Source organism: Dromiciops gliroides, chromosome 4 (genome assembly GCF_019393635.1).
Source record: "Dromiciops gliroides isolate mDroGli1 chromosome 4, mDroGli1.pri, whole genome shotgun sequence".
Classification (NCBI taxonomy): domain Eukaryota; kingdom Metazoa; phylum Chordata; class Mammalia; order Microbiotheria; family Microbiotheriidae; genus Dromiciops; species Dromiciops gliroides.
The window spans coordinates 231,127,633-231,199,721 of NC_057864.1; the positions used below are offsets into that span (position 1 = coordinate 231,127,633).

At 38.8% G+C, this 72,089-nt stretch overlaps 1 protein-coding gene across 3 annotated transcripts; it reads right to left on the minus strand.

Moving 5' to 3' along the window:
• Positions 1-24,875: 24,875 nt before the first annotated feature.
• LOC122753771 (butyrophilin-like protein 9) lies at positions 24,876-51,141 on the minus strand. Of its 3 annotated transcripts, XM_044001443.1 has the most exons (11): positions 51,001-51,141; positions 41,203-41,320; positions 37,086-37,433; positions 35,991-36,272; positions 35,491-35,619; positions 34,903-34,935; positions 34,232-34,252; positions 30,170-30,190; positions 29,951-29,977; positions 28,557-28,583; positions 24,876-26,336 (listed from the first exon to the last, which is right to left on the minus strand). In XM_044001443.1, the coding sequence occupies exons 2-11, from the start codon at positions 41,294-41,296 to the stop codon at positions 25,708-25,710; spliced, it is 1,611 nt and encodes a 536-aa protein (XP_043857378.1). In that variant the 5' UTR covers positions 41,297-41,320; positions 51,001-51,141; the 3' UTR covers positions 24,876-25,707. The 3 variants fall into 3 exon arrangements, with proteins under 3 accessions (XP_043857378.1, XP_043857380.1, XP_043857379.1); XM_044001445.1 differs by lacking the exon at positions 35,991-36,272; XM_044001444.1 differs by lacking the exon at positions 35,491-35,619.
• Between the last annotated feature and the right edge of the window lie 20,948 nt (positions 51,142-72,089).

The window sequence follows — 72,089 nt, forward strand, 5'->3', positions numbered from 1 at the left end:
GTGTGTGTGTATATAAACACAAACATGTTTGTATGTAAGTATGTATGTATGTATGTATGTATATCTCAGTTCTTTTTTCTGTATTCGAGCAGCTTATTCCTTCATAGAATCTTTGTAGTAAATTTGGCTATTTGTAATAGAATAACTTGGTTGCTCAAAGTTGTTCCTAAAACAATACTGATTTTACTGTATAGAATGTCCTCTTAGTTCTGTTCTTTTTGCTCTTCATTATTCCATGAAAATCTTTCCAGGCTTTTCTTCTTTTCTTTCTTTTTCTTTTTTTTTTTTTTGGTGAGGTGATTGGGGTTAAGTGACTTGCCCGGGGTCACACAGCTAGTAAGTGTGTAAAGTGTCTGAGGCCGTATTTGAACTCAGGTCCTCCTGAATCCAGGGCCAGTGCTCTATCCACTGCGCCACCTAGCTGCCCCTCTCCAGACTTTTCTAAAATCATTGAACTAATTTCTTATAGCAGAGTAATATTCCATCATGAATATGTACCACAATTTGTTCAGCCATTCCCCAATTGATGGACATATCCATGATTTCCAGTTCTTTGTCACAACGAAGAGAGTGACTATAAATAATTTAGAACATGTAGGTTCCTTTCCTTTTTCCCTATTATCTTGGGAAACTAAGAATGGTATTGCTGGGTGAAAGGGTATAGGCAATTTAATAACTCTGAGCATAATTCCATCCCTCTCTCCAAAATGGTAGGATCAACTCACAGGACCAATAATGAATTAAGGTCCCAATTTTTCCACATCCCCTCCAACATTCATCACTTTCCCCTTCTATCATTTTAACCAATCAGATGTAAAATTATATCTCAAAGTTGTTTTAATTTTTATTTCTCTAATTGGTAATGAGCATTTTTTCATATAGCTATAAGTTGTTGTGATTTTCTTTAAATCAGAAAACTGCCTGTTCATATCCTTTGATCATTTATCAGTTGGGAAATGACTCACATTCTTATAGATTTTACATAGTTCTTTATATATTTGAGATAAGAGACCTTTATCTAAGGAACTATCTATAAAAAGTTTTCCCCATTTTTCTGCTTTCCTTTTGATCTTGGCTACATTTATTTGTACAAAAACTTTTTTAATGTAATCAAAATTATCCATTTTACATCTCACAATGCTCTCTATCTCTTTTGTTCATAAATTGTTCACCTGTCCATAAATCTGATACATAACATATTCGATATTCTTCAAATTTTTTCCCTTTATATCTCCCTTTATACCTAGGCCAGGCATCCATTTTGACTATATCTTGGGAAATGGTGTAAGATATTAATCTATGCGCAATTCCTGTCATATTGCTTTCTAGCTTTCCCAACAATTTTTACCAAATAATGAATTCTTAGCCCCAAAACTTTATATAAAGTTATTTACTTAGACATTACTTATATAAAACTTTCTATGTCTTTACACTAATCGAACACTAGGTTACTATATTCATTTGCTGTTGTCTACTATGTTCTACTGATCTACCTTTTTGTTTCATAGCCAGTACCAGATAGTTTTAAAATTTTAATTTAATTTTTTAATAAAGTATTTTATTTTTTTTACAGTTACATGTAAACATAGTTTTTAACTTTTGTTTATACAAGCTTTCCAATTTCAGATTTTTCTCCCTCACTCTCCTCCCTGCCCCCTCCCCTAGACAGCAGGTAATCTGATATAGGTTTTATATAATTATATAATTAGTACCAGATAGTTTTGATAATTATTACCTTATAATATAGTTTATGATATGGTACTGCTAAACCTTCTTCCTTTACATTTCTCCCCATTAGTTCCTTTCATATTCTTTTTTTTTTTTTTCGGGGTAATGAGGGTTAACTGACTTGCCCAGGGTCACACAGCTAAGTGTCAAGTGTCTAAAGCCAGATTTGAACTCAGGTCCTCCTGAATCCAGGGCCAGTGCTTTATCCACTGCCATCTAGCTGCCCCCAAGTTCCTTTTATATTCTTGACCTTTTGTTTTCCAAATGAATTTTGTTATTTTTTTCTAAGTCAGTAAAATACTTTTTTAGTAATTTAATTGGGATGGCATTGAATATGTAAATTTTGGTAAAATTGTCATTTTTGTTATATTGGCCCTGCCTACCCATGAAAAATTTATATTTCTCCATTTGTTTAAATCTGATTTTATTTTTTACTTTTTTTATGGTTTTGTTCATATAGATCCTGGATTTGTTTCAGCAGATATAATCCCATATATTTTAGATCACCTAGAGTATTTTGTGATGTTTAAAATCTAAATTGTGGTCACCTTAAATTAGAAGCTTCAGCACCAGTCTTTGGGCATTAAATATTTATTAAAGCATACAGGTATTCACATGGAGTTCAGAAAGTTAAGCAAAGGTTTACCTAGCATAGAGTTCCAGCCTGGTTGGGTTCTTCCTCAAGTCCTTCTCCAGGAGATTGCTTTAATCAGGAACTCTCCAGCAAGCTGATTGTGGAAGCTTTTTATAGGTCTGGAACAGAGGCAGTCCTTACACACTGCTTCAAGCTGATTGGTTGGCATCATCCAAATCCATTGGCTTTGAAGGTGTTCTCAAGTTTGAATTCACAGTCTAGCTTCTAAGAACAATACCTTCTTAAGGGCTAGCCAGGTGTGATTACAATCCAGTTAACTTGAAGTAGGCTAATCAGCAGTCAATTACTCTCACTTGATTCAATCAGTCTTGATTAATCTCCAGGTGGGTCTTTGAGTATCTGCTAAATCCCATTATTTCATCACAATTTTAAATAGGGCATTTCTAGCTATCTCCTCCTGTAGGATCCTGTTGGTGACATATAAGAATGCTGATGATTTATGTGAGTTTACTTTACATCCTGCTATTTTGCTGAAATTATCAATTATTTCAATTAACTTTTTAGTTGAGTCTTTAGGATTTTCTAAGCACATCATCTGCAAAAAGATTTTTTATTGCCTCATTCCCTATTCTAATTCATTCTATTTCTTTTTTTTTCTCTTATTGCTATTGCTAGGATTTCCAATACAATTTTTTTTAAAGTGAGGCAATTGGGGTTAAGTGACTTGCCCAGGGTCACACAGCTAGTAAGTGTCAAGTGTCTGAGGCTGGATTTGAACTCAGGTACTCCTGACTCCAGGGCCAGTGCTTTGTCCACTGCGCCACCTAGCTGCCCCCCTCCAATACAATATTAAATAATACTGGTGACAATGGGCATCCTTGTTTCACACCTTAACTTACTAGGAAAGCTTCTAGTTTATCTCCCATTACAAATAATGCTTGCTGATGGTTTTAGGTAAATGCTTCTTATTAATTTAAGGAAACGTCCATTTATGCCTATACTATCTGGTACTGACTATGAAAAAAAAAGATAGATCAGTGGAACAAAGTAGACAGCAACAAATGAATATAGTAACCTAGTGTATGACAAGTGTAAAGACGTAGAAAGTTTTATGTAAGTAATGTATAAGTAAATAACTTTTGGGGATAAGAATTCATTATTTAGGGGCAGCTAGGTGGTGCAGTGGACAAAGCACTGGCTCTGGAGTCAGGAGGACCTGAGTTCAGATCTGGCCTCAGACACTTGACACTTACTAGCTGTGTGACCCTGGGCAAGTCACTTAACCCCAATTGCCTCACCAAAAAAACCCCATCATTATTTGGCAAAAATTGTTGGGAAAGCTGGAAAGCAGTATGATAGAAATTGGGCATAGATTAAAATGTTTTTAATAGAAATCAATGTTGTATTTTATCAGATGCTTTTTCTTTCTTTCTTTCTTTCTTTCTTTCTTTCTTTCTTTCTTTCTTTCTTTCTTTCTTTCTTTATCTATCTATCTATCTATCTATCTATCTATCTATCTATCTATCTATCTATCTATCTATTTATTTATTTTTGGTGAGTCAATTGGGGTTAAGTGACTTGCCCAAGGTCACACAGCTAGTAAGTGTTAAGTGTCTGAGGCCAGATCTGAACTCAGGTCCTCCTGACTCCAGGGCTGGTGCTCTATCCACTGCGCCACCTAGCTGCCCCTTCTGTATTTATTGATACTATCGTATGATTTTTGTTACTTTTATTATTTATATAATCAATTATGTTATAACAAGTTTCTCTGATAAAGGTCTGACATTTTTTTTCAAGTTATGGAAGGAACTAATAGAAATGTTGAAGACAAGAACCATTTCACAGTCAAAAGTTATGAATACACAGTTTTCAAAATAAGAAATCCAAGCCGTCAACAAGCATATGAAAAAATTGTCCAAATCACTAATAATTAGAGAAATGTAAATGAAATCAACTTTGAAATTCTATCTCAAAGCCACCAAAAAAAGACAAATTACAAATGTTAGAAAGCCTGCTGGAAAACAGCAACATTAGCAAATTAATTAACATTCATGAAGCTATGAATTTGTAAAGTCATTCTGAAAAGCAATGTTAAACTAAGCCCAAATGTCACTACATCTTTGACCTAGAAATACCCCTAGTCCTATACCCCAAAGAGATCAAAGAAAGAAAAAAATGGATACATATGTATATTTTTTAGTGGCAAAGAAATGAAAACTAACAGGGTAGCCATAATTTGAGGGAAGGATGAACAAATTATGATATGACTACAATAGAGAAAGCTCCTGACACAATCACTCCAAAAAACTCCAAATAGTGCCATGGGACAATTCCTGGAGCAGCAGAACCCACAGAGGGTCGGGCTAAGATCATTTTTCAGCCAGGGACGGCTTAGAAGGTCAGCAGGAGGGGGCTGCTGTACCGGGGTGGTAGTGGAGCCCAACCCAGCGGTCACACCAAACACAGATCCAGCCCCAGGCTGGCCACCCAGACCTAGGCTGAGCCGACACAGATCCAGACCCAGGCTGGCTGCCCAGACCCAGGCCAAGTGGACACAGATCTAGCCCCAGACTGGTCATGCCAGAGAAATTTACCCTTAGGGTCTCTGAATCGGTGACAGCACTGAAGTCTTCTGGAACTAAGCTCACAGTCTGGTGAGAGGGTCAAACAGTTGGCCCAGGGGAGAATGCAGAGGTCTCTGCTGGAGCTGAGGCAGAATTCGGTTGTTCTACCCTAGCTGAGAACCAGGAAGCAATCCTGAGTGGGAGGAGCCCAGGTGGGGGAGGGGTGTTGGAGCTATCAACCACAGTAAACAAAATTTGTTGCCTGGTTGAATAGCAAGTAGGCTTATTTACATACCAAAGCACAGGCCAGGTGAGTGAAGAACCTGCCCCTACTTAGATTGTACCATCTGGGACCCCCTGAAGCTTGGGACAGTACATCCTGGAAGCAGTGCCCCACACTTTAAGAGTGAGTTAAAAGTCAAGAAATGGGCGGGCAAAATGAGCAGACAGAGAAAGATGTGGACCATAGAAAGTTTCTTTAGTGACAAGGAAGATCGAGGTGCACTCTCAGAAAAGGATAGTAACATTAGGGCTCCTACATCCAAAGCTTCCAAGAAAAATATGAATTGGTCTCAGGCCACAGAAGCATTTAAAAAGGACTTTGAAGTTAAAGTAAGAGAGGTAGGGGGCAGCTAAGTAGCACGGTGGATAGAGCACTGGCCCTGGATTCAGGAGTACCTGAGTTCAAATCCAGCCTCAGACACTTAACACTTGCTAGCTGTGTGACCCTAGGCAAGTCATTTAACCCTCACTGCCCCACCAAAATAAATAAATAAATAAAAGTAAGAAAGATAGAGGAAAAAATGAGAGTGATGCAGGAAAGTCATGAAAAAAAAGTCAACAGCTTGAAAAGTAAAATGGAAAAGCTCTCTGAAGAAGATATGACCATAATAGAGCACTATTATACTGTAACAAATTATAGTTTTGGGGAAGCCTGAAAAACTTGTATAAATTTATGTTTATGAAGTGAACAAAACCAGGAGAACTACTAATAACATTGTAAAAGCAATTTTGAAAGACATAAGTCTAATCAATACAATGAAGAACTATTATTCAAGGTGACTGATGATAAAGCATTGTACCCACTTACTGAAACATAGAGTAGATTCAAGATACAGAACAAGATATATATTTTTGGAAATGGCTAATACAGGAATTTGTTTTATTTAGTTATGCATCTTTGCTATATAGGTTTTGGTTGTTGATTTTTCAGGGTGGGGAAAAGGGGAAAGAGAGTGGAGCAAGAATAGGATTCCTCCTACTACCACTACTGCCGTCAAATAAAAAGAGGACAGGAATTCAGAAGGAATGAGAGACAAGCAGGACAGTTATGAGAGTTACATATTGAATTAATGATGTACTTTAAAAGAAAAGAAAACCGGATACACAATTTTCTCTGTCTTCTCTGACTTGTATATGGAAATGCTCATTTTACTTAGTGTTTATCAAGTTAATAATTAAAATAAAATAAAAAGACTGGGTAGAAGAAACTGGGAATATGGGGCAGTTAGGTGGTGATGGGGCAGTTAGGTGGTACAGTGGATAAAACACTGGCCCTGGATTCAGGAGGACCTGAGTTCAAGTCCAGCCTCAGACACTTGACACTTACTAGCTGTGTGACCCTGGGGCAAGTCATTTAACCCTCATAATAGAAGAAGGAGAAGAAAGAAGAAGAAGAAACTGAGAATAAAAGAGAAACTTAAAGAGGGTATGACACCTGTCTTCAAATACTGAACAGGCTGTCATGTGGAACGGTGATTGTATGAGACTTTCTTTGCTTTGCCCCACATGACTGAATTGTGAGGCAAACTTCCAAAGAAGCAGAGCTGTCAAAAAGTGTAATGGACTGACTCTGGAGGCAGTGGTTTCTCATCAGCAGAAGTCTTCAAGCAGACTTAGGGCAGTTACTTATTGGGACGCTGTAAGGGGAATTCCTGTTCAGATAATGATTGGACTAAATAACCTTTGAAGTCCTTCCAGTTCTGTGATTCTGTGAGTGGGTGTGATATGAATAGGGAGAAATAAGAGTAAGGACTTCGTGTCAGAAGGAAGGCAGGCAGAGGAAAACAGCATGAAACAGGTATGGAAGTATATAAGACATGAATAGGCCACTTTATGTGGAACCAAAGCTTCACGTAACGAGTGTAAGACTAGAAAACACAGGACTAGATTATAAAGGGTTTTGAATGGTAGGCTAAGGAGCTTAGAATTTATTTATACTGGGATAAATGAGGAGTCATTAAAAGCTTTTGAGAAGGAAAGCAATATCATAAATGCAATGTTTTAGAAAGATTACTGGGACAAAAGTGGTATAAATTAGAGAAAAGAGATATGAATGAGGTCATAAGGTCACAGCAGAGGAGAAACAAAGGATAGATTCAAGAAACACTGAAGAAGAATAAAAAGAATATGGTAACTGTATAGATTGGCAGTTGGAAGAGTCAAAAATAATTCTGTGGTTTTGAGCTGCCTATAAGACTAGGAAAATGGTGTTAACACTAATGAATTTTCTAGTTAAAGGCTCAAGTTGGGGTTTTATTGGGGGGTGCAGGGGTGGGGCCCCAGCAGATGTGTCTATACCTCCTCCTTGCTTACAAGCCTTTTCCCTCACTTTGAAAATAAAACTTCTCTCTAATTCCTGACTCACCTGTCTCTGGCCTGCTTTGTTTGGCTCTGGCCATTCACAGGTTAGAGGCTGGTTCTGTTCAGTTGACAGAGTAGAGGAGACATATAGTCAGACCTTTACTCTACGACAATCACTTTGGTAACTGTGTGGAATGAATTAAAGAGGGGAGACACATGGAACAGGGAAACCAATTAGGAGGTAAAAGATGATAAGGGCCTATAATAGTACTGGTCATGTGAGTAAAGATGGAGAGAAATATGAAATAAACTACAGGAATTGAAATGACAAGATTTGGCAACTGATAAGCTATGTGAGATACGATGTTGATGCAAGCAAGATTTCAAACCTGGGTGGCTGGAAGGATGGCAATAACTGTGATAGAAATAGGAAGTTTGGAATAAAAGCAGGTTGAGGATGGGGAGGTGGGGAAGAGAGGTAATGAGTTCTGTTTTGTACAATGAGTTTGAGACATCTATGGTATATCCAATTTAAAATATGTAATAGGCAGTTGGAGAGGAAGGACTGAGGCTGAGGAGAGACATCTGCATAGAGATCTAATGAAATCTATGGGGGATGATAAAGTCACCAATTAAGAGAGTATTGAGAGGGGGCAGCTAGGTGGCGCAGTGGATAGAGCACCGGCCCTGGAGTCAGGAGTACCTGAATTCAAATCTGGCCTCAGACACTTAACACTTACTAGCTGTGTGACCCTGGGCAAGTCACTTAACCCCAATTGCCTCACTTAAAAAAAAATTTAAAAAAAAAAGAGAGAGAGTACTGAGAGAGAAGAAGGCCCAAGACAGAACCATAGAGTATATCCACAGTTAAGGGATATGACATGGATAACGAATGGGCAAAGTAGAATGAGAAGGAGGCAGGAGAAGAACCAAGAGAAAGCAATGTCATAAAAAAAAAAAAACCCAGGAGACTATCTAGAAGATGGTCAACAGTGACAAGGTCAAAATGACAAGGACTTAGGAGAGGCAAAGTTCTAGCAATTAAGAGAGCACCAGTAACTTTGAAGGAATGTTGAGTTCCAATTTAGACATATGAAGCTGAACATTTTGTCAAAGCAGCTAGGTAGAAATGTCTAGCATACAACTGAGAATGTAGAACAATGATTCAGTTAAGAATTTAGGAGCTATATAGCTTTGGGAGTCATCAACATAGAAGACATGACTGTGGGATTATGGGACTATATTAGCTCTCTTGATGAAAATATATTAGAAGATATATGCTATATAAGAAAATATATGGGCAGCTAGGTGGCGCAGTGGATAGAGCACTGGACCTGGATTCAGGAGGACCTGAGTTCAAATCCGGCCTCAGACACTTGACACTTACTAGCTGTGTGACCCTGGGCAAGTTACTTAACCCCAATTAACAAGCAAAAAAAAATTAAAAAAAAATATATATGTATATATACATATATATATAATGAAAACAATCTTAGAAATGGCCTATGGTTTAGGGGATAAAGTAAGAAATAGGACTTGAGCAAAAGAGTAAAGAAGAAAGAAAAGAACAGAGTAGTAGAGTATTGTAGAAGCTAAACTAGTGGAGTTCTAAGAAAATGTCAAATGTTATAAAGAGATCAGGAAGAATAAAGATTGAGAAAAGGCCAGTGAATTTGGATATTAGTAGATGATCCTGTAACCTTCAAAAACACCTCATTGCAGTGGAGAAGCAAAAGAAAGCATGCATAAGGTAAAGCAGAGCCTATATAAAGTAAGAAAATGGTGGGGCGGCTAGGTGGTATAGTGGATAAAGCACTGGCCCTGGATTCAGGAGTACCTGAGTTCAAATCCAGCCTCAGACACTTGACACTTACTAGCTGTGTGACCCTGGGCAAGTCACTTAACCCCAATTGTCTCACCTAAAAGAAAAAAAAAAAAGAGTGGATGGAAGCAACAAAGTGAAGTCAGATCAAGTGAAAGCATTTAGACACATTTAGATAGCTGCCCCATGCACTGTCTGATTTAAAACAGGGTCAGTGTTGGGGCGCCTAGATGATGCAGTGGATTAAACACTGGCCCTGGATTCAGGAGGACTTGAGTTCAAATCTGACCTCAGACACTTGACACTTACTTGTTGTATGATCCTGGTCAAGTCACTTCATTGCCCCATAAAAAATAAAATAAAATAAAATAGGGTCAGTGTTATAATTACAGCTGATATTTATTAAGAACTTTAACATTTTCTAAATTATATATCTATCTATATCTATATATCTATATCCATATCTATCATCTTGTTTGAGTCTCATAGCAACCCTAAGAGGTAGAATGTAAACAGAATAAAAGTTCTTTGAGGGCAGGGATGCTCCCCAATCCCAACCACAGGGCTTGGCACATAGTAGTGGCTTATTGGCTGCTTTTTGATTGCAATAGTAATCAATTTCCCTATTTTACACATGAGGAAATAGGTTCAGAAAGGTTATATGACTTATCCAAGGGCTAATGGCTAGTAAGGGAGATTTGAGCCTGATTCCAAGTTCAGCACTCTAAATACTATAACGAACCTGCTTTCTCTATTAGTTTGTTATTGGTCCCCCAAAATAACACAAAATAAATTGCCTCTTCCATAATGATTTCCTATTCCTCACCACTTTCCTGAAGGAACTGAGGTGGCATTGGCTATAGGTGGATGATGAGTGATTCCTGGGCAGATCCCATGATCCTTTTCTTTGAGGTAATTTCTTGTGGGTAGCTGAGGACCTGGAGATAAGGAATATAACCATGGGTTAAGGATGAGTTCAAAAAAGGTTCACTAAGAAAACAGGAGCCAAACCTCAAAGTAAAACTAATACAATTGTGGCAGCTAGGTGGCACAGTATATAAAGCATTGGCCCTGGATTCAAGAGGATCTGAGTTCAAATCTGGCCTCAGACACTTGACACTTACTAGCTGTGTGACCCTGGGGAAGTCACTTAACCCTCACTGCCCTGCAAAACAATAAATAAAATAATAGAATCATCCCCCAAAGACATAAGGGAAGGGGAAGAGGAATCAGAATTTCATAATGTAATGGAAATACAGCAAAAATAAATAATAATCCCCAAATATAAGAACACCAGGCATATAAGGATTCTTGTAATCCTCACTGCAAGAGATATCAAATTACTTAAAATGACAAATAAACTGATTTCTAAAGAGTGTCTCAGCCTTACCTGTAGCTTGATTTGGAGAATAATCACCAGATGTTAATTCTAGAACACACCAGAAAAAAAGGGCAACAGAAGGGACAACATAGGCCTTTTCCTCCTTCCCACTTTTTTCTCCCTATTACAAGATCGCAAGCCCTTTACTTGGTGTATTTCTCTATTTAGTATGCTCCCTCTCACAGTCTCCCTTTCCTCTTGAACATTTTCTTCCTTTCTGTGCCCATTCCTCCCCATTTCTCTGCTCTCCACAATACATACCTGGATCTACCTGTGGATTTCCTGGAACAGAATGGTAAGGAACTGCTTTTTGGGGGGGCCTGGACACCTCACAGCATGGAAATATGCTCATGTTATGAGAGGTGTGTTGATTAAAAGCCCCATTTTGTTCCTTTGGGAGTTAGTTGATGAGATGGATCAATAACAGCCCTGAAATTCCTGGCCATCATAAGCAAGCCTCCGGGAAGTGAGATGATCTTACAGAGAGAGTTCAGACATGGAAATTCCACCTTGGGTTCTTGAGCAATGTAAATTATCTAAGCTTAAGGAAAAAGAGGCAGAGATGAAAACAGAGAAAAATATATATAACCGTCTCAACAAATGGAACCTAATGACTTAAGCCTCAGTTTCCTCACCTGTAAAATGAGATAGACTATATGATTTCTAAGGCCCTTTCCCTGCTGTGCTTACTAACCAATCCAACTTTACATGGTCATTTACCTACAAATCCCTTGTCCCCTTGTCTTACTGCTGCTCACTCCTTTCCAAAACACAGGGATCAGCCTCTCCACTTCCATTCAAATGCTGCAAGACATCCCACATTCTAGTCTACTAGGTCCACTATGAATTTATCTAATCTAATCTCAACCGGGCCCTCATGGGAACAAGGCATATTCTCCCATATTCTCCACAGACTAAACTTTCTCTTCCCTCCTCAAGCCTCCCATATTGTCCCTCCCTCCACCCTCTCAGAAGACCTTGCTTTGGACTTCACTGTAAAAATTAAGGCCATCAGGGGCAGCTAGGTGGTGCAGTGGATAAAGCACTGGCCTTGGATTCAGGAGGACCCGAGTTCAAATCCAGCCTCAGACACTTGACACTAGCTGTGTGACCCTGGGCAAGTCACTTAACCCTCATTACCGTGCAAAAAAACAAAAAACAAACAAAACAAAAAAATTAAGGCCATCTAGGGGCAGCTAGGTGGCACAATAAATAAAGCACCAGCCCTGGATTCAGGAGGACCTGAGTTCAAATCCAGCCTCAGACACTTGACACTGACTAGCTGTGTGACTCTGGGCAAGTAGCTTAACCCTCACTGCCCTGCCCCCCCCCAAAATTAAGGCCATCCAGCATCCTCTTCTCCCCCTTTCTAGACCTCAAATCTCCTCAACATTATCCTTGATTTTCTCCTTTGCCTCAGCTTTGCAAAACATGGCCTTCTCCTTGGCAACAACAACTCCTGTATTTGTGCCCTTGTTCCTCTCCCTCACTTTCTTTCTTCCTCATTGTCAAACTCTACTTATCTACTGGCATTTCCCCTGCTTTCTACAAACATGTTCAAATCTACCCATTTTTTAAAAAATAAAAATACAAAAAATAAAACCCCAAACAAAAAAAACCCAAACTTGCACTAGATCCTAATATCCCTTTCAGCTACTATTCTGTATCTCTTCTCCCTTTCAAAGACAAACTTCTAGAAGAAGCTATCTATATTCACTGCCTCTATTTTCCCACCTACCCCCTATCATTTCTTACCCCCTTGCAATCTGACTTTTATCCCCACTATTCAACCAAAGGTAGTCTCCCCAGGTCTTCAGTGATCTCTTTACTGCTAAATCCAATGGTCTTTTCTCATCATTCTTTATTTCTCTGCAGGATTTGTGGAATACCCCCTTGTCAATGGACCAGAACGAACCTCTAACCTGTGAATGACTGGAGTCAAACAGAGCAGGCTAGAGTCACGAGAATCAGGGATTAAATAGAAGTTTTATTTTCAAAGTGAGGAAAATGGCTTGCAAGCAAGCCCTAATGGGGAAACCCTAGGCACTGCAATCAATCATTGTTTCTAAGGGCTCCTACCAGATCCTTCTGACCACTCCCACAGCTGCCAAACTTGTGGGTGTGTACTCCTGGATCCTCTGAAAAAAGCCCTTGCTCCTACAGAACCCTCCAAGGACCTCAAGGATCATCTAAAATGCATCTAGAGGGGCAGCTAGGTGGCGCAGTGGATAGAGCACCAGCCCTGGAGTCAGGAGGACCTGAGTTCAAATCCAGCTTCAGACACTTAACACTTACTAGCTGTGTGACCCTGGGCAAGTCACTTAACCCCAATTGCCTCACCAAAAAAAAAAAAAAATAAATAATAAAATGCATCTAGAAGCAGCCCACACTCAGATAAGACGGCTGTCCCAAGATTCTGGATGAGGGCTGAATATACCATGCAAGTTTTTTGCCTCTTCCCTTTTGTTATGTGCCCAGTCACCAAGGCCCTGATTCAAGTGTGTTGGCATTTTCTCCCTCTAATTCTTACCTCCCTCCTTTCTGCTTGCAAGCAAACAATATCTAGCAATGATACATGGGACACCCTTGAGGAACTGATCCCCTGGGATACCTGCCTTTTCTTTATTTTCAGACCCCCCTCTCCCTTTGGCCAAAAAGGGGAAATGACAAAATACTAGGAGACCACCTGTTTTCCAGAGCTAAGGCCCAGCTGCGCCCTGAGCTTGGCAGGACAACAATCCTTTGCAATCATTCTCTGGATGATCTCACCCTCTGGCAAAAAAAAAAATCACATAAATCATCAGGGGTTCTCTGAGCTAGACAAGTACAGGACAAACTTGGAGTCCTGCAATGAATCAAACTTGTCACATTCTTGCTGTTACCCCTCACTGTTAGGGCAACAGCTCACTGGGCATTGAGATTTCCCCACACCGCCTTGGGTCCCCCCACTAGGGGCAGGGCCCCAGCACATGTGTCTATAGCTCCTCCTTGCTTGCAATCCTTTTTTGTCCCTCTGATAATAAAACTTCTCTTTGATTCCCGATTCTCTTGTGTCTAGACTGTTCTGTTCAGCTCTGGCCACTTACATTGCTATTTAGGGTACCACCATTTGGTCTAGTTTTCCAATCCAAGAGCCATATTCTAGGCACTATTTTTACTTATTGCCCATATTCAATCAATTGCCAACTCATCAATTTTACCTCCCCAACATCTCTCATATCTGTCTCCTCTCCATTTACACTATAACCATTATAGTTCAGCCCTCTTGTGTAGACTTCTGAAATAGCCTCCTAATCTGGTACCCAGCCTGCCTCTCCCCTCTGTAATCCACCCTCCACACATATTTTGTGGAAGGTGTACTCTACCCTGTTCAAGAATTATCAGTGGCTCTACAGAGACAGCCAGGTAGCCTGGGGTCATGAGGACTTGAGTTCAATTCCATCCTCAGACACAAGCTGTGTGTCTCAACTGTAAAATGGAGATCATACTAGAGCCTGCCTCCCCAGGGTTGCTGTGAAGATCAAATGAGATAGGGACAGCTAGGTGGCGCAGTGGATAGAGCACCGGCCCTGGAGTCAGGAGGACCTGAGTTCAAATCTGACCTCAGACACTTGACACTTACTAGCTGTGTGACCTTGGGCAAGTCACTTAACCCCAATTGCCTCACTTCCCCCCCCCCCAAAAAAAAGATCAAATGAGATAAAATTTATAAAGTACTTAAGTGTCTGGCACATAATAGGTACTTGTAAAAAATGATTGTTTCCTTCCTTCCTCCATTACTACCTGTACAACAGGGGTTCTTAAGCATTTTTGTGTCATAGACGGTTCTGGCAGTGTGGTAAAGCCTATGACCCCTTCTCTGAATAATGTTTTTAAATGCAAAATATAAAGAAAACCAATTTTTTTTTTAAAAGCACAAGTTCATGGACCCCTGGTCCAAACCCATGCTCAAGGATAAAAGAACCAACTCCTCCATTTTGAAAAATCAACAACTCTGAAGCAAATTAAATTCATACCAGCTTTGAAGTAGACCCTGAGCCATTTGGTGGTTAATAAATCTTCAAGAAATATCCTTATCGGGGCAACTAGGTGGCACAGTGAATAGAGCACCGGCCCTGGAATTAGGAGCACCTGAGTTCAAATCTGACCTCAGACACTTGACACCTACTAGCTGTGTGACCCTGGGCAAGTCACTTAACCCCAATTGCCTCAGTAAAAAAACAAAATAAAATAAAATATTCTTATCTCCAAAGACACCCCTAACTGTTGGTTATAGTGCTCTAAGACCCATCCTATTTTATATCCCCTTATCTTATTGTTTGTGCTCAAGCCTTGAACTGTCAAGCTGATTTGTGTATCGAAGGGATATATGTGTGTATGCATGTGTGCACACACATATATGTATGTGTGTATATATATACACATGGATAGATAGATATAGATTAATTGCCTTTTTTTAAACTGAAGGAATTAAAACCCACTTCTCAGAAAAACAAACCAATATCCTTTGGAGATTAGTGTTTCACATGTAAGGAACAAGAAGAAGATCACTATGGTTTGGGTAGAGTGTATAAAGACTGGAGAAGTAAGGAAGGAGTCCGATTGTGAAGTTTTAAATTACCAAGAATTTATATCTGATCCTAGGATAGAATTTGAGTAGGTGGGGTTAACATAGTTAAATCTGTGCTTGGGGATATGACTTGAGGAAAGGAGGCTTTAAATAAGGAAGCTGCTGCAATAATACAAATAAGAGGGGATGGGGACCAGGACTAGGGTGGTGCTTGTGTGATTGATTAGAAAAGGGGACTTATGCCAGAAATGTTGTGAAGATAAAATCCAGCATTTGAGAACTGATTGGAGATTTATGACATGTAGGCAAAAAACTAAAGAAGGCTAGCTAATAGTTATGAGAAACAATTAAAGGGAAAGGGTGTGGTGCAGCATAAGCTTTGGAAGTAGAAGAAAGTGCCAGATTTAAATCTCTTGCCTCTGCCACTTTGAAGTGGTTTTGGCAAGTCATTCATTCAACATCTCTGGAGCCTCTTGACGTCCTCTGTAGGAAAAAGGTGGGTGGGTGGGGGAAGGAGGAGGATACCCTTTCATTTCCTCCCTGTGGGGTTTAAAAAGTTTCCAGAGACAGTTTGTGGGTAATTTAATCTTTTTATTAATAATGGCAGCATTTTAATAAAAGGATGGTCAATAGGACATCTCTCTGTCTTAGACCAATGACTGTTATAGAAAGGGGCTCATATCTTATATGCCCTTTTGGAAGAGGAAGGCCATCAACTCTCATTGGTTAATTACTTTGATTGTATCATCCATTTCTAAGTTCCTCCCCTCTTCCCCAACCTTGGGCAATCTATTCGAAGAATTTATGTCCTGCCAGAGCATGAGGAAAACACAATGGCTACTTCACCTGGGTAGGGTCTCAACGAGAAAGTCCAATCTCATCAGCAAAGTCTTTCAAGAGGCAGAACTTTTTAAAATCAGAAAAAAGGGGGGGGCGCCAATAATTCAAATCATGAGTTATTCATAATCATTTCTTTCATCCCCTACCAGTTCTAACATTCTAGTAAATGAAAAGTTAATATATTTTCTTTGACAGTTTTTTCTCTGCATGCTTGGCCGTTCATTCTATCTACCATACACATACTGGGTAACATTTAGATTCCTTATTTTATAGGGGGGGTGGGGAAGGCGAGAAGGAGGTCCACCTACACTTCTTGATCCCTCCGCAGGGGGTCGTATAGACCCCAGCTTCTTAAACTTTTCCCACTTGCGACCCCTTTTCGCCCGAGAAAGTTTTACGGGACCCTGCGTATATCGGTTTATAAAATAGGTATACAAATCGAACATTTACTGTCAAATTGTTCGTGACCCCACATTCAGTTATGAGAGCCCAAATAGGGTCACTAGCCACGGAAGGGATGGAGCCAAAAGATGGGGTGGCACCGCCCCTTTCCGCTCCGCCCCTCCAACACCCTCGGGGAGACTGGGGGCCAGGACTGAGAGGAAGGACTCAGCTGGTACAGGCCTTCCTTCCCTGAGCCGCTTGGCTGCAGTTCCTACCGCTGCTCCTGCTCCCCAGCTACCTACGGTCCAGATCCTTGGGGAAAAGAGAAAAGGGACACTAATCCCGCCGCATCACCTGCAGGAGCAGAAGACCGAGAGCACTCCTTGGAACCCAGGAAGTACCAGGGAGGATCAAACAGGAAGTTTGGATCTTCACCTCACACTTTCAGTCCCCCTTACTTCGCCCTTCCCGTTACTCTCTAGAACCGGAGGACTAAGCCTCCCCTCCTTCAGCAAAGCTCATGTGCAGCCGGTGCCCTGCCCCCCCTCCCCCTCCCCTCCCCCGCCCAGGGTGAGGATGGGGGTCTCGGGGAGGTTTTACCTCACTCATTTTTCTGCAAGAGAGATTTCAAGTGCTCTGCCCCACTGTAAGAAATAAAAATACTGGACTTTTCTTTTTGGTGAATCTATGAAGACATTATTACATTCTTGCAAGAATGGGCAGGCACGGGGGTTAGCTAGGTGGCACAGTGGATTAAGCACCAGCCTTGGATTCAGTAGTACCCGAGTTCAAATATGGCCTTAGACACTTGACTAGCTGTGTGACCCTGGGCAAGTCACTTAACCCCCATTGCCCCACAAAAGAAAAAAGAAAGAAAAAAGGCATGCACTATAAAGAAAAGTGTCTCTTTTGCCTCAGCAAACTATTATTTTTAATCCATAATCCTATCCCAAAGGACCCTCCCCTCCCCTCTTCCCTTCATCGGTTGAGGACTAAGAAGTGTACAATCTTCCCGGAACACCTCTATGTATTTCCCCTTAACATGTCCCCCTTCCAACCAGAGGATATACATTCCATGTTGGAAAATGGCAGCAGTCCCCACCTTTTCGGTGTTGGCAGTTAATATGCATAAACTAATTAAGCAAGCTCGGTACAGACCTTTGGCACACTTGGACTAGGTAGACTATTAGCCTCGAAGGTTACTTCTATATCTACTTTTAGGCACCTGAAAAACTATCTTTTAGCCTTTGAGGCCTCTTCCTGCAATCCTCTTTTCTTACCCAGACTCCCTACTTGTCTTGTTTTCCGAGATAACAGCATTTTTCTGGTGGGAGACTTAATTTCATTTCTCTCACCACGTGAACCCGTTACAGTGCCACAGAAAAGCATTATCAACTGCGTTTTAGTCTAACTCCAGCCATAGAACTGGGTCCCAAATCCTGGCTTGCCATCTTGCAAAAGTTTATCCTTGGTCCATTAGATTGTAAGCTCCTTGAGGGCAGGGTCGTTTGCCTCTTTTTGCATGCCCAGCTTAATAAATGATTATTTAACAAATATAGGTGAAGATGGTCTACAGATGCAGAAAGAACTGGGAAGAGGGCTGGCAACACAGTTTGAACACATTAAAATATCAATGATGTGATTATCACCATAATATATATTTATTTAATATTAAAATATTAGTCTATAAAATATTGCCACTATAATATTTTTTCCAGGCCTTTCTGAAATCATCCTTTGTCATTTCTTATAGCATAATAATATTCCATCACCATCATTTACCACAGCTTGTCTATCCATTCCCCAATTGATGGGCATTCCTTTGATTTCCAATTCTTAGCCACCACAAAAAGAGCCACTATAAATATTTGTGTACAAATTTTTCTCTTTTTGGGAATATCTTTGAGATATAACCCTAGCAGTGGTATTGCTGGATCAAAGAGTATGCACAGTTCTATAGTCCTTTGGATGTAGTTCCAAGTTGCTCTCCAGAATGGTTCTTTCTCTCTTTTTTTCCTTTAGGGTCACCCATACCAGGAGGATTATCTAGAAAAAGCCTAAAAGCATTTAAATGGTGGAAGATTCTTAGGATCTTGTAACCATAGGATAATTTTCCTATGCTTCCTCTTATCCTCACTCCCTATTCCCAACCCCACAATGGATTAGCCTAGTTTTTCCTTAACAACAAAACAGACCAGGGGTTCCCATGTTTTCTCCCCACCCCACCCACCACCACAGCATGGGTTTGTTCAGCTATTTTCAGTTGTGTCTGATTCTTTGGGATTCTATTTGGGATTTTCTTGGCAAAGATACTGGCCATTTTCTTCTTCTGTTCCACCACAAAAAGTGACACTATAAATATTTTTGTATATATTTCAGAGGAGGAAGTTCCTCACTGTCTTTGTTCTCATTAGGATATATACTGTATTAAAGAGTCATGGTTTAATGACTTTTCTAATATAGTACCAAACTATTTTCCAAAACTGGTTGAACCAATTTATAGCTCTGCCAACAGTGTATTAGTGTCTTGCCAAAGCCCCTGAATATTTACTATTTCTCTCTTTTATTGTCTTTGCCAAGTTAGTGGCTTCAGGTAGTCCAATAATTCTTAAATTATCTCTCCTGGATTTATTTTCCAGATAATTTGTTTTTCTGATGAGTTACTTTACATTTTCTTCTATTTTTCCTTCTTTTGATTCTGTTTGATTCTTGATGTCTCCTGGAGTCATTAGCTAGCTTTCATCTGCCCAATTCTAATTTTTAAGGAATTATTTTTTTCAGTCATAATTTCAGTCATCCATTTGGCCAATTATATATATTTTTAAGAGTTCTTTTCTTCATTAGATTTCCCCCCCATTTGGTCAATTGTATTTTTTAAGGAATTGTTTTCTTCAACCAATTTGTGTACTTCCTTTTCTTTTCTTTCTTTCTTTCTTTTTTTTTTTTTAGGGGCAATGAGGGTTAAGTGGCTTGCCCAGGGTCACACAGCTAGTAAGTGTCAAGTGTTGTCTGAGGCCAGATTTAAACCCAGGTCCTCCTGAATCCAAGGCTGGTACTTTATCCACTGCACCACCTAGCTGTCCCCTTGTATTTGATTTTTAAAATCCTTTTTGAACTCTTGCAATAAGGCTTTTAGGTATTAAGACCAATTCATTTTCACCTTTGAGGCTTCACATGTAGGCATTTTGACAGTGTTGTTCTCTTCTGAGTTTGTGTTTTGGTCTTCCCTGTTGCCATAATAGGTTTCTATGGGGAAAAAAAAAAAAAGAAAAGAAAAGAAAGGGGCAGCTAGGTGGCGCAGTGGATAGAGCACTGGCCCTGGATTCAAGAGGACCTGAGTTCAAATCCAGCCTCAGACACTTGACGCATACTAGCTGTGTGACCCTGGGCAAGTTACTTTACCCCAATTGCCTCAAAAAAAAAAAAAGGTTTCTATGGTAAGGATTCTTTTCCTGTTTCTTACTCATATTTTAGCCTATTTCATGACTTTTAAAGTTGAACTCTGTTCCAGGGGCACAGGGCACAGTGTCTTTTCCCAAGCTACTTGTGCTGGGGGTCAGGGGCCTGATCACTTGCTTTTTGCTCCAGGGCCTCAGGGGCTTGCAGCTTGCTCACTGCCCTGGAGTGGCCTCACCTATTTACATTTATTGTGTATGGGATTCCCCAGGCTGCAGTTTGCCTTCTGTTTAGGATTGGAGGCCTCATGTCTGGCCTACTGTTCCATTAGCCTGCTGAGCCAGGACTGAGGGGCCTCAGCTGCTGATCTGTGCTGTGGTTCCTCCTGCAGGCTTGCTCAGATACCCTATGCACTGGGTTGTACTCTTCTTTAATAAATAATTTAATAAATACTAATTTCCTTACTTCTTAGTCCATTTATCGTTTGAAATGTTGTCTTCTGTACACTTGACCTCAAAACCTTTAGTACTGGTTTCAACTTTCACTGGTACATGAATCAGGCAGAGAATGCCATCCCTGCAGGGGTCAAGGGTAGATGATTATCTCTGATCACAAGTGAGAAAGGGTGAATGCCAATGGCTAGTTTCTTCTTATAGCTGATACACCAAGTTGCTATTTGGTATAACATTCTTTGCCGTTCACTATCTCAGTGTGAATAGTGAGAGACAAAGCACAAAAGAGACTCATGCAAAGTAGAAAGTTGAGACTAGTGTAAACTACTGTGCCTTATTCAAGGCGCCTTGGGATGTAACATTGTACTCACTTTCAATTTAATTCAGTAAAAGTGTTTCAATTCTTATGTGTGAGTGACCCTTTCAGGTTACTGAAGTTGGGGAAGAGGTTGAATGGGAATGGGGGAGCAAGGGACAAAGCATCCAAAGGATTGTGAATTTCTTCTAGTATTAGCTCATACTCTTAGATTATGTAAAATCTGGGGATTTGCTAAAAGGGATTTGTGAGAATCAGGGTACCACCCCCCTGCTGAGAAATACATTGTGAGAACCAGGGCAGAGCCACCCTGAGGAGAAAGCATGTGACTAGCAACCAGAATTTATATCTATTCATAGAACCTTTACATCTATTCATAGAACCTCCTGTAAGTCATAAGTCATGTCAATCAATGCTACCAGCCAATTAGCTTGGAGCTGGGGGGGGGAGGACCACCCCTCTTGCAGTGCCACAGGGAGCTTCCGATGGAGGAGAATGGGGGAATCTTGGAGGTCTCAGCAGAAGACGAAGGCCAGGGGAGATAGGCTTTTTCTTAAACTTTCTGAACTCCATGTGTTCTCTTTACTAACCCCTAATATATATATTTGAGGGGCAATGAGGGTTAAGTTACTTGCCCAGGGTCACACAGCTAGTAAGTGTCAAGTGTCTGAGGCCAGATTTGAACTCAGGTCCTCCTGAATCCAGGGCTGGTGCTTTATCTGCTGTGCCACCTAGCTGCCCCAACATATTTTAATAAATGCTTAATGCCCAAAGACTAGTGCTATAAGCTTCTAATTTAAGGTGACCACACATTAGATTTTTAAACATAACAATTAGATTTTTAAACATCACAGTTTAGACTCTCAATTCTCTTGCAGGGAGACTAGTAAGAAACTCAGGATGTGCCCCAAACTCTTCATTTCACATGTGCATTGAACAGGTCCAATTTGGAGTAACATCAAGTGGCCTACACAGGTATTGTGCAGGTATTGCTATTCCAGCTGTTCTTCCTCAGGACTAATTAAACCAAGTGATACTGTAAGCTGGCATCTATCCCTTTAAGTTCTAGCACATCTGCCTTTTTTACTCCATTAGACAACTACTATGAAAGCAGTGACCATGCCTTTTTCTTTTACTTTTATCCTAGGGCACAATTATACATTTTTTTGAGTAATCTTAGATATTCTATAAAAAGGTACTAGAGCCCTACCCTCCCAGAGAGATTTAAGATATAGTATAAAAACAAAGGCAAATGCCTGGCTTTTTTCAAGAGTAGAAATCTAAACTACATATCCAATATAAAACTCCAAGGCTCTGCCTTATATTGCCTCATGGTCTTAACAATATATCTGGGGACACTTTCCTTCAGTTCTAAGGAGAACAAAAAATATTTTTTTCATTGAATCATTGAAATTTAGATTTGGAAAAAAAATTTAGAAATCATCTACGCCAAGTTCTTATTTCACAGTGGAGGAAACTGAACTCCTTTTAAAGATTTGATGATGAAGAATATGGGAAATCTCTCTAAAAGGGTCTTTTATGTTGCTCCTGATTTTAGGTTTTTCATGATTGTTTTTTATTTTTATTTGGTTTTCAGGTTACCCATGATCAACCTATCCTCCTAGCATAAATCCACTAGAATTGACAGAAGTAATAGTGCTTTTACCTCAAGTTTTTCCATGAGATTACACCATCTTCTATTAAGTTACTGTTCTCATCTTCCTAGGAAAGGATTCTATGTCTATAACCTCCTCATCCCCAACCATTGAAATTTTTTTCTTTTTTTCAAGGCCCAGCCTAGGAGCTGCTTCTTTCATGAAGTATCCCTTAATATTCCTGAGTGACTCTGAACTAATCATTAAATTTCTCAGGTTATTCATCTCTAAAATTGAACTAAACAACCATACATGAAGGCAGTATAATTTAGTGTCTAGAAGGCCAGCCTCGGAGGCAGAAAGATTTGGGTTCAAGTCTTGCTTCTGACTTGTACTGTCTGTGACAAATTACTTAACCTTAAGTTGCAGGGTAGTTGCCATTCTGTATTGGAATAGGAGCTTCCTCACTGGAAATTCATTACACCAGTGAACTCACAGGTCCACACAAGCATCTAAGGGGTGGAATTACAAGAAAGCCTTTATGTTACAGGCTATGATCAACCTATCCTCCTACCCAGGCAGGTGTTACATTTATTTTCATTTTACAGATATGGAAACCTAGGCTTCATCAGCACAGGAAATGCTGTTACCCTTTACTGGGAATAACCAATGATCCTAGACTTTAAAATGACTCTAGACTTTACAAATGTTTTGTTAGGGGCAGCTAGGTGGTGCAGTGGATAAAGCACCACCCCTGGATTCAGGAGTACCTAAGTTCAAATCTGGCCTCAGACATTTGACACTTACTAGCTGTTTGACCCTGGGCAAGTCACTTAACCCCCATTGCCCCACAAAACAAAAAACCAAATGTTTTGTTAGTCAAACCCACTACTGCACCCAGCCAGCACAGTAAAGAGTCATCAGCAGGAAAGGTCTGTCTTGCCAGGGTGAGAGTGGAACACAGCCCAGCACAGCCTGCACCAGTGCAGACCTATCCCTAGCCACAGCAAACCAGGAGCAGGCTTTGGGAGCCTCTAAATCAGCAGCAGCAGCAACTCCTTCTGGAATTTAGTCCACAGACAGTAAGAGGGTCAAACAATTGGCCAGAAGGAGATTTCAGGGAACTCTTTAGTAGCAGTGAGGCAGGACTTGTTTTGCCCATGCTCAAGATCCAGGTCCCAGTCTTCGGTGGCAGTCGGGGAGGAGCACAAGCACAGAAGTACTGACAGCTACAGTGGAATAGGATTCTGTTCATAGTTCCAGGGCAGAAAAGTAGGCCTGTGGTTGTTTGCAGACCAGAGCACAGGCCAGAAGAGTGGTAAACATATCTTTCATTAAAACATACCACCTTGAAAGAACTAAAAAGTTACAAATACTGAGAAGCATCTTGGAAAATAGCTACACAAAACCCTTAAAACTTGGGACAGTGCACCCTCCACCCTGGAAGCAGTTGCCCCACTTTAACAAAGTCAAGAAATAGGCTGGGAAAATGCGAAAACAGAAAAAAAAATGCTGACCCTATAGTTTCTATGGTGACAAGGAAGATCAAAATAAACCCTCAGAAGAATATAACAAAGTCAAAGCTCTTACATCCAAAGCTTCCAAGAATTGTTCTCAGGCCAAAATAAAATAAAATTAAGGGATGAGAGAGGAATGCACTGGGAGAAAGGGAAAGGGAGAGGTGAAATAGGGTAAAGTATTTCACATAAAAGAAACAAGAAAAAACTTCTACAGTGGAGAATGAACCTTACTTTCTTCAGAATTGACTTATTGGGTATAGTAATCTATCTTACTCTGCAGGAAAGTAGGAAGGGAAGGGGATAAGGAGGGGGGAGGTGATAGAAGGGAGGGCAGATTGGGGGAGGGGGCAGTCAGAAGCAAAACACCTTTGAGGAGGAAAAGGGTGAAGGGAGATAGAGTAAATGACGTAGGGAGGGAGTAAAATGGAGGGAAATTCAGTTAGCAATAGTAACTGTGAAAAGATGAGCAGGATGCTCTCAGAAAAACCTGGAAAGACTTACATGAGCTGATGCAAAGTGGGATGTATTGTAAACAAAGTAACAGCAATATTGTAAGATGATCAGCTGTGAATGACTTGGCTATACTCAGCAAAGCAATGATCCAAGACAACTCTGAAACTCTGAAAGACTTATAAAAAATGTGATCCATCTCCAGGGAAAGAAATGATGGTGTCTGAATACATATTGAAGCGCAAATAAATAAATAAATAAGCAAACAAACAAATAAATAAATTGATGAGTGAATGCATGAATAAATAAATGAATGAATAATAAATAGATAAATAGCTAGATAAATAAGTAAATGTAAATGAATAAATAAATAAATTTTTAAAAAATACAAATAAAATAGGACAGAAACTCATGAATCATTTTAATTTACATTTTGGCTTCTATATTTCACTTATTTTTTTTATTATATGTATGACACAAAGGTAGATCCCAAGGAAAGAATGAATCCTCTAAAAGCTGAGCAAAATCATCAATCTACCAGCTCTATATTGTTTTCTGTTCTTTGAATGAACAATTCTACATTTGTTTTGCTGATAGTAATATGAAAGTTCAGTGATAAAAGATAACAAAATGACACCAAGGCAAATGATTCTAGAGAATAAAATTTTATTTTCTGAGGTCTATGGCAGTCTTTTACTTAATCTTATAATACCAACCTAACTCACACATTAATATTTTTAAAAATTTGTTCCATCTGATTATAATGTAGACAGCAAAACATGATTAAATGTTCCCCATGAGATCACTAAGAGTTCTTAGTTCTTAGCTGGTTGAATAAATCTCAAAGTCAAGCTTTTAAAAAATATCTATTTATTTTTAACTTTCTCATTACCAAGCATTTAGTGATAGATATTCTTTTAAAAATAAATCCATAATATATTTTGTAAGTAATAACCAATTCATTACTGTAGGATAGTTAGTTGCTTATGAATAATGAACATTTCCCTTTTTGGTTCATTAAGAACATTTAAGAAATATATCAGTTATTTGTTATTCATCTAGATTAGAGGATAATTATTGCATGAATATGCATACTCTTCTCTTTTCTTTCCCTTTTGTTGCCTGCTATTTTGACATAGTGATGGCTTTTGACCAGAGTGGGCATGTCTGGGAGTGGGTGGGGAATAAGGACATACAGGAAGTTCTATTTTGTCCATGAGCAACTCTACTAAAAAAGATTGGGGTGGTGAGGGTTAGAAAGAAGGTGGTACCTAAAGTATTAGCTTGTTGATATGTGCTTCCAGGATCATATGGATCAATTCTTAATTGATAGTATTTATGTGTTTATATAAGCTTTATTGCTTATATTATTATATAAGTTTATAAATACATATAGTATTTATGTGCTCATATAATCTTTATTGCTTTCTGGGAGACTTAGACAATGGAGATTTCCTGGAAGCTTAGATAGTACATTTTGAGAAAGTACCCTGCCCAGGTCTTAAGGATCTTTACCATTCATTTTCAGTACTTTCTGATAAATCATAGGGTTGTAACCAGGTGTCACAATCATCATCATCTTTGACAGCTATTCCATCACCCTTGTTGGGCAATGGGCAGACAGTCAAAGGAATGACCTGTTTTCCTCCATCATGACATCGAGGCCTAAAATAGGGGCGAAGAGTCCCAGAGAATTTGTCAGTGAAGGTGAATATGTGAGAATTGTCTGTCACATTGAAGAAAGAAACCTTTCCAGCTTCATAGTTCAAGAAGACCCCTACTTGCCTGGGGGGCACTCTCAATGTTAGAGATACTCGATGAGGATTGAAAATAAAATACTCACAGCCATTCCACAGCCCTATCACCCAGTAACCAGTCCCAGGGCATAGCTTTACCTCCTTTTTGCGTTCCACAAAATCGTAACACACACCCAAGAACCACCTACTTTTCTCCCCCACCTCTACCTCCCAGTAGTGCTTCCCTGAGATGAAACCCTCCTGACCAAGGACACAAAGTTGATCTTCAAATCTCTTAGGGTCATTTGGCAGGTCCTGCTTTATATTCCAATAAATAACACTCTTGCCATCTTCTGAGACCTTGAGGCTAGGATGAGCAGTATCTGGATCCAGAGTTATAGTCACTGTATAGAAAGAAAAAGGGTGAGAGGGATGCAGAGAGTCAGTACCATTTTTAAAATGGTGATTTTGGGTTCTCCCTTCTATGCAACTGTGCAACCCTAGGTAAGTTGATTTCCTTCTTTGATCCTTATATTTCTCCTTGTTTGTAACATGTAACTAAAATTATAAATAGGGTGGGCCCAAGACAGCATTACCCAGGGCAGGCAATTTAGAGAGTACTAACATATTTGCTCTCCTTTTCCCACTTCCCCCCCTTGCCCAGTCCTGCCCTCAGAAGCAGTCTAACTGCAACGTGTGATGCTTCTTTCCTGAAAACTATATCCTAAGTAAGCTTCCTACACCCATCTTCCACCTTCACCCCAGGAATAACCACAGATTCAGGTGTGTAGACTGAGATTTCATGATTTCAGGAGGTATACTTTCTCTACCTAACAGCAAAATGCCTCCCTACCTTAACCTGTCCAATTCCCCTTGCCCCAAAGGCAAAAACTCCTAGGTATTTCTCTATATGTGAAAATAGCACCTGTTCATTTACTAACTCCTAAAATCGAGAGTATATCTATAGCTTGATTTTGATTCTTTGAAGGTGATAAACAGGGACTCTGACTCTCTACTTATTTTGAAGGCATGTGTGTTGGACTAAGATGGCATACACTAAAACCTTATGTGGGGGGGCGGCTAGGTGGTGCAGTGGATAAAGCACGAGCCCTGGATTCAGGAGTACCTGAGTTCAAATCCAACCTCAGACACTTGACACTTACTAGCTGTGTGACCCTGGGCAAGTCACTTAACCCCCATCGCCCCGCAAAAAAAAAACAAAACAAAAAACCTAATGTGGGATTTAGGTCTTTTCTGCCCCCATGCAATGTCACAGAACTATGTTTTTCAAGATAAAGCTGAACTTAAAAGACAATCTAAGATGAGAATCCATAGTAGAAAATTGTAAGGTATCTGTAGAGTGGGAATAAATGTGGATATAGAGTGTGTATATGTATTCTATACACATACACACACACACACATTTATATATACCTATACAGGCATGTCCAACCTAAAGAAGAGAATAGCATGAAGACTTAAATCTTCAAATTGATGAAAGAAAGGCTATCATGCCAGATACAGAACAGAATTGTTCTGCTTAAGCCCAGGAGATAGAATGAGAAGCAACAGACAAGGGGCAGCTAGGTGGCACAGTGAATAAAGCCCCAGCCCTGGATTCAGGAGTACCTGAGTTAAAATCTAGCCTCAGACACAATACTTACTAGCTGTGTGACCCTGGGCAAGTCACTTAACCCTCATTGCCTCACAGAGAGAGAGAGAGAGAGAGAGAGAGAGAGAGAGAGAGAAGCAACAGCTGGAAGTTGTAGAGAATTTGTTTTTGACTTGATATAAAACTAAAACAAAGCTTTCTAAAAATGAGTGCTGTCCAAAGTGGAAGGGCCTAACTACATAGATGGTAGACTCCCTATCAATGAATGTCTTCAAGTGGAGGCCGAATGATCACGTATTAGGTGCTTAATATATGTCGATAATATATGTGGATATTAAGGGAATTATAAAAAGTATTCCTATTCAGGAATGGGTTGAAGTAGATTATTTATTTATCTGATACATTCCAATTCATGTGTAATTTCATGTGCACATATGTACACCTATGCTTGCTCACAGATCTTGCTATTATCTTTCATTCTCTAGTTAAAATTCAATCCATGCCAACTACAGCTAGGTGGCACAATGAATAGAGAGCAGAGCCTGGAATCAGGGAACCTGAGCTGGAATCTGACCTCAGACAGTCCCTAGCTGTGAAACCCTAGACAGATTACTTCACCTCTGCCTGCCTGTTTATTTAGCTGTAAAATGGGGATGAATGATAGAATCTACTTCACAGGGTTCTTGTAAGGCTCAAATGAGCTTCACAATGGCACAGCACAGTGCCTGGCATATGAGTGCTATATAAATGTTAGCAACCATTACAGTCCTAGTCAGTCAGTAAGTGAGCAGCATTCACTGAGTACCTTCTTATCATGGAGCAGTATAATAGGCAGCAGCAGCATTGCTTATGTGTACATGCATGCAAGCACACACATGTACACACAGACACACACAGTGCTTTAAGGCTGGCAAGGCACCGTATATATGTCATCACTAGATTACATATATCATGTGAAGTAGTCACCATTAGAGCATACAAAATAAAAATGCATTCTATCCTCTCTGGTTACCTGCATATCTTCTGGCTGCTCTCCATTCTGAAAACAGAGAGAAAGAAATGTTAGCTAATCTCCCTGGAGAGAAGGAATGAAAAAGTTCAAGTACTTGAGCTCCAAACAAAATAAATCCTCAAATGAGACATGAGTAGGGAAAGATAATAGATTTTAGGTACATTCCCTAGGAAGGGGAACATTTAATGAACGGGTAGCTAGGCAATCTTCTATGTGGATGTGCTCTACTCCCAAGCCCTACCTCTACCTCCAGTCACCACCTTCCCATTCTAATGATCCTAATCTAATACCACCTCCTATGTCATCACCACCACCACTTGCAGTTATATAAAAATTTGTCCTTCCTTCTTTGTACTCTCCTTACACTTAGATTGGCACTTATCCTCCATTAAAATTCTAGTACCAAGCCTCATTATATTTTTGAGATGAGGGTTTTTCAAAGATTATGCTAATTATGGACTATGCTAATATTAGCATATACATAATAGAATAGAAAAATTCAAAGACTATGCTAATTACACAAATTCTGGAAGGTTCCATCCAAACTGGAAAGATATAATTTTGGTCTGATGAGTAAGGTCAAGTCTACCAAAATTCAGCTAGTTTCATCATGAGAAAGTTTGTTTTTCATTGATCAATATTTTTTCCAAGGAGGGAGGTACATCAATTCACAAAAACTATGAAGTAGGATTTGCCATCTTTGTAGTAAAGGGAGTGTCCACACCAACAAAATCATGAATCCCTCAAGTGCTGCACTATATTATATAATGCAAGGGGTTTGTTTGTTTTTGTGTGTATCACTCCCCTACAGTACTATAAATTCTTTGAAGGTATAAGGCATAAGTATAAGACAAAGTACTTGGCACACAGCACACACTTAAAATGTTTTTTTTTCCTGTTGAATTAGTGAGAAACAGAGTGGCCACTGGCCACAAAACCTTGATATAGACACTGTAAGGAAATGCAAAAGAAAAAGAAGACAGATTTGCTCTCCATAAACTCATGGTTTAGTTGCAAACACAAAACAAGATAAATGAAAACACCTTGAGAATATTTACAAAGCAAATACATTCAAATTAGTGTAACTTCACCTTATCTCTCTGGGCTTCAGAGAGAGAGGTGAATTGTGAAATAAGGGGGTGAGACTAAATGATCTTTAAAGTCTCTTCAAACTCTAAGCCTATGACCCTATCACTATGTGAAGTGTTATAGAGGACATATGCGGCACTTGTGTAGAGTAAAGAAGTTACCCAAGTAGGAGGCATTAGAGAAAGCTTGGGATGGGGAAGAGTGTTTTGAGCTGTTAGGAAGGAAGGAAGAAAGGGCAGGGGGAGGGGGAGGAAAGAGAGAAAGAGAGAGAGAGAGAGAGAGAGAGAGATGAATCACTCACTCACCAGCCTGTCCTTCTGCTCTTCTCCAGTCTGAAAGAAACAAAGGAAAAAGGTAAGAATAAAAGTACACTCATTGCCTGCTACACACACACACACACTAGCAGCCTCCTTTTGCTCACAATCAGAGATGATGACTGTTTGGGAGATAATGAACAGGCTGACCCCCAAACACAATGAAACAAATTCAAAGGTAATGAAATAATTCTGAGAGGTAACACTCACCAATTTCTGTCTGAAGCTTACCTATAAAATAAATCAAGAAATATATCAATTCATCAATCTATTTAGGATAAGAGAACCTTTCCAAAGCAAGAAGGGTATATTCTTAGGACGCAAAGCCAAGGAAAAGAATTTCCAAGATCTTAAAGCCCACTATCCTTTCCCATCTCTTCTCCTTTTTTCCAGTCTACTACTGTTCCTCCTTCTTTTCTTCCTTCCTCCTTCTCTAAAAGGGGAAAAGGTCTAGATTGTTCTATGTGCCCTCTTCAGGAGCCTCAACCTGAAAACATTAGTTCTACTGAAGAGTAGAAATCTGCAGAGGGTACTAGTCTAAAAGCAAAAAGTCAAATACTGGTGAAGAGCATTCATGCTTTTCCCAAGGGGTCAGATTTCATTTTGTTTTCTACTTCAGTTTTTTTACTTAAATTTTTTATTGATATATTTTGTCATCACCTTCATTCCCCAAGATCAGGCTCATTTTGAAGGAGCTACTAGTGATTTGGAGTTTTTTTGTTTTTTGTTTTTTCTGACCAGGATCTACACAAACTCAGAACTATAACAAGGCTTGAAGGCCCGAATAATCACCTACAATGGAAGGAACTTGCCAAATATTGTTCCCTGACAAAAGGTGCTGGGAAGTTCTTAGTTATATGATTAACTAATTAACTAATAATTATATAATTCATTCCTGGAACTTTGTAGGTAGAGAAGGGTATCCCATTAAAGATAAATTCATACTGTAGACTTTTTATTCGTTTTTCAATCAGGCCCCCTTTTGGGGTTTTCTTGGCAAAGACACTGGAGTGATTTGCCATTTCCTTCTCCAACTCTAAAATGTTATTGATCTAAGTCTTTCTTCCATGCCCTTCATTCCTCTTTCCTTCTACCTGCAAAGACAGCTCTCAGGTACTTTCCTGTGCCTGGTGATTCACTCATATCTTAGTTATTAAAAGTTTAGTTAATTACTAGAAATTAATTTAAAGTAGTACAGTGGAAAGCATTCTGTCTCTAGGGTTAGAGGACCAGGACTCAAATTCCACCTCTGACATTTACAACCTGTGTTGTTTTGGGCTGGTTTCTTATCCTGCCTTGGCCTCAATTTCCACAACTGTAATATAAGGGATTTGGATCTGATGATCTCTGAAGTACCTTCCAGCTCCTCTGATCCTAGGAAAGTAGATCGTCATCAGCTCCAAAGAAGGATAATTTTGCCACTTCTTTGCTCATGTTTAGTCTCGATTTCTTTCTTTCTTTCTTTTTTCCGTTATACCCAGAGTGGTATAAAACAATGCCAAGCAATAGTGGTAATGGTTGACATCTTGTTTCACTCATGATTTTATTGGGAAAATTTCTAGTATTTCTTTATAAATATGCTAAATTTTGGTTTTAGAGAAATACTTTTGTATATTATAGAAAGATCCTTTCGTTCTTCTGCTTTTTAGTGTTTGTTTTTTGTTTTGTTTTGTTGGGCAATGGGGGTAAAGTGACTTGCCCAGGGTCACACAGCTAGTAAGTGTCAAGTGTCTGAGGTTAGATTTGAACTCAGGTCCTACTGAATCCAGGGCCTGTGCTTTATCCACTGAGCCACCTAGCTGCCCCGCTTTTTAGTGTTTTTAACAAAACTAGCTTGGGCTAGTTTGGGCACAGTTAGAGCACTGGCCCTGAAGTTGGGAGGACATGAATTCAAATATGACTTCAGACACTTATTAGCTGTGTGACCCTCGGCAAATCACTTAACCCCATTTGCCTTAAACATCCAGGGCCATCTCTAGTCGTCCTGATAATGTATCTTGCCACTGGACCCAGATGGCTCTAGAGGAGAAAGTGAGGCTGGTGACTGCACAGCCTTTCCTCATTTAAATCTAACTCATTGCAAGTCATGGTATCTATCATTGTCCTCTTCGAATATGAAGGACAAATAGCAATAAGTGTTTTTAATATAAATAAGTGCTTTGTTTTGTCAGACTTTTTCTGCCTGTATTGATATGATTGTCAATCGATATTGATGTTATCAATATGATTTATTATAATAGTTGCTTTTCTAATGTGGAGTTTTGGCATTTCTTGCATTCCTGGTAAAAATCCAGCTTGGTCATAATGAATATTTTTTGGTATATAGTACCATACTCTTTATCAGTATTTTATTTTGTATTTTTTGATAGATATGCATTCCAGTATTAACCTACAATTTTATTTTTCTGTGTTTACCTTCTTTGATGTGGGAATCAAGATAACACTATTAGCTAGCATTTGTATAGCTCTTTAAGGGTTGCAAATTGCTCTACAAATATCATCTCCTTTGAATATTGGATGAGTTAAGTAACTTGTCCAGGGTCTAATGCCATATTTGAACTTGGGTTTTCCTGAATCCAGGTCCAATGCTCTAGCCACCTAGCTACTTCTTTCATGAAAAAGTTTGTTGGGGAGCTTTCATCATATTTAGAAAATAGGAATTCTTTTTCTTTCATTGCTTGATAGAAATTATTTGTAAATCTGACTAGCCCTTGAGTTTGTTCTGTGGAAATTATTCACATATGATTTGATCACATTTTCTTTCTAAGACTAGGCTATTTATTGTTTTGGGTGTCATATTTTTTGAAGAAATTAATTTCATTTAAGTTTTTAGTTTTGTGGCAATAATTGGGCATAGTAGTTTCTGCTAATTGTCTTTGTTTCTTTTCCATTTGTTGCAAAATTTCCCTTCTCATTTTTGGTTTTGATAAATTGGCATTCTTCTTCCCTTTTTTTTTTTTTTTTGGAGGCAATTGGGATTAAGGGACTTGCCCAGGTTCATACAGCTAGTACGTGCCAGAGGCTGGAGTCCTTGCTCCCAGGGAGGGTGCTCTATCCACTGAGCCACCTAACTGCCCCTCTTCTGGGCTTTTAACAGCTCTTTTGTTTTATTCATTTGGATAATATTTATAATTCTATTCCTTTCCACTTTGATTTTCAGAATCTCTTTTATGATTATTTAGAAATAATAATTTGTTATTTTTCTAGTTTTACTAATTGAATGCTAAATGTTTAGGCCTCTCTCTTTCATATATATATACACATATATCAGTGCTCTGAATTCCCTTTACAATTTTGCTGTTTTTAAATATTTGCTCTCTTATTTGTTCTGCCATCCTCACATTTTCATATTCCACATTTTACTCCTCACAAACTTGTCCAGTTTTCTTCCTCAGGTGTCAATTTTCATTTGTCCACTTTTATTTTTTGTCCAAAGATCTTATCTTCATTCATAGGTCTTCCTTTATTTCTCTAAGTTTCTGAACCATGCTACTAGAGGTTCATATGATAGATGATATATTATATCATATATATATATATATATATATATATATATATATATATATATATATATATATAGAGAGAGAGAGAGAGAGAGAGAGAGAGAGAGAGAGAGAGAGAGAGAGAGAGAGAGAGAGAGAGAGAGAGAGAGAGAGGTTCATATGATAGATGATATGATAGAGGTTCATATGATAGCTCCTCTTCTGAGAAGCTAGCTTTCATTGTTACGGTTTTGTTCTTCTGTGGATTTCTCCTTAATTTCTTTTACCCTACAGTATTTATTCATTGCATTGAACTCTCTCTCTCTCTTTTTTTTTTTTGCTTACTCATTTCTCTGTAATTTTCTTGCAAGATTTTTCCTCCACAATTTTTCCAATCCTCTATTTGGTTATTGTTCCTTTATTTTTTTGGTACATTTTTGTTTCCTTTATTGAAATGACAGAGGAAAACTGACCTTAGACATACCCATTCAGACATTTTGTCAAAACTTGTATTTTTAAAAGGACATAGCAACACAAAGGAATTAATTTCTGATGATGGAATTTGAGCTGCTAATAGTACCTAAATGGATAGAATATTTTGGAAAAGACTAGACTTCATAGAGCTCACAAGCCCTCAAGTGATGCTATATTATCTATCAGCAAGACTGATTTGTCAGTGTTTAAAATGATAGGCTGATTACAGAAGAATGAAATAGAATGTCATACTGCGCGCCTAAAACTATTTTATTCTTTTCTCTATGACTTATTGTTTGACAAGCAAAGAACTTACCCAGTTCAGCTGTGAGTTTTCCTGAGAGGGAAATAGAAAGAAAAACATATTAGCAAGATAGGACAACCTTCTTAAAGTAGCCTAGGTAAATCCCAGTAATGCCAAGCCACCAACTGGTTGATTTAGGAATTAAGACCACTGAAGCTGACTGTCTTAGACTAGAATCATGATAACCAAAATAACAGAGCTAGCAGATACTGATAAAAATAACATAAAGATAAACAAGAAGGAAATTACAGAATTAAGCAAAATATTGGAAAAACTGGATTTTATGGTTTTTTATCCAATGAGAGTTTTAATATGTTTGTGAATGTTTCTCATGCTCTTAGGCAAAGGCTCCATTACTTTCTTGGAAAGCTATAGCCTATACATTAGGAAGAAAAAAGTTATTCTAGTGAGAGTAATAACAGAAAGAAAGAGGAAATAACAAACTCATTTCCAATAGTCTCTGCCCACTGAATTCATTTTTGACCCTTGTTCTTTTCCCATACCAGTTTCGTAGTTTTAATAATCATCTCTTTCTAGTACCAAGTGTCACTAATTATCTCTATGAACATGAACTTGCTCTAGGCCTCAGCCTTCTCATCTGTGAAATGAGAGGTTTGAATTAGATTGAACCCCTTTTCCTCATTTAAGAAGATGCTATCCAAAATCTTATTGCCTACATTTACCTTTTTCCTTCTCTGATTTTTTCTTCAGTTTTTCTAGGAGGAAGAAAGAGATGATTTTAAAAAGAGTTATTATGGATCTTCATAGGCTCTTCTTTTAGAGTACGAGTTATTAACTTTTTTTGTGTGTATCATGGACCCCTTCAGCAGTCTGGTGAAGTCTATGGACCCCTTCCCAGAATAATGTTTTTAAATGTATAAAATAAAATACATATAATTACAAAGAAAACCAATTATAATAAAATACAGTTGTCATTTTTTTTTAAAGTTCCCAGATCCTGGGTTAAGCATCCCTGTTTATTAGTAATATATTTTAGCACTGAAATATCTTTGTCTTCTTTCTGACTTCAAGTAGCAGGTTTCCTGTAACCTAGGCAGTCTTTTCCAAAGCACAATGGTCAAATCTTCTTTCAAGAAAAGAATTCCTTTTCTTTCTGCCTAACCTCCATTACTCTTTGTAGATACTGTCATACTTTGTATTCATATTTTGTCCTCTTTGTAGAGGGAGGACAATGTATCCCATTGTAGGCACTTCTCATGCACACCACTTTCTTGTGAGTGAGGCTATAATAGCTGGTATTGCCATTTTACCTTTGGATTTTCGTTGCTTCTGGAAGAAATAGAATGTCAGAATCATGAAGAGTGCCAGGATGATGGCTAGCCCCATGATGGTTCCAATGAATGCTGCTCTCCAGGAAGAGTCTTTCGGTAAAAATACATCTACAATATGCAACAAAGGGTTTGTAATCATTGCTAAGCTTAAAATTAACATCACTATCATGTTTGATTGACATAGCGATGCTATCTCAGCAATTCTGAGATTCTATGTGTCTAAACTTGCTCTCAAGCTCCTTCAAGTGGTTAGATATGTAATTAAGAATTTATACACTGGTGTTCATCATAGAGCAGTAGACTGAGTGTGCTTGAAGGGAAGAGCCAAATGGGAATGCTCTCCCATAGTATGCCCAAACACCATCACCCGCTATTTTAGGCACACTTAATTCTGTAAAGACTTTAGTATGATGATAGTTAAGAAGATTATCAATTAAATGAGTACATTTAAGAAGAAAATGATGATTTCTTCCACTGACCTGCTATATGAATTGTAAATTCTTTCTTCTGTACTAGGAGAGTGTTCTGGATGGAACAAGCCACATTGCTATGGGCTCCCTCTTTGATCACCACAGACATTTCCAAGTGGAACAGTCCCTGAGTATCTTGGGTTATAACTTCTGTTAGGGAGGGTAGTTGCTGCCCTTGATAATCTTTCCATACCGCCTTTGGTCTGGGGTACCAGCCTTTGGAACTACACCTCAGTTGGATGTCTCCCTCTTCAAAACCCTCAAAGTAGATATGTGGATCTGAACCCAGCCCTGGGAAAACAAAGGAAATCCAAGCAACACTGACTTCTTTCTCAACAATCACACATTAAATTTGCACTACAGTTTATCAAATGCATTTGTCGGTCACTCCCTGGTCATTTTCAAGCTTCCAAGCTCCTGCCCTCCAGCCTCTAGCTCTGAGTAAGAACTTGAACTCACATCCTGACTGGTAAGCATTTAATACCTTATTTTGCCCAGAGGTAGACTCACCAAGCTACTTCCTAGCCATCTTTGCACCATTCTATATCTTACATGCAGGCCTTCTTCCTCCAGCTTGCCCTTTCTAGCTCTGAGAACCATAATCAAAACAACACTACCATTCCAGGAAAGGAATTCCCTATGACTCGATACACCTTCCTTCTGAATTTTCTGTCCAAAGCACTCCTAGCCATCATTCCCCTATATGTTTTCTTTCTCTGATAGAATTTAAGCTCCTTGAGGGTAAGGACTGTTTTTTTAAATTTGTATTTGTATCCCGAGTGTTCAGCACGGTGTCTGGTACAGAGTGCTTTATTAAATGTTTACTTAATAAATTATTTTTCATTAATTTATTCACTTTTTCTATACATTTTACTTTGTAATTGTTTTTACTTCATACTGTGTGTGTGCATGCATGTACATGTGAGCATTGTTGGGTGGGAGTGAGGTGTCATAACTAGACCATAACCTTCCTAAGACTTCAGAATCCTATTTAGTGTTTAGTGGCACTAAATGTCTTTTTGAGCAGCTTAACTCCCTTTCAAAAGAGTTTCAATGCAATTCTTCTCATTCTGTCCCTTTCTTCAGGGAAGATTAATCACCTACCTGCAACTTCCAGCTCCCAGGTAGCATTGTTGGAGAAGTCCTTAGATTGAAAAAGGCATCCATATTGACCCTCATCAGCAGGGATAATGTGAAAGAGACGAAGGGCCACACTCCCTTCCTGGATGTAATCCTTTATTAAATGTGCCCGGTCCCGATACTCTTCCATTTGGTTGTCCAATACCTCCTGTCTATCTTGGTACTTAAAGACAATTTCAGAGACTTTGTTCCGGAAAAAAAGTATCGCCATGTCTTCTGCATCCAATTTGGAAGGTAAGTAGCAGGGAAACTCCACCTCCTCCCCAACCATGGCCAGAATGGGTTCTCTATGACCAATCACCTTTTCTTCTTCTGCAATAAAGAAGCCATCACACAAGTTCTTTTTTAAAACTTCACATATTATTTCTATCATACCTCTCCTCTAAGAATTTATAAGGTGTCCCTGTTTCTCACCATATCCAAGTCAAACACTTTAGCTTTCTAGAACTTTCCACCAAGTTTTTTTCCTTTCATTCATCTGTTAGGATGCCCACAGATACCCCATCTATGCTCCAGTCAGGCCAACCTGCTTTTCCTTTCCCTGGAACATAATGTGCCTATATTTGCCTCCATGTTTTTCCACAAGTCATGCTTCTGCCTAGAATGTTCTCCTCTTCATCTCTTCACCAACCTGATTCTTTGAGTTTTTTAAAAATCGCATCTAAAATTCTAATCCTAAAATTCTAAAATGTTCCCTTGGCACTCAACAACCTTTAGTGGGAGCATTATCCATCTCCCTCCTACAAGTTAGGCTAGTTTTTCCTTAAAAGGTATTGAAACTGTCTTTGAGACTTGATTGATTTGAGAGATTATTGACATCACTTCCTGGTTGTTGAGTACAAAACAGCTACAAACAACTCTATACACATTTACTTTACTCAGTTGAACCAACTTAGGGTCTTCTCAATGCATTATATCCCTGCTGAATATACTAGTCACTTAAACTTTGCTTCAGTCTCCTCATCTATTAAAAAAAATGGATAATAATAGGACCTTCCACTCAGGGTTGTTGTGAGGATCAGTTGAGATAATATTTGTAAAAACTACTTAGGGAGCAGCTAAATGGCACAGTGGATAAAGCACTGGCCCTGAATTCAGGAGGTCCTGAGTTCAAATCTGGCCTCACACACTAGACACTTACTAGCTGTGTGACCATGGGCAAGTCACTAAACCTTCATTGCCCCGCAAAAAACAAAACAAAACAAAACTACTTAGTACAGTGGCTGGCATTCTTCCTCTTCTGCTATGACTAAGTTAATCTCCTTTTGTTAACTGTTGACAAGAGTCTCATTTCATTCCAATACCAAGCACAAATGACCAGGGGACTGGCCTGAATTTGTCCCAATCCTACTCTCCTGCAAATTGATTTACATTTTTCCACATGGGATATGGGGAACAAGGCAGTGTTCATGCTCACCCCAAATGCTATAGGGTATAGGTTTCATGAGATCATGTCTCATATTTCTCTACTATTCTTCAATAGTTCTTAGGTCATCACTGAACATACTATGAATTAGAGGTTGTATTTCCTGATATTCTATTCCTTCAAGAAACCCTCCCAGAACTAGTAGAAGAAACTTGATGACTTTCCTTAATTCTTCTTTGTCCAAAACCAACAGAACCTCAGAATTCAATCATATAACTCTTTTCATATAATTTTTTCACAGTGTGTTTAGTACTTGTATGTGGCTCAGAATTTATTGTTAACCACATACCTCTCTGTTCCTGGTACAATGGAAAAAGCTTTGGTTCTGGGTTCAGAGAGACTAGGTTTAAATCCCCTTCTGACACTTACTAACTCTGTGATATTGGACGAATCCATGAGCCTCAATTGTTTCACCTATAAAATGAGAGACTAGGTGGCTTCTGAAGTCTCTTTTAGCTTGAGATATGTGATTAAACAGCTGGTGGTGCTATGGATAGAGTGTTGGACCTGGAATCAGGAAAATCTGAGTTCAAATTTGGCCTCAGATACTTACTAAATATGTGACCCTGGGTAAGTCAGAACCTCTGATTGCTTCAGTTTCCTCATTTGTAAAATGGGGATAATAGCACCTACCTCACAGGGTTGTTGTGAAGATCAAATGATGTAATATTTGTAAATCACTTAGCACAGTAGCACACAGTAGGCTTATTCCCTTCTCATATCATCCTATGTACATAATAAAAGTAAGAATTTAGAACATAGAATTGAGGTGGATATCCGTGTCTTGAACTACCTAATATGGTTTCCTCCTTTGTTTTTCTCCTTATGTTCATTTGCTTATATGACCAAAAATAATTCCTCGGAGTTGAAAAAATAGGGGAGTCTCAGAGACTCAGATAATCCTTAGTGTTTTGTTGAAAAGGAAATCCCTAAAATGTTTCTGAAGGGATGCAGTGGGTTCATTATAGGGGACATGTTCTAGTTCTAGTTTCTTACTATGCTATTTCATTTTTGAAATAATTATGTCCTCTGGCTAGTAAAAGTGAACACATCATTGGAGGCTTGTGAACTAGGGTTTTGAGTGAATGTGGACCCTCAGAGTACTTTGAATTTGTAGTAGCTTGTCTGGGATGTCCCCATATTTAACAGTTGGTAAGTATTCTATGTGTCTCTCTATATTATAATGTTTTTTTCATAAACTGAGCACCTAGGAAGCTTACATCAGGCAATTCATTTTGTATGACTCCAAACACAATGCTATACACAGTTAGGTATTTAAATGAGGGAAAAGAAGTGAAGGTTGTTTTCATGGTATAACTTGAGGGGTACTATCCTTAAACTTTTACATTTTATAATATTAAAAAAAATGCTAAAAAAAAGCATAATTTTATAATTTGAAAAAAGATTAATCATTTCATCCATGTGGATACTTTCATACTTATGTAGCATGAGTTGCTGGAATCAAAATCATTCATAATTTAGTGGATAATTGATGATATTAAGTGACTGTTAGTCATTAACATTTTAATGTGAATTTATTAATCAGGTTTCTAATGGGAAAGTTGGGCTACATTAGAACCTTGTGACATACTAAAAAGAACACCAGTTTCAGGAGTTAAAAGACCTCAGTTCAAATTCCAGCTTCCTTCCTTTATGTCCTTGGGCAAATCATTTTATCTCTCTGGGTCTCAGGTTCCTCATGAAGGAATTTGGACTACATCAGGAATTGACAAACTATGGCCCAAGGGCCAAATCTTCGTCTGAAATTTGTGTAAAAATTTTGTTGTTGTTATTATTCAGTCATTTTTCAATCATATCCCACTCTTCATGACCCTATTTGGGGTTTTCTTAGCAAAAATACTGGAGTGATTCACCATTTCCTTCTCTAGCTCTTTTTACAGATGAGGAAACTGCAGCAAACAGTGACTTGGGCAGGATGGCAGAGCTACTAAGTGTCAGAGACCATATTTGAACTCAGGAAGATTAGTCTTTTTGCCTCCATGCTCTATCCACTGTCCCTCACCCCCATCGCCTATTTACACTGATATAAAAAACATTTTTAGATTGTGGGTGGTACAAAAATAGGCAGGGGTTCAGATTTGAACCTCAGACCATAGTTTGTTTTCCTCTGGAATAGATGATATCTGAAGTCTTTTCCAGTTCTTGATTCAATGACTTATGTCTTTCTAACCATGTGTACACTGATGAGGGCAGTGGAAAGAGCAGATTATAGAATAAATTTATGATTTAACCAAGTGCCAACTCTTTGCCTTATAAAAGCTAGTTAAAGATGATCATAGATTGTAATGTTAATATAAATGTCCTGAATGAGACTTGCTGACTCCCACACTTCCATACAGTGAATGAAGCACTCTTTATTTATTTATTTATTTGTTTGTTTATTTATTTATTTATGGTGAGGCAATTGGGGTTAAGTGACTTGCCTAGGGTCACACAACTAGTAAGTGTTAAGTGTCTAAGGCCGGATTTGAACTCAGGTCCTACTGACTCTATCCACTGAACTTTAGTTCTGAAAACCACCCTAACTTTGGACTATTGGACAGGAAAATGGAGGAAGACTAAATTTTGAAACTTTGACAAAATGGTAAAGGGGGGTATTTAGGTTGGTTTGTGACAATAAGGTGTGTATCTTACCTGCATTCAGCTCCAGAAGATAGAGAAGGAGGAAGAGACAAATGGACAGAGAGGAACTCTGGGATGAATGAGAGAAAGCTGGGATACCCACCATCTCAGGTCAAAAATGATAGGAAACCTAGAACATATAAAGGGGAGAATAAGGATATGTGTTTCATTTTAGATCTGTGGTCTGAATTTCTTTAACTCAGTGCTTGAGTTTCTTTTGGCCTAAAGTTTCTTGTAAGTACCAGTGGCTCTAAAGGTTGATCAAAGTTCCTCAGTTCCACCAGCCTTTGTTGCTCAAGGAAAAAGCTTTGTAAACCTTATAGCACTATAGAAATGTGAGTTATTATTGTTGTGATCATCATGCACAGTCCTGGAACTAAGGTGAACTGAGAACTCCCACAGGAAACTCTCATTGTTCTAGCCAAGAATAGAATACAATGTGAGCACGGAAATTTCTCTAAATTAAGGGAAAACTGCTTGAGACTATGCTTCCCCCAACCTTATTCCTGCCTCAATCCAACCTCTCACATACTTTCCTTTAACCTGGAACATTAAACAAAACATCAAAACAAAGCTGTGCAACAATGCAGGTTTCTTGGAATGACTTCTTCCTGTTGTGCTTATATCTGGGGAACTATATGAAACACTTCCATAAAGGGGACTACAGATAGAGGAGGCACTGTGATATAAAGAACACTAATTCAATTTTTCTGCCCAGTCAGAATGTGACCTTGAGTCTCAATTTCCTCTATAAAATATAGGGGTTGGACAGGATGAACTCCCAAGGTTCATATTATGTCTTATCATCCTATAATAAAAAAAGAAAAAGCTATTTAATTAATATGCTCAGCACATATATTCTGGAATAGAGAAATTAGTCAGAACTTCACCATTATTGGATTTTATATTAAAAAGAACTGTCGTGGGCAGCTAGATGGCACAGTGGATAGAGCACCGGCCCTGGATTCAGGAGTACCTGAGTTCAAATCCGGCCTCAGACACTTGACACTTACTAGCTGTGTGACCCTGGGCAAGTCATTTAACCCCAATTGCCTTACTAAAAAAAAAAAAGAACTGTCAATATTTTAGATAAGCCCATCTAAGTTTTATGGTCAGAGGGACATCAATAATTTAATTTAATAAATGTTTCTTATTGAATGGAATAATTTAAATCCATAGAGAATCAATAAACCTTTTGCCAACCATTAATTTATATCTCTTTTCCACTTAGTGCTAGACACACCCAACTGCTAGCACAGGCAAGAGCCCTGGGAATAGAGTAGTGAACCTTGATCTCACAGCTATTATCCAGGGAAGCAACCCATATGGACATTTATCCTTCACTACTACCTCTGTGGGTACTTCCCACCTTTTCAGTATCCCCATCTATTAAAGTCTTGGAAAAGAAAGTACTCACCATCAGAGTCCTTGGCATCAAATGACTCAGCATTAGAAATGTATGTGGTTTTATTGATGGAAGAGATGCCTTACCATCTGCCTTTCCCACTGTACCCTAAGGACTTTTCCAGTGATCTTTTCAACTGAAACTTTCCATATAAGTTGTATTTCCCTATTATAATGGGATCTCCTTGAGAGTAGGGGCTGCCATATTTTTATTTTTATATCCCTATCATTAAACACAGTTCTATGAACAAAAAGAGCACTTAATAAATGCTTTTTAAATCAGGCAGGCAAGCATAAACAGTTTCCAATAATCAAGTGGCAGAATTTAAGCTTGTTATCCATCTCTGTTCTACTCTTGGATGAGAAGCACAATGTCCGTATAGTGAAGAGAAGCACAGGAAATGAATGAATGGCTTGGATAATCCAGAAACTGAACACTGCCCATGGATAGTTGAGAGTTCATTGTGTACCTCTGGGTTTCTTCCATTTGTGTACTGGCCCCTAAGTTTGATAATAGGTTGCCTGAACTAGGGAGCCTTCTAACATTGTAATCTGCAGAATTCCTAGTTGGGAGATTATTGAGTACAAGAAGGTCAAGACTTCAAGGACTGATTAAAAGGATCATAGAATTTAGAGCTGGATAGGACCTTTTAGCAGTAAAGAGCTGGATATGTTGACCTCTCTTCTTACTTGATACCATTAACTATGTTCATCTCAGTGTCTGACTCAGGAAAAGGATCTGGAAAGAAGTCTGGAGCCAAAACCAGCAAATCATATTTATAGAGTGCTTTGTGGTTTACAGAGTGCTTTCATTATAACAACCTCTGTGATATTTTATTATTGTCAATATAAACATTATTGTCTCCATTTAACAGATGAAGACACTGAGTGTTAGAGAGGTACTTTGGCAAGTAAAATTTACTAAAAATCATAAGGATATAATTTTGTTTTATCATAAATAGCATATTATGTTGGGACTCAGGGTGTTCTAACTTCTTATTTTACCACAATTTTTTTATTGTCTTTCTATTCTTGCCTTCCTCTCTTTTTTGTGCCTTTGTGTCAAAATAGTGAGGGAGAAGAGGAGAAATAAGGTGTTTATAGAATTCTGCAAGTGTTACATACAAATTTTGAATTTGGGGAGATAACCTTGGTTCTAGATGAAGTAGATGAGGTCTAGAGAAATGAAATAAATTGTTCAGGATTACACAAGTTAGTGACTATATAAGAAATAAGATTGTAGCATGAAACACAGGAACAAATTGTGAAGGCAAGGGGTGGAATCTTTGTCTCTGTCTCTCTGTCTTTCTGTCTGTCTCCTTTGTCTCTCACTCTGTGTGTCTCCGTCTTTGTCTCTCTGTTTCTCTCTCCTCTGTATGTCTCTCTCTCTTTTTTTTTTAAATAGGTATTAACCTGTAAAACTATATTAGTTGGGCAGCTAGGTGGCACAGTGGATAAAGCACAGGCCTTGGATTCAGGAAGACCTGAGTTCAAATCCAGCCTCAGACACTTGACACTTAACTAGCTGTGTGACCCTAGGCAAGTCACTTAACCCTCATTGCCCTGCAAAAAAAAAACAACCCACAAAACTATATTAGTTAATCTACAGGTCCTTTAAAAATTAATGCTTTGGGGCTATTTCAGAGTACTGGCCCTGGAGTCAGGAGTACCTGAGTTCAAATCCGGCCTCAGACACTTAACACTTACTAGCTGTGTAACCTTGGGCAAGTCACTCAACCTCAATTGCCTCACTAAAAAGAAAAAAGAAAAAAAAAAGGGCTATGGGACTGTTCATACCCTTTGACCCAGTGGTACCACTGCTAGGCCTGTATCCCAAAGAGATCATAGAAGAGGGAAAAGGACCCACATGTACAAAAATATTTATAGAAGCTCTCTTTGTGGTGGCAAAAGCAAGGGAATCAATTGGGGAATGGCTAAACAAGTTGTGCTATATGAATGTAATTGAATACTATTGTGCTGTAAGAAACAATGAGTAGGAGGAGTTCAGAGAAACATGGAAGGACTTACATGAACTGATGCTGACTGAGAGGAGCAGAACTAGAACACTGTACACAGTAACAGCAACATTGTGTGATGAACAATGGTAATAGACTTGGCTCTTCTCAGCAGTGCAATGATCCAAAACAATTTCAAAGATCTCATGATAGAAAATGTTCTCAACATCCAGAAAAAAGAACTATGGATTATGAATGCAGATTGAACAACACTGTTTCTCCTTTGGGGTTAGTTTTTTTCCTTCTTTTTTGAGGTTTTTTTCCCTTGTGCTCTGATTCTTCTTTCATAATATGACTAATGCAGAAATATGTTTAATGTGATTGCACATATATAACCAATGTCAGATTGCTTTCCATCTTGGAGAAGAGGGAGGGAAAGGAGGGTGGGAGAAAAATTTGGAACTAAAAATCCTATGAAAACGAATGTTGAAAACTATCCTTATATGTAACTGGAAAATAATAAAATACTTTTTAAAAAAAGTAATGCTTTTATTGCAAATGCTCTAGCTGTAGGGCAAGATTTTGAATGTAATCTCATTTTGACTTACAGGTTGACTGCTGCAGGCCTTAATTCAATAGAACATTAGATTTAACAGTTGCCTCATTCTAGAAACACCCCCATTATACCCCAACATGCCATACTCCAAAAGTTGTCAATAGCACCAAGTTGTGTTAGAAAAGTCCCAACATAGCAAACTAGTCAGATGATCTGCCTTGTCCATTTCTCTTTAGCCTCCCCAGAATGTTGCTAATGATTCCTTTCTGGAAATGCTTAGCAACTGTATAAATAGTCATAGACCTGTGAAACAGGTTCAAAACAAGATTCCTAGCATTGCTGTAACTTGTAATTCCTCTTTTCTGTTATAAAAATAAACTTTGCAAATCACTCCTTTGGTTCTGACTGGGGAGTTAGTAGACCTGATTTACTGGCAACTGCTAGCCTTAGAAATAAATCATTATACTTGGAAGCTTGAACCTCAGACTTTTCTATTTCAGATATTAAATCAACAAAGGTATAGTCAAGTAGCTCCATTTTGAAACACTTTGGTCTGGTTCAGAGAATCACTGGACTCCTTTAAAATTATTATTTTTAATCTTGTTTCAAAAATCATAAATTAAAAATTTACAAGCTATGTTTCAAAAATCATAAATGAAAACTTCACAGGACAAAAAGTAGATTAGAGTCAGGCACTACTGAAACAATCAAACAACAACAACAATCTGTTTCACAGGTCTATGTCTATTTCTACAGTTACTAAGCATTTCCAGAAAGAAATCATTAGCAACATTCGGGAGAGGCTAAGGAGAAAGATGCAACACAACAAGATATTGGAGTATAATATGTTGAAATACATGATCAGAAGATTATTTGATCAATAAAATAATAGATATAGCAGTATTTCTGCAGTCTCTCCAGTTTAGGGTTTTTTGAAAGTCTCTTCTATTTAGATAGCGAAAGCATGAAATCTTTAGATTTCATTTAGATGAGTGAAAGCTCACAGAACCACAGAATTTCAAAGTTAGAAGGGACCTTAGCAGTCATCTAGTGTAATTTGACTTTGTTTTATTTTTGCTACATTGTTAATAAATAGTACAACTAGTAACATTGTTGTTTATTTTATGCTATCCTAGGAGAATGGTGGGTTTGATATAGAGAGAAAGATGAATAAACACTTATAAGAAAAGATGTTTATTCAATTTGTTAATAGTGTCTCTGAGCTAATTGATTAATGAGATGTACTTTTGGTATCAAAATAAATTAAAGAATGAAAATTTAATTAAAATTTTTATTTTAATTATTAAAAGGATTAAAAAATTCCTTACATTGGAGAACGTTAGTGCTGGGGAACCCCCTACCTCTTACAGGCAGCCAATTCAATTTTTGGATAGTTTAAATATTAAAGATAGTATTACAGGTATTATTATCACTATTTAACAGATAAGGAAGATTAAATGACTTGCCCATGGTCCTATGGCAAGAAAATGTCAGAGGTAAGATTTGAACCTGTCTTCCTGACTCTCAGTCCAGCAGTCTCTATATTATCCCACCTGAATTCCCCATTTGCCTGAGCTGGGTGAAATAAGTCTCCCCAGAGGAAAATAAATTGGAAAGAATTATTTGGGGGAGGGTCTTTCCAAACAGAGTTTCTCCATAATTAATTTTTTGTTGATTTGCTCAATTCTCCTTTTGTCAGAAAGGTGTATATGCTCAAAGAGTTCCAATGACTTGCTTAATGTCACAATCCTTTAACCAGTTCAGGGTTTGATGTTTACTAGCTATATGACCTTAGTCAAGTCAGTCTCTAAGTCTCAGTCTTCTCATCTGTAAGATGGAATATTTATAATACTTATCTCAAAGGCTGTTGTGAGCAAAGCACTTTGTAACCTTAAAAAAATATGGAAATATTGTTATTATGTTTCTCCCTGAATTATGTCCATGATTGCAAACACAAGTTCTTGCATCTAATGCATCATATTCACCACCACTAACATCTCCCTCTTGTTTATGAAGGAGGAAAAAAGGTGGCTGGGGGAGATTACATTCCCATATCATAGTTTAGGAAACTAAGGCAAATAGAGGTTAAGTGACTTGCTCAGTCACTGTTATCTAACAGATCTGGGAAGAAGCTATGAGACCCAGAATATAAATACCATCCTCTTTACAATATTGTTTCCATTAAACTGTGAACTCCTTGAGAGCAGGGGCTATCTTTTGCCTTTCTTTGTATTATCCTCAGTGCTTGAGGGAAGTAAGGGAAGGGAAAGAAAGGGAATACATATTTATATATATAGATATGTTATATGGGCCCATAGCACCCCAGAAGTTCTCTGGGGCACATCAAAGAACCTTCTCCTTGAGAAACTAAACCAGAGGACAGACATGCCTAGAGAGATAAGTGGAACCAGATCTGACTGAGCTAGCTCCTCAACCCCCACCCTTCATTCTAGTCTCCCTCAACCCAGGGAAGATAAGATTAGGTGTAGCTGCTTTCTTTGTGTCCTGAGGAGATGGCTTAAGAGATCTGCAGCCACCCCTCACCCAATTCCTCCAGCCACCAGCAGTAAGGGATGGTCTTTCCTCACTAAAGGAACTTTCCACAGTCAGATGGTCACCCCCATCAGTCCTCTATAAAAGTACCTGCCTGATGAGATTGGTATCTCAGAGCCATGCTCTGTGCCTTTCTCCCCATGAGAAGTCCAAGGATTTTTTTCATAGTTTCCCTTCCCTTCCCCTTCCTCTAAATAAACTACCATCATATTCTAACTGCTTTTGTGTGCAAGAGGGAGTAATTCTTTAAAGAGGAATTCCTAAGGGCCCCAAACCCCTACCCCTACCCCCAAACCCCTATCCCTTTCCCAGACCCCTCACCCCTTTCCCAAATCCCCTACCCCATTTTTCCCCATGACATTTTTTAGCACCTCACATTGGGCACCAAAATGATATGGAGAGAAAGCATGTCGGAGGAAGGTGCCCGGCCAGTTTCTCTTATACCCCTATAAACCTGTTCTTTTATTCTGTGGAAATTAATTTTGATTGGGGGACCCTACCTTTAGGCTGAAATTAGAAAGCCTTAGGCCCTCAGGGTCTTTTCAGTGTGGGAGGTGCTGGTGCCCCTCCCCCTCTGCTTCAGCTGAGCCAAAAAGCCTCGTGGGCTGTACAAGATGCCAGGTCAGACAGCCAGGGGGAGGGAGCCCCAGCTCCCTCCACCCTGAGAGAATCTATCCGAGAGATCCAGGACTTGTCCAGGCCGGGCTCTGGCGTAGCCTGTGCTGAGGTCCCAGGTGTGCAGCAGGGGCATGGGCTCCTGGAGCCCTGGGTGTGGTACGCACGGGAGGCTCAAGCATGCCCCACCCCCCAGCCACAGCCCAGGCTGGTGGATTAGCTTGGTGTATGGGGGCACAAAAAGCCCTGAGATGTGAGTGGAGAGAAGTATGATATATATATATATATATATATACACACCTGGGAGTTAGATGGGAGAGAAGGCCGGTGGACAAGATTAAGGAGACTGACAAGATTAGAAGAACAGAGAGAGGGGTTGACAAGATTAGAAGAAGGACGGGAGTGGCAAAGGCAGCAGAGGGCAGACTGACAGAGCAGACAGACAGAACAGGAGGCAGTGGAGATCACAGGGTATAGGTGGAGTTAGTGAAAGGAGCTGAGTAGTGAAAGTGGAACATACACTAAGGCAAGAGGCAGCAACAGCCCTTATTGTATTAAAAAAGTTCCAGGCCAGCAGGTGGAAAGAGATACCATTGTAGATTTTATTTCCCTGTATTCTTAATTTTAAATAGTATCTCATAAATAAACTCTGCTTTGATTATTTAGTTAAGAGGCTTCTTAATCTTTTGCTTATCAATTTTGGGAGTGGAGCAGTGTGGTAGAACTTTATAAACAGCCCATATTAAGTTAATAGTAGTCAGATAGCCACTTAGTCAAAAGTCCTCAGATTAGTCCTCCAGTCAAATTAGCCCCAAAATTAGGCAAAGTAAGTCAAAATATTTTTTACAATTCTTAAATAGGACTTGCGGGAGAGTGTGAGAGTATAATTCTTTACAGAGGAATCCTAAGGACCCATGTGCTTTCTCACCATATCAGATAGATGATAGATAGAGATAAATAATTACAAAATTTACTGAGAACTGATTCCCTTCCCAGACAAATGAATTGACTGGGACTAACCAATCTTTGTCAATTCCAGACTCTTGATAGACTTATGTACCTTCCCCCAAGCAAAATGATCCCTGCCTCACTCCCTGGACCTTATATGTAAAAAGGGTCCACCTACATTAAGTAGTTTCTATTTAGAGTTAGTAGCATCTATACTTAAATTAGGAACAGTTCTATTGTTTCTTTTGTTAAAGGTTCATTTGCATTAAGTAGTTGTACCAGACTCTTGGAGCACCCTTTTGTTCTGTTACCACATAAAAACCCTGTCCTCTGTTCCCATCTTTGGGTATTCCTAGCTTCCCAGCTTTGTGATACCCTGAGATATAGTTCCTCTGCCCTGATTAAAGACCTTATTTCTCCTATATTGTTTCTTTAAATTCCAGGTTAACTATATCTCATTTGATCCTGAGAACAACCCTGTGAGGTAAATGCTATTATTTTGTGTTCAATTATGTCTTTCTTTTCATGGCCCCATTTGGAGTTTACCATTTTGCCATTTCTTTCTTCAGCTCATTTTACAAATGAGAAACTGTGGCAAACAGTGTTAAGTGACTTGCCCAGGGTCACACAGCTAGTAAGAATTTGATACTGGATCTGAATCTAGATCTTCCTGATTCCAGATCCAGCTACTAGCCCAGTGCCTGGCACAAAGTTGAAGTTTAATAGATGTTTATTGACTAATTGGCTGACCCAAAGTGGTTAACTAGAATATTTCCCTCCCTCTGACAAACATCAGACATAAGGTGATTTTCTAGGATTGTTGACTCAGAAAAGTAGGACACAAGACTTTTACTTTAGGCCCCTTCTCTTTGCTGATCTTCCCTTTCCCTCTCTAAATTCTATCTCACACTCAAATAGAATCTCTAGAGGTATTGTGAGGCTCAAATGAGATAATATATTCAAAGCACTTTGCAAACATATATAAATGGCACTATATCAATGCCAGTTCCTGTTGTTAGTATTGTTTCCATAATTATCCTTCAGTCACCAGACCTCCAATCCAGTGATGACTTCATACCCTAAACCTTCTACTCTACTCCTGCTGCCTCAAGTAATGTATGTAAAACAAATACAGGTAAATGTTTAATAACAGGGCTCTGGGTGGGGAGGGGTTGGGAATAGAACTGCCTACTTTCAAGTTTAATCTGTATTATTAGCACTTTCTAAAGTCTAGACAATCAAGCCTTGATTTGTAACTGTTTCCAATTTCTGAGGTATAAATGCTCACACTGAAAATTTAACAATATGCTCTTATAAGCACGGACACTTCTGTCTATACCCATTTTTAACAGCTACTAAAGTTACCCAGCATCACAGAAACTCCCAACTTGACTGAGAAATAAGAGCTAACATTTATATATAACTTTAAGTTTTGCAAAAATCATTCCATATACTTTCTCATTTTACATATAAGGAAACTCAAAGCTGAGAGAAGTCATATACAACATACCTAACAAGTGGTTGTCTAGCCTCCTATCGAAGATTTCTAGTAATTGGAAACTCATTTCTTCCTAAAAAGTGGCACATTTCACTTGGGGACAGCTCATTCTTAGGAAGTCTGTTCTTATATTGAGCTTAAATCTGCCTCTCATCTATTGAGCTTAAATTGGACTCTCAGGAACTTCTATCCAATGCTTTTAGTTCTCCCCACTAAAGCAGAAATCTAACTTAATTATTTTTCTATTGTCATATCTGAAAGGATTTGAACAAATATCTTACCTGCCAGCCAGAGAAATATTCAAAATGGTAGGTCTCCCCTTCTTCCACTTGCTTAACTGATTTTAAAGAATTCTCTCAGTTTGAACCAAACTCATCTGAACTGAATAGGCAGTGCTGCAGGACCTGAGACCCTTACCTAACCTTAATCCTACAAAATAAACTGCTTCCCCTATGTCCTACAAAAACTCAGATGGAAAGGAACAAAAAAAGGAAATGTCCCCCTCACATCCTGTCCCCATGAAAAAAATACATTGAATTACCATATAAATTATTCCTTCAGGGGCCTTAGGAGGGAAAAGGTATCTAGAAGCTTCCTGGAGTCACAGGAGACAAGGAAGATGAACATGGCAAAAGTTCAAGGCCTTTATAGATTGTCTATCTTTAAAATGAGAAAGAACATGAAAATGGGCAAAGTTAGGGCAGCTAGGTGGCACAGTGGATAGAGCACTGGCCCTGAATTCAGGAGGACCTGAGTTCAAATCCGGCCTCAGACACTTTACACACTTACTAGCTGTGTGACCCCGGGCAAGTCTCACCAAAAAACAAACAATAAAAAAAAAGAAAATGGGCAAAGTTTTGTTATATGAATTTTAACCCACCAATTCCTTATCCAAAGATGATCCTGGCAGGAAAAAGACAGAATTAGAGAAAGGGGCAGAGTAGATCATCTCATGTTCTTAGTGCAGATGGGAGGACCAATAAAGGCAAAGTGTGTTTAGGGAAGTGGGATACAGGTAGGATCAATAATAATAATCACAATTCACATTTACCTAGTACAAAACATTCTAATGTAGTGGGACCCCAAGAAATCCAAGATTCAAACCCCCTCACAAGTCCCCCCAAACACTAACATACCATAATCCCCACAACAACCCTGTGAGGTAAAGAATACAACTATTAGGGGGCAGCTAGGTGGTGCAGTGGATAAAGCACCAGCCCTGGATTCAGGAGTTCCTGAGTTCAAATCTGGCCTCAGACACTTGACACTTTACTAGCTGTGTGACCCTGGGCAAGACACTTGACACTTTACTAGCTGTGTGACCCTGGGCAAGTCACTTAACCCCCATTGCCCTGCAAAAAAGAAAGAAAGAATACAACTATTATCCAAATTTTACAAATGAGAAAATTGAGGCTCTAAGAGGTTAAATTCCTTTTTCAAATTGTATACGTTAACAAGTTCTCCAAACACAATAGAAAATATAGATTGTTTTACAATATTCAGATTCTAGATTTGCTCTCCCAGAATAAAACAGACTAGACTTTCCCCTCAGAGTACTAAAGATACCCCTGAAGGGTGGGAAGAGGGTGTTTTTCTCTAATACTGTCTGCTGAAGCCTGAATTTTGGTTTGTTTTGTCCTATATCAATTGCCAGTGATTAGTGCCTCAGCACAATGTACCATCCATTTGTTATGGGCCTAGCACCCCAGAAGTTTTCTGGGGTACATGAAAGAACCTTCTCCTTGAGAAACTAAACCAAAGGACAGACACACCTAAAGAGATAAGTGGCACCTGATTGGGACCGAGCTAGCTCTGGGATCACCACCCTTCATTCCAGTCTCCCCATCCCCTGGGAAGATAAGATTAGGTGTGGCAGCTGCCTTTGTGGCAGGAGGAGGGGAGAGATGGCTTAGGAGATCCCCAGCCACCCCTCACCCAACTCCCCCAGCCACCACCAGTGGGGGATGGTCCTCCCTCAATAAGGAAACTTTCCACAGTCAGAAGATCACCCCCATCAGTCCTCTATAAAAGTACCTGCCTGTCTCCTGCTCGAGGAGATAGGTATCTCAGAGCCATACCTCTGTGCTATGCCTTCTCCCCATGAGAAGTCCAAGGATTTCTCTCTTGGTTTCCCTTCCCTAGCCCCTAAATAAACTATTATTTTATTCTACTGGATTTGTGTGCAAGAGGGTGTAATTCTTTAAAGAGGAATTCCTAAGGACCCCTACATCTATCCCAAACCCCAACCTATTTCCCCATAACACATTTTACAAATGGATATTTACTATGGAACAAGAACAGAAGTAATGTGGGTTGGAATTTGGGGTCAAATTGATTGTGAGTCATCCCAAAAGAATTACAAGACTCGGTGACTGTTTCCCAAGTTTTATTGCAATACTGTGACTACAGGGAGAGAATCAGAATATTGGAAAGGTATCTCTCCAATAAGGAAAAGAAAGACAGTTATATTTATAGTATGGATAAATTGATTTATCAGTCTCATTATAATACTCTCCACCTTGGGGAGGTACAGGGGAGGGCCATCTCATTATAATATTCTCCACCTAGCAGTGTTTCAGGGGAGGGCTTATCCTAATTTGGAGTTTTTGGGGGTCCTAAGCCAACCCCTGAGGAGGGTACCTTTTTCAGTGGAGGTGTGTTTCAGGGGTTTACACGTCATAAAGTGAATCTGGGGACAAATTTGGCCTTTTCTGCACATGTCTCTGATTCCCATGGCTAGTTTCAAAATAGAATCATTTTTCTTTAGAATTTCTTTAGCCTTGTCATTTTAGTCTAAGGTCATCATGGCCTCTCTCCCCCTGTTCCTGTTATGGACACTGATTCCTGTGGGTACAAGAACCTAGTATAAGTTATCCATTGACTGAGGTCTGACTCCCTTTTAGAGCTAATATCTGAATTAAAGCTTGGGTCTTAGGTTTTTCTATTAACTCTTTTTCCCCTTCTACATCATTCCCCCTTTTTCATAAAAGCTTGGGTCTTGGGTTTTTCTATTAACCCTTTTTCCCCTCCTACATCAGAAGTACAAACATTTCTTCTCCCCACCTAGGAGTATACTCTCTGGGTAGAGGGGGCTCAAACTTTTTTAAGTGTTTCTTTTCTTTCTTTTTTGGGGGTAAAATTTAAAAATTAATTTTAAATTTAAATATAAAATGAGAAAAGAAAAAGAAAGAATATTACCGCATACACAGCAGAACATAAGAGAAGATTTAATATAAAACAATAAATTTCTATTTCAAGAAAAACTATATAATAAATACATTGTTTTCAAACCTACCCAGCTTTTCTTGCTTCCTTGTAGGTCTTTTTATCTCTGCTATACACTTTTTATTTTATTTTTTCCCCTTCCCCCAACCCCTTCCAAGAAGGCTACAATTAAACACAGATACACACACAGATATCTATAAACATATACACTCATGGTACTCTGCATCATCATCTCTTTCTCTGAAGTTGGTTAATATCTTTCTTCATAAGTCCAAGTCTTTCCATATTCTTCTAAATCAGCCAGTTCATCATTTCCTACACTACGGCAGTATTCCAATACAATCACATCTTATCTGAGAGATGGTCTATGAAAATTATATTCCCCAATTTTCTGCATTCCTCCTCTTCTTGTCTACATTGGTTTTATATTTAGAAGAAAATTTTATTTTAAAATAATCAAAATTATCCATTTTATACTTCAACAATGCTCTTACCTTATAGTTTAAGGTATGATACTACTGAATCTGCTTCCTTTACATCTTTTTTTCCTGGTGTCTTTGATATTCCTGACCTTTTATTCTTCCAAATGAACTTTGTTATTATTTTTTTTCTAATTCAGTAAGATAATTTTTGAGTAATTTAATTGGAATGTCATTGAATAAGTAGATCAGTTAGGTAAAACTGTAATTTTTTGATGTTATATTGACTTTACCTACCCATGAAATATTACCTCAGTTATTTAGATCTAACTTTATTTGTATAAAAAGTGTTTTATGTTTATGTTTATATAGTTCCTGTGACTGTTTTGGCAAGTATACTCTAGGCATTTTGTACTGTCTAGGTATTTTAAATGGTCTAAAACAATATGGGATAATATTGCTGACACATAGTGTAGTTTCCCTATTTTTTCTTTTGATTAAATCTATTTTAGCTTTAACTTTGGGATCATGATTACTACCCCTGCTTTTTTTTTTAACATAATAAATTCTACTCCTGCCCTTTATTTTTTCTTTGTGTTTCCTAAAAGCAACTTTGTTGAATTTAACATTTTAATCTGCTTTCTGTTTCCATTTTGTGAATAAATTCATCCTATTCACATTCTAAGATATAATTGCTTGTGCTTTTTTCCTCCTTCCTGTTTTTCCTCATTGTCTTCTTTGTGACTCCTTAGCTGAACTGGAAGCAAGTTTGGGGATTGTATAGACTTAAGTTAGAGTTAGGGGGATTATCCATATTTCTTTTTCCCTATTCCCTTGTCTTTGATTTAATTAATTTCACCTTTGTTGTTTATTTTATTCCCATTAATAAAACCTGAATCGTTTGTGGAAAAGAGGCTGTTAGGCTCCTTTCTTATTGGCCTGGGAGAAATATCTAAAAAGGCAGTTCGGAGGGAAGGGAACTTTGGAGCTAGAGGTCCCTCATTATTTCCAGGACCTCGATATTACAGGGAGCCACTCAATTAGCTCTCCCTATATTAAATTTGGCCCCCACAGCTCAATCACATTAAACATATTTCTGCATTAGTCATGCTGTGAAAGAAGAATCAGAGCAAAAAAGAAAGACCTCATAAAAGAAAAACAACAACAACAAAAATAGAAATAGTATGGCTCAATATGCATCTAGATTCCATAGTTCTTTTTTTCTGGATTTGGAGAGCATTTTCCATCATGAGTCCTTTGGAACTATCTTGGACCATTGTATTGCTGAGAAGAGTCAAGTCCATCACAGTTGATCAACGCACAATGTTGTTGATACTGTGTACAATGTTCTCTTGGTTCTGCTCATCTCATTCATTATCAGTTCATGCAAGTCTTTCCAGGTTTCTCTAAAATCTGCCTGCTCATCATTTCTTACAGCACAATAGTATTCCATTACATTCATATACCACAACTTGTTCAGCCATTCCCCAATTGATGGGCATCCCCTCAATATCAAATTCCTTGCCACCACAAAAAGAGCAGCTATAAATATTTTTGTACATGTGGGTCCTTTTCCCTTTTTTATGATCTGTTTGGGGAAAAGACCTAATAGTGGTATTGCTGGGTCAAAGGGCTTGCACAACTTTATAGCCCTTTGGGCATAGTTCTGAATTGCTCTCCAGAATGGTTAGATCAGTTCACAGCTCCACCAAATACTGTTGTAATTATTCGCAATTCCTTTGTGAATTTGTAATTGTGGCCATGTGACCTTGGGTGAATCATTTAACCTCTCTGACATTTTCTTTACATATAAAACAGGGCTAATAATATCTGTAGCACTTACCTTATACATTTGTTGTGAATATCAAATGAAATAATTTGTGTAAAGTACTTTGTAAATTTTAAAAGCACTATTTAAATTTTTTAAAAAAGAAGAAGGCCATGGTCTAATTCTCTAGTTGGCATAAAAACAAGAGGGCAGCTAAGGTGGAAAAGTGGATAGAAACTAGAGAAAGAAGCCTAGAGACTGGAAGACCTAAGTTCAATTCTAGCCTCAGAAACTTAATAGCTCTGTGACCCTGGGCAAGTCCATTAATTTTAGTTTCCTTTTCTATAAAATGGGTTTAATAGTACCTATCTCCCAAGATCATGATGATCAAACAAGACAATAATTTTAAAGTGCTTAGCACAGTGTCTGGCACATAGTAAGCACTATATAAATATTAGCTATTATTAACTACTATTATTATTATTGCCACACTTCCGTTTTCTAGAGCCTCCAGGCACTATCTTCAACTGAGCCAGTGTCTCATTAATATCCTCTCCATAGCACAAAGAGGAAGAAGGCTAAGGATGTGAAGTGGGCAGTGTGTTTAGGGAGGAGGAGATCAGGAATGGCTTGCCCAAGATCCAGAGACAGCTGAAACAATAATCTAAAAATCCAAAACTCCGTGCTTTCATGAACTATTTAAAAAATTATCAAGATGCTGATAATTTTCCTTCTCCATCCCTACCCTATAAGCCCCCTTTAAAAATATGTTTTAGGCCCTAGGAATTGTAGCTTTCTAGGGTAGCTTGATTTACAAATACAGATTTCTGTGGAAAAAAAAACTCAATGTAGCTGGATATTGCATTGCAATCTGTGAAGAATGAGGGAAGGAAGGTAACAAGCATTTATTGAGCACTTACTGTGTGCCAGGCAGAGCTCTAATCACTGGGAATATAGAAAGAGTAAAAAGGAAGACAATCCCTGCCCTCAAAGGAGATTATATTCTAATAGGGTAAGATAACACACAAAAGGGAACTACAGAAGGAAAAGAGGAGAGTGCCTTAAATTAAAGATGAAATGATCCTTAAAAAAAATTTCTTTTAAAAACTTTAGCTAAAACATTTTGTTTAAGAATTGGCGTGTTTCATTTCTCTAGTGGGCTGGCTTTTCCAGGGACAAAAGACATTTTCTGAGATTCTCCCAACTGTCCACAAGTTCACTCAGTATATACCTTACCTATGTGCTGAGGAATCTGTCCTCAAAGCTCATCATCTACAGGAGCAGGAGTCTGGCTGGTTACATATGATATATATATATATATATATATATATATATATGATATATATGGTTACATATATATCATAGGGAGCTTGGTATTTGTTTTTTTATTATATTTTTGGTGAGGCAATTGGGGTTAAGTGACTTGCCTAGGGTCACACAACTAGTAAGTGTTAAGTGTCTGAGGCCGTATTTGAACTCAGGTCCTCCTGACTCCTGGGCTGGTGCTCTATCCACTGCACCATCTATCTGCCCCATGCCAGGTATATTTTTCTGTCTATAAAGGCAGTAACCTTATCTCCCATTGTTGAGGATCCAATGATCTTTATATCCATTATTCAGACAGCCAATTAACCAATTTTGATCAAATACTTTGAAATTACCTCTTTCAAGAAGGATTTCTTTAGGAAGAAGGATCTATTAATTTTTAAGATCCCTTATGCCTTTATATTTCTAAGCAGAGCAGATCCATACATGTATACCAAACAAATACTGAAATTCCTTTGGGACTCCCTGGACAAAGAGCCATAGGGTTGTGAAATTCCTAGCATCTGAGAGTAACTAAGCTCCTCACAAACTATTGCTTTAGTCCCAGGAAATCTGCTGTCCAGATCTGATACCCAACACTCGGAAAATAGTAAGGAGAACATTCCTATTAAGGCATCAGAAGCATGAACTGGTTTTCTCCCAGACCTGTTATGTGACTTAAAGCTGTTAAAGGAAGCACAAAGTTTTTTTTTTAATTAATAAACATTTTTATTTAAAGTTTTGAATTCCAAATTCTATCCCTTCTTCCCCCCCTCTCCTGCTCCCTCCATGAGGCAGCAAGCATTAAGAGGTAGATTATATATGTGAAGTTATTTAAAACATTAGGATTGAAAAAATATTAGGAGAACCCCTGTTTTCCAGAGCTAAGGTCCAGTTGGCAAGCTGTGCCCTGAGCCTGGCAGGATTGCAGTCCCTTGTGATCACCCTCTGGATGATTTTACCCTCTGGACTAATTGAATAATTGATTCACCAGGTGTTCTCTGATAAAAGACAAAACACTAGACAATTTTGGGAAGTCCTGCAATGAATCAAATTGTCACATGCTTACTGCTCCCTCATTGTCAAGGCTACAACTCACTGGGCAGCCACTAGTATTAAGTACTGAGATCACCCCACACTGCCTTGGGACCTCCCACTAGGAGGAACAAATGTCTATAGCTCCTGGAACAAATGTCTATAGCTCCTCCTTGCTTACAAACCTTTTTCCTCACTCTGAAAATAAAACTCCTATTTAATTCCTGATTCACCTGTCTCTGGCCTGCTCTGTTCAGCTCTGGCCATTCACAGGTTAGAGGCCTGTTCCTTCTGGTTGATACCATATTAGTCATTTTGTACAAGAAAAATTGAATTCAAAAATGAAAGAAATAAAGTAAAAAATAGCAAACTTCAGTCTGTGTACCATCAATATCAGTTCTTTCTTTGGAATTGGATAGTATGCTTCATCACTGGTCCTTTGGGATTGTCTTGGATTCTTATATTGCTGAAAATAATTAAGTCATTCACAATTCTTCATCAAACAATATTGTTGTCACTGTGCACAACATTCTGGTTCTGCTCATTTCACTGTACATCAGTTCATATAAGTCTTTCCAAGCCTTTTTGAAATCATCCTGCTTGTTATTTCTTATAGCACAATAATATTCCATCACAATTATATTCCACAGCTTTAGCCATTCCTGAATTGATGGATATTCCTTTGTTTTCCAATTCTTAGCCACCACAAAAAGAGCTTCTAGAAATATTTTTGTATAAATAGGTCCTTTTCCTTAAGTGGACTGATGATGAGTGAAGTGAGCAGAACCAAGAGAACACTGTACACAGTAATAGAAACATTGTGTGATAATCATCTGTGATGGACTTAAGACAATTCCAGAGAACTCATGATGGAAAATGTTCTCCACATCCAGAAAAAAGAACTGTGGATTCTGAATGCAGACTGAACCATACTGTTTCTACTCCCCCCCCCCCATTTTGAGGTTTTTCCCTTGTGTTCTGATGCTTCTTTCAAAATATGCCTAATGCAGAAATATGTTTAATGTGATTGTACATATATAATCTATATCAGATTGCTTTCTGTCTTGGAGAGCGGGGAAGGGAGAGAAGGAGAAAAATTTGGAGCTAAACATATTATGAAAACAAATGTTGAAAACTATCTTTACATGTAACTGGAAAATAATAAAATACTTTTATAATTTAAAAAAACCAAATAGGTCTTTTTCTCTTTTTTGGAATGTTTTTGGGATATAAACCTAGCAGTGATATTCCTGGATCAAAGGGTATGCACAGTTTTCTAGTCCTTTGGGCACAGTTCCAAATTGCTCTCCAGAGTGGTTGGATCAGTTCACAACTCCACCAACAGGGGATGAGTCCCAGTTTCCCCACATCCCCTCCAACATCCAACATTTTCTTTTTTTGTTATGTGTTTCTGTCGCAAAAAATCAGCGACAGTAAAAAGTTATATATGCCTATTTTATATACCTACATACCTGGGATCGCATAAAAATTTATTGGGTGAAAGGAGGTCATGAGTGGAAAAGGTTTAAGAAGCCCTGATCTAAACAAGCTGAGTTATTTTTTGTTTCAAAAAACAAAAGACACTGAGTTCAAATCTTGCCTCAGACACTTGACACTTAACTAGCTGTGTGGTCCTGGGCAAATCACTTAACCCTCAATGCCCCACAAAAAAGAAAACCCCAAAACCAAAAAAACAAACAAGGTTTGGTTAAGACCCCTAGTCCATTTCCCTAAGAAAAGCATTTTGTCCTTCACCTAAGTTCTTTCCAACAGATAAATATTATTTCTTAACCCTTTTAGTTTTACTTTAAAAAAAAAAAGAGGTTTTAAATGTGTATCCCAAGAAAAGGGATTTCCTCTGCTTATTTTAATTATACTCATTCATTTGTAATATCTTGTCACTATTTTATTATTTTTTTTTGCAGGGCAATGAGGGTTAAGTGACTTGCCCAGGGTCACACAGCTAGTTAAGTGTCAAGTGTCCAAGGCTGGATTTGAACTCAGATCCTCCTGAATCCAAGGCCAGTGCTATATCCACTGTGCCACCTAGCTGCCTCGATATCTTGTCACTCTAATTAGTTTATTTAAGCATGGGGAAATATAATGACCCCTAAGGTCCATATGGTTCTCTCCTCTTTGGATTTATTGTGTTTATTTTATTTATTGATTGATTTATTTGGGTGAGGCAATTGCAGTCAAGTGACTTGCCCAGGGTCACACAGCTAGTAAGTGTTAAGTGCCTGAGGCTGGATTTGAACTCAGGTCCTCCTGAATCCAGGGCTGGTGCTCTATCTACTGCACCACCTAACTGCCCCTTATTTTAGATAAAAAGTTACAAATTTACTCACAATTGCTCCAAGCCCTATGTTAGGAAAATTCCTAACATTTATGCAGAGGTTGGGCTCTCTACTTAACTTAACATTTAGATCTATCTCTATTTAGTCTCTAGAATCTTTGTAGTTGAGGCAAAATTCAGTTTACTGGAAATGTTTGGGTAATGAAATGGCAGGCTATATTATATTGTCTGTGGACAAAAATGGGAGAGCAAGTTGGAGCAAAAGCTATGCTCATTTCAAGACCTCTCAGGTGAGGTATTTTGCTGTGAGTTGTCTGTAGAGTAGTCTGGCACAACTCAATCTTATCTTTGCTCCTCAAAGGTGTTTCTGTAACAGTATACTTGCCCTAATCTCTCCAAAAACCCTCAGAATTTCTGATGTAGCTCCTTCCTTTTATTTATACAAATTCCTTAGAATGGTGACCAAATCTTTCACACAATGGTTTTGATTGAAAGGAGGTATATAGGTTCACCCTCATAGTCAATTCTGATTGTTTCATTTAAGAAGTGTTTTTATCTAACAAAGATAATCACTTTTAAGTGGGTGGGATAATCAATGGAGTAGATTTAGCTTGATGATTCAGTGGATAGAGTCCATTGGAATCAGGAAGACCTGAGTTCAAATCCAGCCTCAGATATTTACTAGGTGTATGACCCTGGGAAAGTCACCCTGTTTTCCTTAATCTACTGGAGAAGAAAATGGCAAAACACTCTAGTATCTTTGCCAAGAAAATACATAGACAGTATGATCCATGGGGTCAGGAAAAGTCAGACATAATTAACAACAACATAATTAATGGAGCCCCATCCTTTCATTGTCATTCATTTATTCATTGTTTAAATGAAATAATATTTCTAAAAGTCAGCACAGTGCCTCATTCATAGTAGTCATTATATAACTGCTTATTCTCTTTACTTCTCTTTTCTTAATAGCCCAGACCTCTTATTTCATAAATGCAAGGATCTGAAGAGATGTTTATAAAAATCTAATTTTTGTAGGAAATGTTGATTGGAAGTCCAGTTGTCAGAAAGAAAAAAAAAAATCTCAATTTATCTTTCTGCTTCCATTTTCTCCGTTTCTGCCTGTATTTTCCCATCAGTCTTGTACTCGGATATGTAAAGATTGCTTTGATCATGTTATTTCCAAATTCAAAAACATTTCACAAGCCCCCCATTTTCTAAAGGTAAAGGTCTGAAATGGGGAGGGGGCAGGTTTGAATTCAAGTCCTTCCTTTCCCACTCCACAGTCAGATGTCAATCTACCTTTTAACCCAAACTCCCACTACTGCCCAACACAAGATATCTGGCACATTACACATGACATACCTATCTTTCCATTTCTTCTTCATGACATATTTATCTTTCCATTTCCATTTCTGTCCCTTTCCTGCTTATCCTTCAATGTCCCACCCAGTTCCTAACTCCTCCCTAGGAATGATCCAGAAACTAACCAACGTGATCTCTCCCTCCACTGAAATCCTACGGTACTCATTGTGTATACTAATCATTTGGTATTTATTAATTCAGGATTCATATTGTGTGGGATAATTATGGATTTGAGTCAGATTAAACTCTGAGGATGGAGTCTGAAAGATACCTATTTCCCCACCCCCCCCCAATAGCTAGCCTCTCACTTTGCCTAAAAGTTAATTGCTTGTTAAATTCTCACTGTCTCCTTTAAGTTTTATTGTCGAGATAATGGACTTGGGTCAGTTCTGTAAACTTTGGGGATGGGGTCTGGAAGATATCCAGTCCCCCAATAAGTTTTATTACTTGTCATAGTTCTACCAATTAGCACTATTTACTTTACTTCTGCTTAGTTCCCACATGCCAGCTACACCTTAGTTTATGGCCTGTAATAAAAATTGTGTCACCGAATAGTCAGCTTACTTCTCTCTCACATGTCAGAATCCCAGTCCCTGCCATGGATTAATTGCAGTCAAATAAGGGAGTGATTTCTGCCTCCCTCTTTCTTCGACATTCCTCAGACCTGTTACCCCCTCCCCTTTTCCCCTTTGTTCTTGGATGTGTCCCCATAAGTGGATCACTAGCTAAGCGCACACCTTGGGTGAGACAGGATTGGATGTTAAATTGTGAGCTCACGATGTGCATATGAAGGTTTCCCCCTCCCTTCAAGTTAACTATAAAAACTCAAGGCATGTATTCATTATTGCAGCTTGATCTCAGGATTGAGTTTGCCCATCCTCGTGAGGATGTAATAAATCTGTCTCTGCTTGACTTGGTGGTCTCCTCGAGTTATTTGGGTAAACTGAGGCAGTTTGTCCTGAACAACATCAAGTGACACTGCAGCTTTCAAAGTTAATACACATAAGGCTTAATAATTAAATATTAAAAAACAACAAAAAATTTTAAAAGAAACAGAAAAATGAGTGTACCAGGCAATCCCAACAAATAATTTAGTTGTTATAGTAAAGCACTGAATTTAATTTTGGGCTTCCTGGGTCCTTCATCAAAAAAAGAAAGATCTTTCAGTTCTCATTGTCTGATTGGAAACAAAAGTTTGGGAAGACTTTTTCCTTAGCACTGAAATAAAATGAGAAACAAACAGAAACATAAAACACTGCTTTTGGCAGAGAACCTGGATTCAAATTTCAGCCTGTATGACATTTAGGAAGAGTTTGTAAAATGAAGTGATTTACCAGATATGGCTAAAGTATCTTACAGGTCTAAATCCCATCTATCAAAAAGCATTTAATAAGTGTTTCCTAAGTGTTAGACACTGAGAATACAAAAACAAAAGTGAAAGAGTCTCTGCCCTTCATGAATTTATAATCCAGGAAAGCAGGAAGGGTAAAGCAGAAACAGAGAAGTAACAAAATAACTTCCTGTGCCTTATTAATCCCTCACTTCCCCTGCCCAGCCCTACTCCTTTTGAAGTTCTAGTTTCTTGTCATATTCCTCAATATTTGCATTAATTAGAGGCTTTTAACTTCTCAAGGTAGTTTCAAGTTATGATCTTATTGAATCTTCAACAGAAGTCTTGTGTAGTCATTGGGGGTAGGTATTACTGTTATAATTTTTAAAATGCTAAAACTGAAACAGAGAAGTTAAATGGACTGCTTTAGGTCACACAACTAGTCATTTGCAAAGAATTCAAACCTTTGAACTCCCAGTCTGGTGTTTGTTTCACTAACCTCCATCTTCCATAAGAGAAATAATAAAAAGAAAAAAAACAATAGTAAAACATTCTGGACACTAAGATCCAATGAGGCAATCTTGTATCTCTTTTGGGGAGGGCCAAGTTTATTGGGACAATTATTTTCAGCTTTGAGGATGATGGAATGGAGAAGTCTACCACCTCATTCTCCATTGAATATCTCCTGTTTCTCCTGTCCAAGAATGGATGAGGTATTGATGTAGGGATGAATTTAATTGATTAAATTGATCGTGAGACATCCCAAAGAATTACAAGACTCAGTGACTCAGTTTCCTAGGTTTTATTAAAATACTGTGAGGCCGGGGGGGGGGGGCAGCTAGATGGCGAAGTGGTTAAAGCACCGGCCCTGGATTCAGGAGTGCCTGGGTTCAAATCCGGCCTCAGACACTTGACACTTACTAGCTGTGTGACCCTGGGCAAGTCACTTAACCCCCTATTGCCTGCAAAAAAAAAAAATATTGTGAGGCCACAGGGAGAAAAAGTAGGTTATCTCCTCATTACCTTAATTTCCTCCTTAAGGAGGTACATGGGAGGTCTTATCCTAATTTGGACTTCCTGGGGTCCTAAGACAACCCCCTGAGGTGGGTCCCTTTTTCCTTGGAGGTATGTTTTTGAGGTTAACATGTCATAATGTGAACCTAAGGACATATTTAGTCTTTTCTGTGCATGTTCTTAAAGACATGCTTAAACTTATCAGACCCAGAGGGTCTCTGTGTTTTTGTCATATTCCTCAATATTTGCATTAATTAGAGGCTTTTAACTTCTCAAGGTAGTTTCAAGTTATGATCTTATTGAATCTTCTCTTTACTTAAGATTTGGTTTCTAGGTGTCCTGTCATCTAGGAATATTAATGACTATTAATGGTTAATGGTCCCTGTTTGGGAAAAACTGCCTTAGTTTACCCAAATAACTTGAGGAGACCACCAAGTCAAGCAGAGACAGATTTATTACATCCTCACAAGGACAGGCAAAACATATTGAAGTCTTGCAAAGATAGGCCCAATCCTTTAGGCCTTTATAGTAATCTTAAGGGAAGGGGGAAACCTTCATATGTACATCATGAGCTCACAATCTAACATCCAATCCTATCTCATCCAATGTGCGTGCTTAGCTAGTGATCCATGTATGGAGACATGTCCAAGAACAAAGGGGAAAAGGGAAGGGGGTAACAGGTCTGAGGAAAGTCAAAGAAACAGGGAGGCAGAAATCACTCCCTTATCTGACTGCAATTAATCCATGACAGGGACTGGAGTTCTGACACATGATGGATTCTAGATAGGCTGAAGACACAACTTTTATTACAGGCCATAAAACTAAGATGTAGCTGACAAGTGGGGAGACTGAGCAGAAGTAAAGTAAATAGTGCTAATTGGTAGAACTGTGACAAGTAATAAAATTACTGGAGGACTGGATATCTTCCAGATCCCATCCCCAAAGTTTACAGAACTGACCCAAGTCTATTATCTCAACAATAAAACTTAAAGGAGACGGTGAGAATTTAACAAGCAATTAACTTTTAGGCAAAGTAAGAGACTGGGGCGGGGAGGGGGGGTGTCGCTAGGTATCTTTCAGACTCCATCCTTAGAGTTTAATCTGACTCAAATCCATAATTATCCCATACAGTCCGTAATTACTGTCTCTGTTGATGGTAAGGGTTGATAGGGACAAACCCTCTTGGTTACTGTAAGAACACAAACCATAGTTTCTCTGTTAACTCTTTTAAGTGCTACTGATAAGGATTCAAGCCTAAATTTATCTGTTAATCCTTGCGAAAAAATTATTACGAGGAGCCCCCCTGCTGAGAGAGCCTGGCTGAAGGTCAAACCCACCTTCAGGAAGTTCCTGCCAGAGGATCTGAATTCTGACCTCAGCCCATTCTATTCTTGGACCTCCTTCAGTCATGTCAATCAATGGACTTGAATGCTACCAGCTAATTATCTTGGAGCTGTGTGTAGGGGCGGTCTTTCTTCCAGACCTGAAGGGAGCTTCCGCTCTCACGGGCAACAGGCACAGGAACTTCCTCTTTGTGGCCTGGGACTCCTGGGTGAAGGCAGCTTTTTCTTCTCTCTCCCGTAGATCCTAGGTAGGCTTTCCTATCTTTCAGAGACTCGTGTTCTCTCTTTGCTAATCTCTGATAAATGCTTAATGCCTAAACTGGTGCTAAAGCTTCTAAGTAAACCCTAGCTAGTTTTCCCTACACTTGGGACAGAGATAGTCACTGATGTGGGATGTAATTAGAGCTTGGGTCTTAGGTTTTTCTGTTAACCCCTTTTTTGCCTCCTACATCAGTTGCCACACATTTAGTTTTACTCGTCACACCCTTTTAGGTACTATTGATGGTCTTAGGTTATCTGTTAACTATTTTTAGAGCCTGAGTCTTAGAGCTCAGATCTTAGGTTGTCTGTTAATCCTTTTTAGCCTCTTCCATCAGTACCATTCTATCCTTCTACATGCTTTCAGGATGATTGAACCTTTGATTTGAACCATGGGGAAAATTCTTATGTTGTTTTGTTTGTCATGGGGATAATGGGGTAGGGGGTAAGGGGTAAGGGTTTGGGGTTTGAGCTTGGGGTAGGGGTTAGGGGTTTTCCCCTCATGGGCACCAAAATGTCATGGGGAGAATGGGGTAGGGGGTTTGGGAAGGAGCTTGGGATAGGGGTTAGGGGTCCTTAGGAATTCTTCTTTAAAGAATTACACCCTCTTGCACACAAAAGCAATTAGAATAAGATTGTAGTTTATTTCGGGGCTGAGGAAGGGAAGGGAAACCAAGAGAAATACTTGGACTTCTCATGGGGAGAGAGGCATGGCACAAAGCACATGGCTCTGAGATACCGATCTCCTTCAGCAGGAGATTGACAGGCACTTTTATAGAGGACTGATGGGGGTGACCATCTGCCTGTGGAAAGTTCCTTTAGTGAGGGAGGAGCATCCCCCACTGGTGGTGGCTGGAGGAGTTAGGTGAGGGGTGGCTGCAGATCTCCCAAGCCATCTCTTTAGGACACAAAGGCAGCAGCCACACCTAATCTTATGGCCCCAGGGTTGAGGGAGACTAGAATGAAGGATGGGTGTCCCAGGAGCTAGCTCCGTCAGATCTGGTTCCACTTATCTCTAGGTGTGTCTATCCTCTGGTTTAGTTTCTCAAGGAGAAGATTCTTTGATGTGCCCCAGAGAACTTCTGGGGTACTCTGGGCCCATAACATGTTCATACACTTGAAATATCCAGAGATTCTAGTACTGGATATGGAAATAGTCTAAATATTCAGAAGTGCTGCTGTAAATATGGAATTGCTATGTAATTCTAGGCACTATGCAGCTAAATTTTGATCTATGAAGAAAGGGCTCAAGAGCTGATTAGTGACCACTGTGGGCAGAAACTCCTCAGAAGAGATATTCAGACCCCAAACTGCCTTAAGTCTCTGAAAAGCACAATTGTTTCAGCCAATGGACAGACTAAAAGCCACTAGGTCTTTGTCCCAACTGACTATGAAGCAGAATTGCCTTGGTTTCATTTTTCTTTTCTTTCTTTTTTTTTGGGAGTGGGGAAATGACGGTTAAGTGACTTGCTCAAGGTCACACAGCTACTAAGTGTCAAGTGTCTAAGGCCAGATCTGAACTCAGGTCCTCCTGAATCCAGGGCCAGTGCTTTATCCACTGTGCTATCTAGCTGCCCCCATGCCTTGGTTTCAAAGAGGTATCTTGGGGACATTGTTATTTCCTCTTTACCCTCAATGACCTCATTTCCCAAGTTCTGAATCCCTCCACAATCAGTTACTGAACAACATTTCCAACCTCTTCTTTAAAAAGAGCCAGAGTCCCCTTGTCATTTCTACACTATGGTCTCCGCTGAACATCATAGAAGAGGAAGGGAAGTTATAGGATATTAAGGGGTGGGGGAGGGAAGGTCAAGCATGCCTGGACTGATGGGAAGAGAGGGCCTAGCTGAACAGAATTGAAGAGACTCATTAGTGCCTGGCTTCAGTGACTTTGGGAAGGGCTGGGGCAGGGGTATGGGGGAGATGGCACAGGCACTCACATTATCCTTGCATCTTAATGATGGACAGTTAGCAATTTCAAGTCAACATGGAGATAGCTTCTAGAAGCAAGTCACTAATAGCTAGAAGCTCAACACCCTTTGGCCCAATGCTGACTGTATCACTTAAAACTACATGTGAGAGGGCAGCTAGGTGGCACAGTGGATAAAGCACAAGCCCTGGATTAAGGAGCACCTGAGTTCAAATCTGGCCTTAGACACTTGACACTTACTACCTGTGTGACCCTGGGCAAGTCACTTAACCCTCATTGCCCCACACCAAAAAAAAACAAAAAACCAAACCCCACAACTATGATATGAGGCAAAAAGGGGTTAATAGAAAAACCTAAGACCCAAGCTTTAATTCAGATATTAGCTCTAAAAGAGAGTCAGACCCCAGTTAATGGATAACTTACAAGCCAGGACGCTAGGTTCTCGTACCCACATAAATCAGTACCCATAACGGGAACAGAGAGAGCAAGGCCACGGAGACCTGAAGACTATAACAATAAAGAAATTGACAAGACTATAGAAACCTAGACCAGAAATAAATGAAAAATGATTATGTTTTGTTGAGGGTTTTTTTTGTTTTGTTTTGTTTTTGCAGGGCAATGGGGGTTAAGTGACTTGCCCAGGGTCACACAGCTAGTATCAAGAGTCTGAGGTTGGATTTGAACTCAGGTCCTCCTGAATCCAAGGCTGGTGCTCTATCCACTGAGCTACTTAGCTGACCCAAAATGATTATGTTTTGAAACTAGCCATGGGAAATAGAAAGAGACATGTGCAGAAAAGGCCAAATTTGTCCCCAGATTCACCTTATGACGCATAAATCCCCAAAACACACCTCCACTGAAAAAGGAACCTACCTCGGCTCCAAAATAGGATAAGCCCTTCCCAAGGTGGAGAATATTATAATGAGTAGGACAGGCCCTCTCCAAGGTGGAGATTATTATAATGAGACTGATAAATCAATTTATCTATACTATAAATATAACTTTCCTTTCACTATTCAAGAGATACCTTTCCACTATTCTGGTTCTTTCCCTGTGGTCACCCACAGTATTGCAATAAAACTTGGGAAACTGAGTCACTGAGTCTTGTAATTCTTTTGGGATGATTCATGATCAATTTGACCCCAAATTCCATCCCACATCAACTATATGTGAGAGAAAGGCCTAGAAAGACTTGTATGAACTTGTATAGTGAAGTGAGCAGAACCAAGAGAACGTCATGCACAGAGACAGCAATATTGTTTGATGAAGAATTGTGAATGACAACTATTCTCAATGACCTAAGACAAACCCAAAGGATTACTGATGAAACATACCATCTACTTCCAAAGAAAGAACTGACATTAAACAAAACAAAAAAACAAAAAGAAAGAACTGATATTGGTGGAACACAGACAGAAGTGGCTATTTTTCACTTTCATTTTTTTCCTTTTATTTAAGTTTTCTTGTACAAAATTACTAATGTGGTAATATTTTGCATGATTGTACATTTATAACCCATATCTGATTGCTTTAGATTTGATTGCTATTGATGGAGAAGGCTAAAAGGGGCTAATAGATACCCTATCAACTGTAGCTAAAAGGAGCTAGCAGATCACCTAAGACTTGGGTTCTTATCGATAGTATCTAAAAGCGTTAATAGAGAAACTAAGGTTTGTGTTCTTATCAACAGTACTGTAACCAAGAAGGTTCAAACAACACCATCAATAGAGACAGTAACCAGGTTCCATTAACCATTAATAGCCATTAATATTTCTAGATGACAGGACACCTAGAAACCAGATCTTAAGTAAAGTGATATAAAAAACACAGATACCATCTGGGTCTGGCAAGTTTAAGCATATCTTTATTTTTTTTGTTGTTTTGTTTTGTTTTGTTTTATGTGGGGCAATGGGGGTTAAGTGACTTGCCCAGGGTCACACAGCTAGTAAGTATCAAAGTGTCTGAGGTCAGATTTGAACTCAAGTACTCCTGAATCCAGGGCCGGTGCTTTATCCACTGTGCCACCTAGCTGCCACTAAGCATATCTTTAGCAACATGCGCAGGAAAGACCAAATGTGTCCTTAGGTTTGATGTGGGATGAATTTGGGGTCAAATTGATCATGAGTCATCCCAAAAGAATTATAAGACTCAGTGACTCAATTTCCCAAGCTTTATTGCAATACTGTGAGTGAACACAGGGAGAGAACCAGAATAGTGGAAAGGTATCTCTTGAATAGTGAAAGGAAAGACTTATATTTATAGTATGGATAAATTGATTATCAGTCTTATTATAATAATATCCACCTTGGGGAGGTACAGGGGAAGGCCTGTCCTTCTCATTATAATATTCTCCACCTTTGGGAGGTACAGGGGAGGGCTTATCCTAATTTGGAGTTCCTGGGGTCCTAAGCCAATCCCCGAGGCAGGCGGGTACCTTTTTCAGTGAAGGTGTGTTTTAGGGGTTTACACGTCAATCTGGGGACAAATTTAGCCTTTTCTGCGCATGTCTCTTTCTGATTCCCATGTTTGGTTTCAAAACATCTTCATTTTTCATTAGAATTTCTATAGCCTGTCATTTTATTTTAGGGTCTTCATGGCCTAGCTCCCTCTGTTCCCGTTATGGGTACTGATTACTGTGGGTAAGTTGACTTGTGAGTTATCCATTAACTGGGGTCTGAATCCCTCTTAGAGTTCATATCTGAATTAGAATTTGGGCCTTAGGTTTTTCTATTAACCCCTTTTTGCCTCCTACATCAGGTTTACCTTATGATGTGTAAACCCCTAAAACACACTTCCAAGGAAAAGAGTATCTGCTTTGGGGGTTGTCTTAGGACCCCAGGAAGTCCAAATTAGTATAAGACTTCCAATGTACCTCCTTAAGGAGGAGATTAAAATAATGAGATAATCTACTTTTTCTCATCATAAATATAACCATTTTCATCCCCCTATTTGAGACACCTTTGGGTGCTCTCCTTGTGGTCATCACAGTATTTTAATAAAACTTGGGAAACTAAGTCACTGACTTGTAATTCTTTGGGATGCCTCAGGATCAATTTGATCAATTAAATCCATTCCCATATCACTATGTGATGGACCTCCTATAGTTAGAAGGGTATATAAACTGTGATCCCACTGCCATAAGGGTCTTTGGTCTGAGAGAGACTACCATTGACCATCTTTTTATTAATAACCTGCTGGCCTTATTAATAAAATGATTAAATTACACAGAAACTATGTCTCTCATATTTTTAATCTTCACAAATAGAAGGAGGAAAGAGCTAGGAACTAACAGATTTGAGTCCTGAATCAGGCCTGATTTCCAAGTGCTAGGGACAAAAATAGAAATTACTGGGTTGGGATCTCTTCCCTGTGGCCAGATTATTAAAATGTGTTGCTAACCTGTCCTAAATGCTTTAAGAGTTGATATCTTCCTTTTTTTTTCCCCTAGATAACAGTGATTGCATCAATTTCTCTGTTCTAGGGCTTTCCCTGCTTACCTCTGAACTTTCCCTGGGCAGTCAGTGCTAAATGTTCACTTTAAATGAACAAATATTGATTTAATAAACACTTACAATATGCATGACATTGTCCTTAGGGGTTGGAGATACAGAGAAAAGAATACCTGTCTTAAAGGAATTCAGGGATAAATAAATATAAATACATATGTAGCACTTGAGGTACTCTGCCTCATCCATAGGGCTTCCAGAAAAGTTACCACAGGTTCAAGGTGCTCTTTGGGTCTGAATCTACTCAAAACTAGTGATATTTCCTTTATTAATTAGCTAGTAAAAATAATTGATTGAAAGCAAAGGGACTCAATAACACTACATACTCACATATACAATTGCAGCCAGAGCATTTTTATGGTAAGAAAATCCAAACAACATGGCTGCCTCTCATAGAACAGTCACACCCCAAAACCTAAACCCAGAGTAAACACTATTTAATAGATGTGGTAGAAGGCATATTAGAGAGATTAAGCCTTTCACATGAACTAAGTTTCTATTTTCCTATTAAAGTTCATTCCTATTAAGCACTTGCTATCTGCCAGGAACTGTGCTCAGTGCTTAAGGATACAAAGG

Bases quoted from the DNA above. Each gene is read 5' to 3' on its own strand.
- LOC122753771 (XM_044001443.1), bottom strand. From the start codon at position 41,296: ATGGTGGGTATCCCAGCTTTCTCTCATTCATCCCAGAGTTCCTCTCTG. The intron at 37,434-41,202 runs GTAAGATACACA...TCTTTATTGCAG, and splicing joins TCTTCTGGAGCTGAATGCAG to AAGAAGAAAAGGTGATTGGT. The intron at 35,620-35,990 runs GTCAGTGGAAGA...TGCATATTGTAG, and splicing joins ATTTACAATTCATATAGCAG to ATGTATTTTTACCGAAAGAC.